At 47.6% G+C, this 62,539-nt stretch overlaps 5 protein-coding genes across 5 annotated transcripts; 1 reads left to right on the top strand and 4 right to left on the bottom strand.

Annotated features, from left to right (window-relative positions):
- Nucleotides 1–2,229: 2,229 nt before the first annotated feature.
- LOC134563264 (uncharacterized) lies at nt 2,230–4,353 on the bottom strand. Its single transcript, XM_063421127.1, has one exon. It carries the CDS (start codon nt 3,855–3,857, stop codon nt 2,616–2,618), a length of 1,242 nt encoding a protein of 413 aa, XP_063277197.1. The 5' UTR covers nt 3,858–4,353; the 3' UTR covers nt 2,230–2,615.
- A 25,327-nt stretch (nt 4,354–29,680) lies between these two features.
- Nucleotides 29,681–31,154, top strand: LOC134563240 (axoneme-associated protein mst101(2)-like). Its single transcript, XM_063421089.1, has 2 exons — nt 29,681–30,539; nt 30,720–31,154. Exons 1-2 carry the CDS (start codon nt 29,724–29,726, stop codon nt 31,152–31,154), a joined length of 1,251 nt encoding a protein of 416 aa, XP_063277159.1. The 5' UTR covers nt 29,681–29,723.
- Nucleotides 31,155–32,520: 1,366 nt separating this feature from the next.
- On the bottom strand, nt 32,521–36,170 carry LOC134563241 (uncharacterized). Its single transcript, XM_063421090.1, has 3 exons — nt 36,090–36,170; nt 34,750–34,861; nt 32,521–33,086 (listed from the first exon to the last, which is right to left on the bottom strand). Exons 1-3 carry the CDS (start codon nt 36,168–36,170, stop codon nt 32,842–32,844), a joined length of 438 nt encoding a protein of 145 aa, XP_063277160.1. The 3' UTR covers nt 32,521–32,841.
- A 3,342-nt stretch (nt 36,171–39,512) lies between these two features.
- LOC134563275 (keratin-associated protein 9-9-like) lies at nt 39,513–40,282 on the bottom strand. The gene has a single exon (XM_063421140.1). It carries the CDS (start codon nt 40,239–40,241, stop codon nt 39,669–39,671), a length of 573 nt encoding a protein of 190 aa, XP_063277210.1. The 5' UTR covers nt 40,242–40,282; the 3' UTR covers nt 39,513–39,668.
- Nucleotides 40,283–48,924: 8,642 nt separating this feature from the next.
- On the bottom strand, nt 48,925–54,350 carry LOC134563242 (zonadhesin-like). Its single transcript, XM_063421091.1, has 3 exons — nt 49,428–54,350; nt 49,137–49,220; nt 48,925–48,979 (listed from the first exon to the last, which is right to left on the bottom strand). Exons 1-3 carry the CDS (start codon nt 52,670–52,672, stop codon nt 48,925–48,927), a joined length of 3,384 nt encoding a protein of 1,127 aa, XP_063277161.1. The 5' UTR covers nt 52,673–54,350.
- Between the last annotated feature and the right edge of the window lie 8,189 nt (nt 54,351–62,539).

Consider the following 62,539-nt stretch of genomic DNA (forward strand, 5'->3'; position numbering starts at 1 on the left):
GGAATTCCCGGCGCGGTTCTCCCCCGTGGCCACCGTGGGGCAGCACCGGCCCGCGGCGCTTTTTGGGGGTTCCCTTGACTTTTCCAAAGGGAAAATCCCGCCAGGAAAACCTCGGGATGAGGGAGGGAAAGGGCAGAGGGAGAGCCCGAGCGTCCTCTTCGTGCGGAGGAGCCGGAATTACACCAAAATCCCAAAATTGCCAAAATTCCGCGTTTTCATTTTGTCCTCTCCACACAACTCCCGTTATCGACCGGGAGCTCGGATTTTTTACAATCAAACCTTTTTTACAACTAAAAATTTTTACGATTAAACCTCTTCCTGCTGATCCATCCCCTCTTCTCCATTTTTTTTTCTTTTTTTCTTTTTTTTCTTTTTTTTTTCTTTTTTTTTTCTTTTTTTCTTTTTCCTTTTTTCTTTTTGATTTTTCCCCCATCCTGCTGGGAGGAAAAGCTGAGGGAATTTGGAATATTCAGCCTGGAGAAGCTTTGCAGGAGCTGAAGGGGCTGCAGAAAATACAAGGAGGGATTTTTCATTTCTATTTCTATTTCTATTTCTATTTCTATTTCTATTTCTATTTCTATTTCTATTTCTATTTCTATTTCTATTTCTATTATTTCTATTTCTATTTCTATTTCTATTTCTATTTCTATTTCTATTTCTATTTCTATTTCTATTTCTATTTTTATTATTTCCATGGGGCTTGGAGCTCCAGGAAAAGATGGAATGGGCTCAGACTGACGGGGGAAAGTTTATTTTGGATACTGGGAAGGAATTCCTGAGGAGCATCATCCCCTCCCCACAGTAAATCCCTGCTACCGAACCCAGCCCTAAAATTGAGATTATTTCCCTCATTTCACACAAAAGGAGAGGGGTAACAACAGCGAAAGGGGATTTTTTCCAGGACTGGGGATTAGAAACCCTATATAAATAGAGGTTTTAATATTTTATAAAATAAATCAGGCAGAGAGCAGGAATCAGCCACAACCTGAGTTTATTGCGAGGGGTAGAACCAGAGCGGAATTGATGCCAAAACAGTAAAAACAGGGCGCAAACGCAGCTCCGAGCTCCTCAACCTCCCCCCAAAACCTTCCCGGGGCTGGAAAATCCGAATTTGGGGTGGGCTGGAACGGGGAATTCACTCTGTGAACTTCACAGAGGGTGGGCGCCGTGTGGGGGAGAATCAGGCTTGGGGGGCAGGACTGGGAATGGAGGGGAGATCACCCCAAATTTCATTTCCATGGAGGGGGAATCACCCCAAATTTCATTTTCATGGAGGGAGGATCACCCCAAATTTCTGTTCCATGGAGGGGGGATCACCCCAAATTTCATTTTCATGGAGGGGGGATCACCCCAAATTTCATTTTCATGGAGGAGGGATCACCCCAAATTTCTGTTCCATGGAGGGGGGATCACCCCAAATTTCTACTCCATGGAGGAGGGATCACCCCAAATTTCTGTTCCATGGAGGGGGGATCATCCAAAATTTCTGTTCCATGGAGGGGAGATCACCCCAAATTTCTGTTCCATGGAGGGGGGATCACCCCAAATTTCTGTTCCATGGAGGGGGGATCACCCCAAATTTCATTTCCATGGAGGGGGGATCACCCCAAATTTCTGTTCCATGGAGAGGGGATCACCCCAAATTTCTGTTCCATGGAGAGGGGATCATCCAAAATTTCCGTTCCATGGAGGGGGGATCACCCCAAATTTCATTTTCATGGAGGGGGGATCATCCAAAATTTCTGTTCCATGGAGAGGGGATCACCCCAAATTTCATTTCCATGGAGGAGGAATCACCCCAAATTTCTGTTCCATGGAGGGGAGATCACCCCAAATTTCTGTTCCGTGGAGGGGAGATCATCCCAAATTTTTGTTCTATGGAGGGGGGATCACCCAAAATTTCATTTTCATGGAGGGGAGATCACCCCAAATTTCTATTCCATGGAGAGGGGATCACCCCAAATTTCTGTTCCATGGAGAGGGGATCACCCCAAATTTCTGTTCCATGGAGAGGGGATCACCCCAAATGTCTGTTCCGTGGAGGGGAGATCATCCCAAATTTTTGTTCCATGGAGGGGGGATCACCCAAAATTTCATTTTCATGGAGGAGGGATCACCCCAAATTTCATTTTCATGGAGGAGGGATCACCCTAAATTTCTGTTCCATGGAGGGGAGATCACCCTAAATTTCTGTTCCATGGAGGGGGCATCACCCCAACCTTGGGCTCCGTGGAGGGGGGGTCACCCCAAAACCGGGAGTCCATGGAAGGGGGGATCACCCAACCTTGGGGATCGTGGAGGAGGGAATTACCCCAAATTTCGGCTCCATGGAAGGGGGGAATCACCCCAACCCTGGGGACCATGGAGGGGGAAATCACCCCAACCTTGGGCTCCATGGAGGGGGAAATCACCCTAAATTTCAGCTCCGTGGAGGAGGGATCACCCCAAACTTCGGTTTCCCTGAGGTGGAATCCCCCCAAATTTCAGCTCCGTGGAAGGGGGAATCACCCCAACCTTGGGGATCATGGAGGGGGGAATCACCCCAAATTTCAGCTCCGTGGAAGGGGGAAATCGCCCCAACCCCGGCCTCGATCCCCGCCGCTCCCTCTCCTCCCTCACCAGAGCCACTTGGAGGCGCAGCGACTTTTCTTGGCGTGCCCGCAGCGCTTGGAGCCGCCCGGGGCCAGGCGGGAGGGCCGGGGGGGCCCGCGGGGGTGCTGGGGACAGCAGCGGGACCTGCTCAGGTGCTGCGCAGAGCAGCTCCTGCCCTTGGTCCCCTCCAGCGCCACCGAGCCCTTGGCCACCGCCCGGAGCGGGGGACACTCCTTGGTCACTTTGGTCACCGCCTTGAGTGGGGGATACTCCTTGGTCACTTTGGTCACCGCTCGGAGCGGGGGACAATCCTTGGTCACTTTGGTCACCGCCTTGAGTGGGGGATACTCCTTGGTCACTTTGGTCACCGCCCTGAGCTGGGGACACTCCTTGGTCACTGCTCGAAGTGGGGGACACTCCTTGGTCACTTTGGTCACCGCCCGGAGCGGGGGACAATCCTTGGTCACTTTGGTCACCGCCCGGAGCGGGGGACACTCCTTGGTCACCACCCTGGGCAGGGGACACTCCTGGGTCACCACCCTGACTTGGGGACACTCCTGGGTCCCCTTGCCCACCACCCTGACCTGCGGACCCTCCTCCGCCCCCTTGGCGACTCCTCCGGCGCTACTCAGCCTTTGCTCCGAGGAGCAACACCCGAGTAACTCCTGCGTGGGGTACCCCTTGGAGCACCTGTGCAGGTACCCCTGCAGGAGGGAGCGCCGAGGCGGGGGACACTCGGTGACCCCTCGGAGGGGCAGCGAGTAGCCCCCGCAAGGCTCTGGGTAACTCAGTGGCCACTTGGCCACCTTGTGCGAGCGGCACTGGCCCCGGCACGACGCCGAGGAGCCGCGGACGCCGCACGGGGGGAAGCGCAGCCTGCCGGGCTCGGGGCAGCGCGGAGCGCAGGGCGGGAGGCTCCGGGCCACGCGTTTCTTGTCGCCCCTGCTGCTCCCCGAAACCGGCAGCGTTTGGGGGGTCCCGAATCCCCCCGAGCCGGGCAGGAGCCGCGCGGTCTCGCAGGGCTCCGGGCACAGCAGCAGGCACGGCTGGACCAGCGGCTGGCACGGCAGCAGCGAGGTGGTGGCGGCGGTGGTGGTGGCGGTGGTGGCACTTTGGGGACAGCAGCGCCAGCGCGGAGCGGGGCTCTTGGTGATGCTCAGGGGGTGGCAGGTGTTGGCGAAGGGCTCGGGGTGAGGCTGGCACGGAGGGAGGAGCTCGGTGATGAATTTGGGGCCGGGCAGGAGGTGCCCGCCGGGGTAGTGCATGGTGGAGCGCGGCCTCAAACCTGCCGGGAAAAAAACAAAACAAAACAAAAAATTTGATTTTTCTCGCGTTTTTTTGGGTGATTCAGCGTCAAAACTCGCCCGCACGCCCCGCTCTCCTCTCTGGCCCGTGACTCAACCCTGGGTGTGTTTGGGAGGGGACAGAAAATCCCATCCTCGGCTCCGGGTTCTGCCCTCAAAAAGGCTGAGAGAGAACACAAAAATCCGGATTTTCAGCCCGGAAAGGGCCGCGCCACCCTTGGGAGCTGCTCGAGCACCCCGGGGCCCCTCCCTGGGCTCGGCGGTTCGGGTTGAGCTCCCCGTGAGATGAAAGAGGAGCCAAAATTACGGGTGGGGCCGCCCGGTAATAACCGGGTGTGGCCACGGAGCCGCGGTCAGGGCAGCTTTGGGGTGCACAGGGGAGTTTTGGGGTGCAGAAAGTCAGGAGAACTCGGGGTGCAGAGGGTCAGGGGAGTTTTGGGGTGTTCAGGAGAGTTTTGGGGTGCACAAGGGAATTTTGGGGTGCACAGGGGGGGTTTGGGGTGCAGAGGGTCAGGAGAGTTTGGGGTTCAGAAAGTCAGGGGAGTTTTGGGGTGCCGAGAGTCAGGAGAGTTTTGGGGTTCAGAAAGTCAGGAAAGTTTTGGGGTGCACAGGGGAATTTTTGGGTGCTCAGGAGAGTTTTGGGGTACCGAAGGTCAGGAGGGTTTGGGGTGCAGAAAGTCAGGAGAGCTCGGGGTGCAGAGGGTCAGGGGAGTTTTGGGGTGCACAAGGGAATTTTGGGGTGCACAGGAGAGTTTTGGGGTGCAGAGGGTCAGGAGAGTTTGGGGTTCAGAAAGTCAGGAGAGTTTTGGGGTGCACAGGGGAATTTTTGGGTGCTCAGGAGAGTTTTGGGGTGCCGAGGGTCAGGAGAGTTTTGGGGTTCCGAGGACAAGGAGAGTTTTGGGTTCCGAGGGTCAGGAGAGTTTTGGGGTGCTCAGGAGAGTTTTGGGGTGCACACGGGAATTTTTGGGTGCTCAGGAGAGTTTTGGGGTGCAGAGGGTCAGGAGAGTTTTGGGGTTCAGAAAGTCAGGAGGGTTTGGGGTTCAGAAAGTCAGGAGAGTTTTAGGGTTCCGAGGGTCAGGGGAGTTTTGGGGTGCACAGGGGAGTTTTGGGGTGCCGAGAATCAGGAGAGTTTGGGGGTACCGAAGGTCAGGAGAGTTTGGGGTGCACAGGAGAGTTTTGGGGTGCACAGGGGAATTTTGGGGTTCAGAAAGTCAGGAGAGTTTTGGGGTGCCGAGGGTCAGGAGAGTTTTGGGGTTCAGAAAGTCAGGAGAGTTTTGGGTTCCGAGGGTCAGGAGAGTTTTGGGGTACTCAGGAGAGTTTTGGGGTGCACAGGGGAATTTTGGGGTGCACAGGGGAATTTTGGGGTGCCGAGAATCAGGAGAGTTTGGGGGTACCGAAGGTCAGGAGAGTTTTGGGGTGTTCAGGAGAGTTTTGGGGTGCACAGGGGAGTTTTGGGGTTCCGAGGGTCAGGAGAGTTTTGGGGTGCACAGGGGAATTTTTGGGTGCTCAGGAGAGTTTTCGGGTTCCGAGGACAAGGAGAGTTTTGGGGTGCCGAGGGTCAGGAGAGATTTTCTCCTCTGAAAAAAATCTCCTTTTTCCTTGGAAATCGCAGGGAAAAAAAATCCCATTCCAGAAAAACTCCAGTTTTCGGGAGTTTTCCCAGGTTTAAACAGGATTGTTTTGAGCAGAATTGGCTTCATTCCAATTTTGTTTTGTTTTGTTTTTTGGAGAGTAAAGCATTAAGAAAAAAGGGGGGGGAAAGAAAGAAATTTGCCTTGTAGACTGCTAAAAAAAAAAAAATTAAAATTTACATTTTCTGAGCACCCCGAATTTTGATCATTCCAGGATTTAAGGATTTAAGGATTTAAGGATTTTTCCCAAATCCTAAACCGGGGCAGAGTCACGCGTGCGACCCGTTTGGAAAATTCATTATCGCCACAATCAAAACAATCCTTATCCAATAAAAACAGCGCCGGGAGAATAATAACAGCAATTAGAACAAAGCGCTGCTTAATTAGGGGCGTTGTTTGCGCCTCCCACTCGTTTCTGGGGGGTTTAGCCGGGAATTTTTAGGAATTTGGGAATTTTGGGAGATGGAGGGGTTGGGATTTCCTGTCTGGAATTCAGTCAGGTGCTTGCTGTGGCAGGGGGAAAAAAATTAAAAATAAAATAAAGTAAATTAAAGTAAAATAAAATAAAGTAAATTAAAGCAAAATAAAATAAAGTAAAATATAAAATAAAATAAAGTAAATTAAAGTAAATTAAAGTAAAGTAAATTAAAGTAAAGTAAAATAAAGTAAAGTAAAATAAAATAAAATAAAATAAAGTAAAATAAAGTAAAATAAAGGAAAATAAAATAAAATAAAATAAAGTAAAATATAAAATAAAATAAAGTAAATTAAAGTAAATTAAAATAAAATAAAGTAAAATAAAGTAAAGTAAAATAAAATAAAATAAAGTAAAGTAAAATAAAGTAAAGTAAAATAAAGTAAAGTAAAATAAAGTAAAGTAAAATAAAGTAAAGTAAAGTAAAATAAAAGAAAATAAAATAAAATAAAATAAAATAAAATAAAATAAAATAAAATAAAATAAAATAAAATAAAATAAAATAAAATAAAATAAAATAAAATAAAATAAAATAAAATAAAAAATATCAGCAACCTGCTGGGATCCAGCTCCTCATGGAGCCAAGCCAGGAAAAAAAAGCAGGAAAACCCCCCAAAATCCCACTCCGGCCTCACCATCCCTATGGAATTCCATCCCGATTTTCCTGAGCACAGCCCCGGCCGGAAGAGCCGCGATTTTGGGGAAAAATCCCCAGAATTTGGGGGAAAACCCCAGAATTTGGGGAAAAACCCCAGAATTTGGGAAAAAACCCCAGAATTTGGGGAAAAAACCTCAGAATTTGGGGAAAAACCCCCAGAATTTGGGGAAAAAAAACCCCAGAATTTGGGGAAAAAACCCCCAGAATTTGGGGAATAAAACCCAGAATTTGGGGAAATAAACCCAGAATTTGGGGAGTTCCAGGACTTACCCAGGTCATGAGGGAGAAGAGCAGGAGAGAAGTGCCCGGGAAGGGCCCGGCCCGGCCGGGTTTTTATGGAAGCCGGGAATGCCCCGGGGAATCGGCGAGGTTGGGTTTGGCTTGGGCGACGCTTTAATTGCGGCCCTGATCCACGTGCGGCTCCCAAGGGTGTCCTGGGTCACCCAAATCCCAGAGGTTGGAAAAAGCCAAAATAAAGCAGCCTAAAGAAGTGATAATCGTCAAAAAATGGCTGAGTTTCCCAAAATTCTGCACCAAAAAAAAAGACATTTATGCCTCAAAAAAAATTCCAGTGGAGGGCAGGCAAGGGAGTGAAGAAGGAATAAATAAACCACCCTAAAAACACAATGATCCTCAAAAAATGCCTGAATTTCCCAAAATTCTGGTCAAAAAAAAGCCATTTATGCCTCAAAAAAAATCCCAATGGAGGGCAGGCAAGGGAGTGAAGAAGGAATAAATAAACCACCCTAAAAACACAATAATCCTCAAAAAATGCCCAAATTTCCCAAAATTCCACCCCCAAAAAACCCCATTTATGCCTCCAAAAATCAATCGGAATATTGGAATACGGGAATATTTGGAATATTGGAATATTGGAATATTTGGATATTGGAGCATTGCAATATTGGGGTATGGGAATATTTGGAGTATTGGAATTTGGGATATTTGGATTTTGGAATACTGGATTATTTGAATATTTCAATATTAGAGTTTTGGAATATTGGAGTATTTGAATATTGGAATATTGGAATATTGGAATATTTAAACATTGGAATATTTAAACATTGGAATATTGGAGTATTCGAATATTTGAATTTTGGAATATTGGAATATTAGAACATTGGAATATTGGAGTATTTGAGTATTGGAATTTTGGGATATTTGGATATTGGAATATTGGATTATTTAAACATTGGAATACTGGAGTTTTGGAATATTGGAATATTTGAATATTTCAGTATTTCAATATTGGAGTTCTGGAATATCGGATTGTTGGAATATTGGAATATTAGAACATTGGAATATTGGAGTATTTGAGTATTGGAATTTTGGGATATTTGGATATTGGAATATTGGATTATTTGAATATTTGAGTATTTCAGTATTGGAGTTCTGGAATATCAGAGTGTTGGAATATTGGAACATTGGAATATTGGAATATTTGAGTATTGGAATTTCGGATTTTTGGAATATTGGAATATTGTAGTTTTGGAATATTGGAGTATTGGAATATTGGATTATTTGAATATTTGAGTATTTCAGTATTGGAGTTCTGGACTATCAGAGTGTTGGAATATTGGAATATTTAAACATTTGAATATTGGAGTAATTGAGTATTGGAATTTTGGGATATTTGGATATTGGAATATTGGATTATTTAAACATTGGAATATTGGAACGTTGGAATATTGGAACATTGGAATATTGGAGTGTTTGAGTATTGGAATTTCGGATTTTTGGAACATTGGAACATCGGAATATTCAGCACATCAAGCCCCAAATTCCGACCCACAACCTCAATTTCCTGTTCCATTTCCTGCTTTCCCGGGAGCCCTGTGATTCCCATTCCATTTCCATAGGAAATCACAGGGACACGGAGCCGATCCCAAACATTCCGAGGGCTCAAGGGAGGAACCCCAAGGCAAATCCCGGATTCCTCTCACTTTTATGGATCCTCCCTCCTCTCCTGGACAACAACAACGAACTTTTTAATTCCCTGACCTGAATTTTTTTCCGGGAATAAGCGGGCGTCGGAGCGCGGAATAATCCGGGTTTTACGTGATCCCAATTCCTGGGGAAGCTCGGGATCAAGGAGAGCTGCTAATTCCTGGTTGAGCTCTAACACCGTGACCTGGCATTAAAAACGTCCTTAATTAGCACCCGAACCTCCTTAATTAACATTTGCGAGGTCCTTTCATCTCCTGGGATATTGGGGGGGGGGTGGTTTGTAATTATTCCCAATTAAACGCTGGGGAAACTGAGGCACGGCTGAGTCAGGCTCAACCCAAAACATCCCCGAATCCCGGTGACCCCAAAATCCGGGATCCGCCCCCTCTCCCCCGCCCCGCCAGGAGGATTTTTCTGGAAGGTTCCGTGGGAAAAGCCACCAGCTCCAAAGGTCATGGAGAGGCCGGGAATTTGGGGAATTTTGGGAATGTTGGGAGTGTTGGGAATGTTGAGGCTCCCGGGATCTGCAGGGGCACAGAGGGGGAATTTGGGGGGGATTTTTGGGGAGGAGTTGATTCCCTGGGAGGGAATCCAGGTTATTCCATGGATTCCCCATCCCTGGAAGTGTCCGATATTTCACATTAAATTAATATTTCTTATTAAATAAACACTTCTATTAAATAAATATTTCTATTAAATAAACATTTCTGTTAAATAAACATTTCTGCTAAATAAATATTTCACATTAAATAAATATTTCACGTTACCTCAATATAATAATATTAAATATTATTATAATAATATAACAATATTAAATATTTATTATATTGAAAAGGAAATAATTATAATAATACTAAATACAATTTTAAAAATTAAATAAAAAACCACCAAGAGGCAGAAACACAAGATTTTAATCCGAGGTCAGACAAGAATGTTTATTTAAGTTTATATATATATATATATGTAAAATATTCATACATTTTTGTAAATAAAGTTTATTTTCAGTGCGCATCTTCAGCATAAAGAATTTCATTAATTACACTTTTAATGAAACATTTATGACCCAACCCTGCAGTAACTCTCGTTATTTCGAGGAGTTTTCATTTCAAGTTTTGATTTTTATCTGAATTAAAGAATAAAAACTTTGGGACTGGGAATTCCCGGGAATTCTGGTTTGGGGGCTAAAAATCCTGGGAATTCTGGCCACATTCCAAAGGGAAAGGGGCTCTCGTGGACCACCAGGCTCCTTTTCCACCTGGATTTCGGGAATTCCTTTGCTGAGCTCTGGGAATTCCCTGGGAATATTCCAGAAGCTCCGGAGCTCCGGGATCAGGGGAACAAGGAATTTTGGGAATGCCCTGCTCCCTCCCCACCCCTCCAATCCTGGGATTCCCAGGGAATTTCGTCCCAATCCCATCAGAAATTCACAAATTGAACCTTCCCAGCCCGAGCCTGGATGTTCTGGAAAATTCCGAGCCCTGCAGAATCCGTCCGGAACATTCCGGAATCAGCCCGGAGCCGGGGAGGTCTGAGCTCCTCAGACCCTTCTGTGGCTTCTTTTTTTGTTATCGTTGTTGCTGTTGCTTAAAAAATTACGATTTCTGGGAATTCTGCAGGAATTGTGCTGGAATTGTGCGGGAATCCTGCAGGAATTTTGTGGGAATTCTGTGGGAATTCAGCGGGAGTTCTGCGGGAAATCTGCAGGAATTCTGAGGGAATTCAGCAGGAATTCTGTGGGAATTCTATGGGAGTTCTGCGGGAATTCAGCAGGAATTTTGTGGAAGTTCTGAGGGAATTCAGCAGGAATTCAGCAGGAATTCTGCGGGAATTCAGCGGGAGTTCTGAGGGAATTCTATGAGACTTCTGCAGGAATTCAGTGGGAATTTTGTGGGAATTCAGCGGGAATTCTGAGGGAATTCTGCAGGAATTCTCTGGGAATTCTGCAGGAATTCTGCAAGAATTCTGAGGGAATTCTGCTGGAATTCTGTGGGAATTCAGCGGGAATTCAGTCCCACCCCACCAGTGCCTGGTGGAAGGATCCAGAAGCAGCTGGAATGTCACCACGGGAAGGGAGGGAAGGGCTGGAAAAGCGGGATGAGGCAGGAGCGGGAGGAAGATCCCCAATCCCGATGTCCCCAGGGTTGTCACCTCCCTGTCACCAGGGCCACTTGGGGGCCGAGCAGTATTTCTTGGCATGGCTGGAGATCTTCACTGCCCCCGACTGCTGGGGGACACACTTGGTGGCACCTTGTTGGGGGACACACTTGGTGACACTCTGCTGGGGGACACCCTTGGTGACACTCTGCTGGGGGGCACAAATTGTCACACTCTGCTGGGGGACACATTGGGTGACACCTTGCTGGGGGATACACTTGGTGACACCTTGTTGGGGGACACAGAGTGTCCCACACTGCTGGGGGACACACTGGGTGACACTCTGCTGGGGGACACATTGGGTGACACTCTGCTGGGGGACACAGATTGTCCTGCTCTGCTGGGGGACACCCTTGGTGACACTCTGCTGGGGGGCACAAATTGTCACACTCTGCTGGGGGACACATTGGGTGACACCTTGCTGGGGGACACACTTGGTGGCACCTTGTTGGGGGACACACTTGGTGACACTCTGCTGGGGGACACACTTGGTGACACTCTGCTGGGGGACACATTTGGTGACACTCTGCTGGGGGACACAGATTGTCCCACACTGCTGGGGGACACACTTGGTGGCACCTTGTTGGGGGACACACTTGGTGACACCTTGTTGGGGGACACCCTTGGTGACATTCTGCTGGGGGACACACTTGGTGACACTCTGCTGGGGGGCACAAATTGTCACACTCTGCTGGGGGACACATTGGGTGACACCTTGCTGGGGGATACACTTGGTGACACCTTGTTGGGGGACACAGAGTGTCCCACACTGCTGGGGGACACACTGGGTGACACTCTGCTGGGGGACACATTGGGTGACACTCTGCTGGGGGACACAGATTGTCCTGCTCTGCTGGGGGACACCCTTGGTGACACTCTGCTGGGGGGCACAAATTGTCACACTCTGCTGGGGGACACATTGGGTGACACTCTGCTGGGGGACACACTTGGTGACACCTTGGTGGGGGACACAGATTGTCCCACACTGCTGGGGGACACACTTGGTGGCACTTTGCTGGGGGACGCAGATTGTCCTGCTCTGCTGGGGGACACCCTTGGTGACACTTTGCTGGGGGACACATTTGGTCACACACTGCTGGGGGACACATTTGGTTATGCTCTGCTGGGGGACACTGATTGTCCCACACTGCTGGGGGACACACTGGGTGACACTCTGCTGGGGGACACACTTGGTGACACCTTGCTGGGGGACACAGATTGTCCCACACTGCTGGGGGACACACTTGGTGGCACTTTGCTGGGGGACACATTTGGTTATGCTCTTCTGGGGGACACAAATTGTCCCACACTGCTGGGGGACACACTTAGTCACACAATGCTGAGGGACACATTTGGTGACACCTTGCTGGGGGACACTCTTGGTGGCACTCTGCTGGGGGACACAGAGTGTCCCACACTGCTGGGGGACACCCTTGGTGGCACTTTGCTGGGGGACACATTTGGTGATGCCTTGCTGGGGGACACATTTGGTGACACTCTGCTGGGGGGCACACTGGGTGACACTCTGCTGGGGGACACAAATTGTCCTGCTCTGCTGGGGGACACACTTGGTGACACTCTGCTGGGGGACACAGATTGTCCTGCTCTGCTGAGGGACACACTTGGTGGCACTTTGCTGGGGGACACAGATTGTCCTGCACTGCTGGGGGACACCCTTGGTGACACACCCACCGTGCCACCCCTGGGTGACACCACCGGCGACGCTCTGCCACGGCCGGGGGACAGGCGCCGTCACCCACTGGTACGAGACGCTGTGGGTGGCACACTGCTGGGGGACACAGGAGGTGACACACCTGGGGACACCCTGCTGGGGACACACGGCCACGCGCTGCTGGGGGACGCACCTGGTGGCACTCTGCTGCAGCGGGACACCCCGCGTGACGCACGGTGGCCGCGGCGCACAGGTGGTGACACACCTGGGGACAACCTGCTGCTGCTGCTGTGGCACGGGCTGGCACTGCTGTGGCACCTGCAGCTGCTGTGGCACGTAGTGGGTGACACCGGTGACATTCGCGCCGCCCGCCATGCTCTGCTGTGGCACGCAGGTGGTGGCACACCTGGGGACGATCTTCTGCTGCTGTGGCACGAAGCTGGTGGCACACCTGGGGACAATCTTCTGCTGCTGTGGCACGAAGCTGGTGGCACATCTAGGGACAATCTTCTGCTGCTGCGGCGCACAGGTGGTGGCACATCTAGGGACAATCTTCTGCTGCTGTGGCGCACAGGTGGTGGCACATATGGGGACAACCTTCTGCTGCTGTGGCACGCACTGTGTCACCCCCATCTGGTGTGGCACACCAGTTGTCACCCCTGCCTGGTGTGGCACGCACTGTGTCACCCCCATCTGGTGTGACACACCGGTTGTCACCCCCATCTGGTGTGGCACGCCTGTTGTCACCCTCCTGGGGACAACATGGGGGACACAGGGCGGTGCCAGGAGCTGGCGCGGCACGGCCCGGGTGACGCTCTGCTGCTGGCACAGGCCCGAGGACGCGGCCTGGGGGATGCAGGACGTGGAGTGCCACCGCTGAGAGGGGCAGGGGACACCAGGGGACAGCGCCACGGGGCGCTGGTGGAGGTAGCAGGACATGGTGGGGACACGCGGGGGGACAGGCAGGACACGGGCGGGGTTGGATCCGGATTTCTCCCTGGAAAACACCGAGCCCGCCCCAAAACCAGCGGTTATTTTTTCCAAAGTCACCCTGGATCTCTGCTTCGATCCCACCCCAAACCGAGGGGTTCTTTTTTCTAAAACCACTCCGGATCCATTCCTGGAATCCCCCAATCCCACCCCAAAATGAGGAGTTCTTTTCTTCAAAGCCACCCCAGATTTTTCCCTGGAATCCCCGAATCCCACCCCAAAACGAGCTGGTATTTTTTTAAAGCCACGTCTGTTCTCTCCCTGGAATCCCCCAATCCCACCCCAAAATGAGGAGGTTTTTTTTCCAAAAACCACTCTGGATTTCTCCCTGAAATCCCCCAATCCCACCCCAAAATGAGGAGTTATTTTCTCTAAAACCAATTCCAGATCTTTCCCTGAAATCCCCCAATCCCACCCCAAAATGAGGAGTTAATTTTTCTAAAACCGACTCCAGATCCCACCCCAAAACCAGCCACTATTTTTTTCTCTAAGACATCCTGGATCTTTCCCTGAAATCCTCCAATCCCACCCCAAAACGAGGAGTTATTTTTTCTAAAAAACCACTCTGGATTTCTCCCTGAAATCCCCCAATCCCACCCCAAAATGAGCCGCTGTTTTCCCTGGCATCTCCCCAACCCCAACCCCTTCCCCACCCACCCCACTCCTCTTTGGGATGGAAAATCCCCCCCGATCCATCCCGATTTCCCCGATTTCCCGGGAATTCCGCATCCCACCCTCCTCACTCCTCTTTGGGACGGGGAATCCCTCCCAATCCATCCCGATCCCTCCCGATTTCCCGGGAATTCCGGACCCCGCCAGCCCCGCTCCTCTTTGGGATGGGGAATCCCTCCCTGATCCATCCTGATCTATCCCGATCCCGCCCGATTTCCGGGAATTCCGCATCCCACCCTCCTCACTCCTCTTTGGGATGTGGAATCCCGCCCGATCCATCCCGATCCATCCCGATTTCCATGGAATTCTGCATCCCACCCTCCTCACTCCTCTTTGGGACGGGGAATCACCCCAGATCCATCCTGATCTATCCTGATCCCTCCCGATTTCCCGGGAATTCTGCACCCCTCCCGCCCAGCTCCTCTTTGGGACGGGGAATCCCTCCCGATCTATCCCGATCCATCCCGATCCATTCCGATTTCCCCGATTTCCCGGGAATTCCGCACCCCGCCAGCCCCGCTCCTCTCTGGGATGGGGAATCCCTCTCGATCCATCCCGATCCCTCCCGATTTCCTCGATTTCCCGGGAATTCCTCATCCCCACCCTCCTCACTCCTCTTTGGGACAGGGAATCCCTCCCAATCCATCCCGATCCATCCCGATTTCCATGGAATTCTGCATCCCGCCTGCCCCGCTCCTCTCTGGGATGGGGAATCCCTCCCTCTCCATCCCGATCCCTCCCGATCCATCCCGATTTCCCGGGAATTCCGCATCCCACCCTCCTCACTCCTCTTTGGGATGGGGAATCCAGCCCAATCCATCCTGATCCATCCCGATCCATCCCGATCCATCCCAATTTCCCGGGAATTCCGCATCCCACCCTCCTCACTCCTCTTTGGGACGGGGAATCACCCCAGATCCATCCTGATCTATCCCGATCCCTCCCGATTTCCCCGATTTCCCGGGAATTCCGCATCCCACCCTCCTCACTCCTTTTTGGGACAGGGAATCCCTCCCGATCCATCCCGATCCATCCCGATTTCCCCGATTTCCCGGGAATTCCGCACCCCGCCAGCCCCGCTCCTCTCTGGGATGGGGAATCCCGCCCGATCCATCCCGATCCATCCCGATTTCCCGGGAATTCCTCATCCCACCCTCCTCACTCCTTTTTGAGATAGGGAATCCCGCCCGATCCATCCCGATCCATCCCGATTTCCCGGGAATTCCGCATCCCACCCTCCTCACTCCTCTTTGGGACGGAAAATCCCTCCCTCTCCATCCCGATCCATCCCGATCCATCCCGATTTCCCGGGAATTCCTCATCCCACCCTCCTCACTCCTTTTTGGGATGGAAAATCCCTCCCTCTCCATCCCGATCCCTCCCGATTTCCCCGATTTCCCGGGAATTCCTCATCCCACCCTCCTCACTCCTCTTTTGGACGGGGAATCACCCCCGATCCATCCTGATCCATCCCGATTTCCATGGAATTCTGCATCCCGCCTGCCCCGCTCCTCTCTGGGATGGGGAATCCCTCCCGATCCATCCCGATCCCTCCCGATTTCCCCGATTTCCCGGGAATTCCTCACCCCACCCTCCTCACTCCTTTTTGGGATGGAAAATCCCTCCCTCTCCATCCCGATCCCTCCCGATTTCCCCGATTTCCCGGGAATTCCTCATCCCACCCTCCTCACTCCTCTTTTGGACGGGGAATCACCCCCGATCCATCCTGATCCATCCCGATTTCCATGGAATTCTGCATCCCGCCTGCCCCGCTCCTCTCTGGGATGGGGAATCCCGCCCGATCCATCCCGATCCATCCCGATTTCTCCGATTTCCCGGGAATTCCTCATCCCACCCTCCTCACTCCTTTTTGGGATGGAAAATCCCTCCCTCTCCATCCCGATCCATCCCGATTTCCCCGATTTCCCGGGAATTCCGCGCCCCTCTCTCACCCAGCTCCGCGGCGGGAGCGGTTCCAGCGCGGGCGCCCCGCTCCGGCTCCCGCGGGGTTTTTATGGGGCCGCCCCAAAAACCCCCGTGGCCCTTTTGGGGTGACTCGGAGCCGCCGACTCATCCCGGACAATGACGGGTTCCGCGGCAGGGTAATTATTAACCTCGGACTAATTAACCTCGGGGTAATTAATCCTCCCCGGGTGTTTTTTGGGGGGTGCTGGAGCCGTGGATGGGGAGGGTTTGGGGTTTTCCAGGGGTTTTTTGGGGGGTCGTTTTGGGGTTTTCCAGGGGTTTTTTTGGGGGTCGTTTTGGGGTTTTCCAGGGGTTTTTTTGGGGTCGTTTTGGGGTTTTCCAGGGTTTTTTTGGGGGGTCGTTTTGGGGTTTTCCAGGGGTTTTTTTGGGGTTGTTGTGGGGTTTGGGGTCGGGTTTTTCCCGTGGGGTTCTCACCTCGGTTTTGGGGCTGTTTGGGCAAAATTTGGATCCGCTGAGAGAAAAAATAGGGGGAAAAAAATCTCCCATTGTGTGGTGGGGGCGGCTGATTATCCACAAAATCCCTTGGAATAAATAACAATTAATAGAGAATAAAGAATAAAGAATAAAGAATAAAGAATAAATATATAATAAATAAATATATCATTATTAAATACATAATAAATAAATACATAATAAATAAATATGTAATTAATCAATACATAATAAATAAATAAAATAACAAACAAAGAACAAATAAGAAAGAATAAAGAATAAAGAATATAAAGAATAAAGAATAAGAAATAAAGAATAAATATATAATAAATGCATAATAAATAAATAAAATTACAAACAAAGAATAAATAAGAAAGAATAAAGAATAAAAAGAATAAAGAATAAAAAGAATAAAGAATAATAAAGAATAAATATATAATAAATGCATAATAAATAAATAAAATAACAAATAAAGAATAAATAACAAAGAATATTATGTAATATATAATAAATACATATATAATAAATAAATAAAAATAAAAAGAATAAAGAATAAATAACAAAGAATAAAAATTAAAGGAGGATTTTCCCTCTCTGCCTTTTCCCTCTGCGTGGGGCTCGATTCCCCAGGAGCTCCCAAACTTCCCGAATTTTTTGGGGCCCTTTCCCCCGACCACAAACCCCAAACCCTGCCCTTCCTCCCAGCTGACAGAAACCGCAGCTTTTAATCAAAAATAATTAAAATTAATTAAAATTCTCTGGCCCTGCCCCTTCCCTGGGGGTTTGGGCTCCAATTTGGTGTCACCCAGGCTGGCCCTGGGTTTGTCCTGGTCCCTCTCGGCCCCAAATTGGCATTTTTGGGGTTGTTGGGTTTTCAAAATGAGGCCAGGAAGGTGCTGAGCAGATTTTTAATGATTTAAAAAATTCACAGTCTGGATTTTGGGGATATTTTGTGTCCCAATGAACCCACAAAAATGCTGAGCAGATTTTTAGTGACCTAAAAAAATTCATTTTTCCTGGATTTTGGGGATATTTTGTGTCCCAACAAACCCGTGAAAACACTGAGCAGATTTTTAGTTATTTAAGATTTTAATGACGTTAAGATTTTTAATTTAATTAATTGATTTTTTTTTCATTTTTATTTTTAAACTCCCCTGATTTTCGGAGTGTTTTGATCTCTGGGAGATAAGGAGGCGATGACCGGGATGTCACACGCCCTGGAGGATGTTGATCACCTCCCGGAGGATTTTTTGTCACCCGGGGCTGTCACCTGTCCCCGGGGCTGTCACCTGTCCCCGGGGCTGTCACCTGTCCCCGGAGCGGCGGGAATGTGGCCCCGGTGACTCTCAGGTGACACCGAAATTCATCGTCCTCCAAAAGCCACGCGGGGTTTCCTCACTGATTCCAGCTCTTATCTCTCACAGAACCCTCAGGAAAACAGGAGGGGAATTTTTTAAAGTCACTAAAAAATCTGCTCAGCTTTTCCAGGGGTTTATTGGGACACAAAATATCCTCAAAATCCAGGAAAAATGAAATTTTTTAAGTCACTAAAGATCTGCTCTGCACCTTCATGGGTTCATTGGGACATAAAATATCCCCAAAATCCAGAAAAATGAATTTTTAAAAGTCATTAAAAATGTGCTCAGCACCTTTGTGGGTTTGTTTTGAAAAAAAAATAACCCTGAAATCCAGGAAAAATTAAATTTTTTAGGTCACTAAAGATCTGCTCTGCATTTCCATGGGTTTATTGGGACACAAAATATCCCCAAAATCCAGAAAAATGAATTTTTAAAAGTCATTAAAAATGTGCTCAGCACTTTCGTGGGTTTGTTTTGAAAAAAAAAAAAACCCTGAAATCCAGGAAAAATTAAATTTTTTAGGTCACTAAAGATCTGCTCTGCATTTCCATGGGTTCATTGGGACACAAAATAACCCCAAAATCCAGAAAAATGAATTTTTAAAAGTCATTAAAAATGTGTTCAGCACCTTTGTGGGTTTATTTTGAAAAAAAAAATAACCCTGAAATCCAGGAAAAATTAAATTTTTTAGGTCACTAAGGATCTGCTCAGCATTTTCACGGGTTTATTGGGACACAAAATTACCCCCAAATCCAGAAAAATGAATTTTTAAAAGTCATTAAAAATGTGCTCAGCACCTTCGTGGGTTTGTTTTGAAAAAAAAATAACCCTGAAATCCAGGAAAAATTAAATTTTTCAGGTCACTGAAGATCTGCTCTGCATTTCCATGGGTTTATTGGGACACAAAATATCCCCAAAATCCAGAAAAATGAATTTTTAAAAGTCATTAAAAATGTGCTCAGCACCTTTGTGGGTTTGTTTTGAAAAAAAAATAACCCTGAAATCCAGGAAAAATTAAATTTTTCAGGTCACTAAAGATCTGCTCTGCACCTTCATGGGTTCATTGGGACATAAAGTATCCCCGAAATCCAGGAGATGAATTTTTTAAAGTCACTAAAAAATCTGCTCAGCTTTTCCAGGGTTTATTGGGACACAAAATATCCTCAAAATCCAGGAAAATGAATTTTTCATGTCACTAAAGATCTGCTCTGCATTTCCATGGGTTTATTGGGACACAAAATATCCCCAAAATCCAGAAAAATGAATTTTTAAAAGTCATTAAAAATGTGCTCAGCACCTTCGTGGGTTTGTTTTGAAACAAAAAATAACCCCAAAACCCAGAACATGAATTTCTTGAGTCACTAAAAATCTGCTCGGTGCCTTTATGAATTCCAGGGATTCCTGGGACCCCTCCAGGGATGAGGATCCCCCAGCCCCTCCCGATGATTCCCAACCCTTTTTCCATGGAAAAATCATCCCAAATTTCCAATCTGATCCCAGCTCGAGGCCGTTCCCTCCTGTCCCGGCCCCGTTCCCTGGGATCAGATCCCAAATCCCCCTGGAGGATCCCAAATCCCCCCTGGAGGATCCCAAATCCCCCCTGGAGGATCCCAAATCCCCCCTGGATCCCAAATCCCCCCTGGATCCCAAATCCCCCCTGGAGGATCTCAAATCCCCCTGGAGGATCCCAAATCCCCCCTGGAGGATCCCAAATCCCCCCTGGATCCCAAATCCCCCCTGGAGGATCCCAAATCCCCCCTGGATCCCAAATCCCCCCTGGTGGTTCCCAAATCCCCCTTGGAGGATCCCAAATCCCCCCTGGATCCCCCTTTTCTCCGGGATGAGCATTCCCAGCTCCCTCAGGAATTCTCCATTCCCTTCTCCAGTCCCTTTTCCAGCCCCTCAGTGTCCCCTTTTTCCCACGAGGGGACAACAGGACCGGGTGTCCCCATGGTGTCCCCAAAGTGTCCCCAACCACCAGAGCGCAGCATCGGCCCGCGCTGGCGGAACCGGGAAAATCCCTGGGGATCCTCCCTGGGGATCCTCCCTCCCTCGGGATCCTCCCTCGGGATCCTCCCTCCCTCTGGATCCTCCCTGGGGATCCTCCCTCCCTCGGGATCCTCCCTCGGGATCCTCCCTCGGGATCCTCCCTCCCTCGGGATCCTCCCTCCCTCTGGATCCTCCCTCCTTCTCTCTCGGTGTCTCCAGGAAATTTTAAACCTCGCGTTTGGCTCAGCCCCGGGCCCTCCCAGGATCCGCAGGGGCTCCGGGGAAGCTGGAGAGGGAAATTTTGGGAATTTTTCCCTCAGGAGCTGCAGGGACAGGGAGCAGGGAATGGGGTCAGGGGGACAGAGGGGGGATTTGGGGGGGATTTTCGGGTGGGAGTTGTTCCCTGTGGGGGAATCCGGGTGATTCCGTGGATTCCTCATCCCTGGAAGCTTCCAACCCAAACCATCCCAGAATTCCAAACCATCCCAGAATTCCAAACCATCCCAGAGCTCCAAACCATTCCAGAATTCCGAACCATTCCGGAATTCTGAACCATTCCCTGATTCCAAACCACTCCAGAATTCCAAAGAATTTCACATTTCCAAACCATTCCCTGATTCCAAACCATCCCAGAATTCCAAACCATCCCAGAGCTCCAAACCATCCCAGAATTCCAAAGAATTTGACATTTCCAAACCACTCCACGATTCCAAACCATTCCAGAATTCCAAACCATCCCAGAATTCCAAAGAATTTGACAATTCCAAACCATTCCACGATTCCAAACCATCCCACAATTCCAAACCATCCCAGAATCCCAAAGAATTTGACATTTCCAAACCATTCCAGGGCTCCAAACCATTCCCTGATTCCAAACCATTCCAGAATTCCAAAGAATTTGACAATTCCAAACCATCCCACAATTCCAAACCATCCCAGAGCTCCAAACCATCCCAGAATTCCGAACCATTCCAGAATTCTGAACCATTCCCTGATTCCAAACCACTCCAGAATTCCAAAGAATTTGACATTTCCAAACCATTCCAGAATTCCAAAGAATTTGACATTTCCAAACCATCCCAGAATTCCAAACTATTCCAGAATCCCAAAGAATTTGACATTTCCAAACCATTCCCTGATTCCAAACCATTCCAGAATTCCAAAGAATTTGACATTTCCAAACCATTCCACGATTCCAAACCATTCCAGAATTCCCAACCCATCCCAGAATTCCCCTCCACTCCAGGATTTTGGGCAGTGTGGGGACCTCAGACGCTCCAATTTGTAATTAAAGAACTGCAAACGCTCTAATTTTTAATTAAAGACCTGCGGACAGAAAAATTCCCCTCAAATTCCCAATTTTGGGCGATTTAACCTCGCTCGGGGCAAAAAGAGAACTGAAATTCCTCTTGCTTCACCCTTTTATTACTTATTTATTACTTAATTAACTCCTGGTTATGCTAATTAGGAGCTCTTTGTTCTGGGCCGGGCTCGGGGGGGGGGAGGTTAAACCCGGCTTTAGGGTTGGGACTTTGCAAAGCTCAGCTCTATGTGGGGTCCATCCCTCAGCTGCGATTCCAAGGGGAACAAAATCCTGGGATTTTGGGGTTTGGCCCCGTGCAGAAGGCGAGGCCGGGGTTGTAATTTTAATTATTTTGATAATTAACTCAACCCCGGCTTATGGAATTCCGGGAAAGGAGGAAATCCAAGATAAATTCCATTTATTTTTGAGCTCCAAGACCAATAATTGTCTTTTCCAGCAGCACCAGGAGCTGATATCCCAAAAAAAAAGGGATTTTTTCCTTTTCCAAAGGTCAGGGAAGGCTGAACCGAGTCCCCCTTTCCCAATTCCTCCCCAAGGCTGCTCCATTTTCCAGCAGGCCCTGGAAAAAGCTGGGAAAAGCTGAACTCCCTGAACTCCTGCGAGGTCATTCCCGAGGTCATTCCCGAGCTCCAGAGGGGGAATGGAGCAATGGGAATCGGGAGCTTTGATGGGATGGAGCTGGAGGAGCTTTGGGGTTTCAGTGAGGCAATCACAGCCCCGGGGGGGAAATTAGGGTTAAATTTAGGCCGAGAATTAGCAGAGGTTTTCAAGAAGAGACTAAATTAGGAATAAATTTAGGCTGATAATTAGCAGGAGCAGGGAAGAAATCGGGACTAAATTTAGACCGGGAATGAGCAGAGGTTTCCAAGAAGAGACTAAATTAGGAATAAATTTAGGCTGATAATTAGCAGGAGCAGGGAAGAAATCAGGACTAAATTTAGGCCGAGAATTAGCAGAGGTTTTCAAGAAGAAAAGAAATGAGGGGTAAATTTAGGCCGGGAATTAGCAGGAGGTTTTCAAGGAGCAGGGATGAAATTGGGACTAAATTTAGGCTGAAAATTAGCAGAAGGTTTTCAAGAAGAGACTAAATTAGGAATAAATTTAGGCTGGCAATTAGGAGGTTTTCAAAAAGAGAAGAAATCAGGACTAAATTTAGGCCAGGAATTAGCAGAGACTTTCAAGAAGAAAAGAAATTAGGGGGAAATTTAGGCCAGGAATGAGCAGAGGTTTCCAAGAAGAGACTAAATTAGGAATAAATTTAGGCTGATAATTAGCAGGAGCAGGGAAGAAATCGGGACTAAATTTAGGCCGGGAATTAGCAGAGGTTTTCAAGAAGAGACTAAATTAGGAATAAATTTAGGCTGGGAATTAGCAGGAGCAGGGAAGAAATCGGGACTAAATTTAGGCCGGGAATGAGCAGAGGTTTTCAAGAAGAGACTAAATTAGGAATAAATTTAGGCTGGGAATTAGCAGGAGCAGGGAAGAAATCAGGACTAAATTTAGGCCGGGAATTAGCAGAGACTTTCAAGAAGAGAATAAATTAGGGGGAAATTTAGTCTGGGAATTAGCAGGAGGTTTTTAAGAAGAGAGTAAATTAGGAATTAATTTAGGCTGGGAATTAGCAGGAGCTTTTCAAGAAGAAAAGAAATTAGGGATTCATTAAACCTGGGAATTCCAAACCTTAAAGTCCAGTTTAGGGTCCCTTTCCCACCCAGACCATTCCAGAATTCCAAACCAGCCTGGCCTTGGACACTTCCAGGGAAAACCACCGAGCTCCAGGACAGACCCCAGACCGATACCGGGGAGACGCTGGAGGTGCTAATTAAGGCATCCAGGTTAATTAAGTCATCCAGCAGGTGCTAATTAAACCTTTTGTTTGATGAGTTCAGCGCCGTGTCCAGCCCCGGAGCTGGACAGGACAGGGAGGGATGGGCGAGGCCGGGCCGGTTCGGCAGCTCCTGAGTCACGGCTGAAATCCAGAGGGGGAAAAGGTCCCTGGATCCTCCCCTGTGAGCACAGAAATCCCAAATCCAGGGGGGAAAAAATCCATGAAATCCATCAGGGGCAAAAGGTCCCTGGATCCTCCCTGTGTGCACAGAAATCCCAAATCCAGGGGGGAAAAATTGGGAAACATCCATGAAATCCATCAGGGGCAAAAGGTCCCTGGATCCTCCCCTGTGTGCACAGAAATCCCAAATCCAGGGGGGAAAAATCCATGAAATCCATCAGGGGCAAAAGGTCCCTGGATCCTCCCCTGTGTGCACAGAAATCCCGAATCCAGGGGGGAAAAATCGGGAAAAATCCATGAAATCCATCAGGGGCAAAAGGTCCCGGGGATCCTCCCCTGTGAGCACAGAAATCCCAAATCCAGGGGGGAAAAATTGGGAAAAATCCATGAAATCCATCAGGGGCAAAAGTTCCTGTGGATCCTCCCCTGTGTGCACAGAAATCCCAAATCCATGGGGGAAAAATCGGGAAAAATCCATGAAATCCATGAGAGGCAAAAGGTCCCTGGATCCTCCCTGTGTGCACAGAAATCCCGAATCCAGGGGGGAAAAATTGGGAAAAATCCATGAAATCCATCAGGGGCAAAAGGTCCCTGGATCCTCCCCTGTGAGCACAGAAATCCCGAATCCAGGGGGAAAAAATCCATTAAATCCATCAGGGGAAAAAGTTCCTGTGGATCCTCCCCTGTGTGCACAGAAATCCCAAATCCAGGGGGAAAAAAATCCATGAAATCCAGAGGGGCAAAAGGTCCCGGGGATCCTCCCCTGTGAGCACAGAAATCCCAAATCCAGGGGGGAAAAAATCCATGAAATCCATCAGGGGCAAAAGGTCCCTGGATCCTCCCTGTGTGCACAGAAATCCCAAATCCAGGGGAAAAAATTGGGAAAAATCCATGAAATCCATGAGGGGCAAAAAGTCCCCTGGATCCTCCCCTGTGTGCACAGAAATCCCGAATCCAGGGGGGAAAAATCAGGAGAATCCATGAAATATTAGGGAATATCCAAAATTTTTGTGCTGAGGTTGCTGCTTGGTGACCTCCGGAATAATTCCAGACCGGATCCAAACCGGTTTAAGGTCAGGCTGCATCTCCTGATCTCCAGACAGGGTTTAGGATCGGGTTTAGGATTAGGTTTAGGTTTAGGTTTTGGCTCCCTGCCAGCCATGGGAAGGGTTTTAATCCCGCCGGTGTTGCAAGTTCAGGGTTTAAATTTGGCACGGAGAAAATTCCAGAAATCTTTTCTTTGTTTTCTTTGTTTTCTTTGGTGCTGAAATAAAAACGCCCCGGGCAGGTGGAGGTGTCCGGTCCCTCCCCAAGGGGCTCCAACCTGAGGAGGAGAATTCCCTCGGGAATGTTGCACAAAATTCCAGGTGAAAGGTGGGAGGTGGTGAAATTCCCTGTCTGCTCTCGGATTCAGCAGGGCAAAAATCAGGATCAGGGAATGGCGAAAGGGTGGGATAAAAAAAAAAACAGGGAATGGTGGAAAAATCGTGGAATTGGAGAGAGGTGGAATGGGAAAATCATGGAGTAATAGGAAATTGTGGGATTGTGGAATCAGAGAATTGGAAAATCGTGGAGTCGGAAAAATCAGAAAATCATGGAATCATAAAATCATGGAATAATGGAGACATCCAACGTCCCCCCCATCCCGGGACAATTCCCACCATCCCAGGACAATTCCCGGGGACAATTCCCACCATCCCGGGACAATTCCCGGGGAAAATTCCCACCATCCCGGGACAATTCCCACCATGCCAGGACAATTACCGGGGACAATTCCCACTATCTTGGGACAATTCCCGCCATCCCGGGACAATTCCTGCCATCCCGGGGACAATTCCCGCCATCCCGGGACAATTCCCGCCATCCTGGGGACAATTCCTGGGGACAATTCCCACCATCCCGGGGACAATTCCCGCCATCCCGGGACAATTCCCGCCATCCTGGGGACAATTCCTGGGGACAATTCCCACCATCCCAGGACAATTCCTGGGGACAATTCCCACCATCCCAGGACAATTCCCACCATCCCGGGGACAATTGCCACCATCCCAGGACAATTCCTGGGGACAATTCCTGTTGTCCTGGCACAATTCCCACCATCCCAGGACAATTCCCACCATCCCAGGACAATTCCCGCCATCCCGGGGACAATTCCCACCATCCCGCGGCAATTCCCGCCATCCCAGGACAATTCCTGGGACAATTCCCGCCATCCCAGGACAATTCCCGCCATCCCGGGACAATTCCCGCCATCCCGGGACAATTCCCGCCATCCCAGGTTTCTCCAAGCCCCTCCCAACCTTTCCTTGGACACCTCCAGGAACGAATCCCGCGGTTTTGCCGACTCCTCTCTCCCTCCCGGTGGGAACGGCGCCATTCCAGGAGTTTATCTCGGTTCTCCCTGGAAAGCAGCCGGGCAGGTCTGGGGAGCTCCCGAATTCCAGCCCGGAATCGGCGCCGGCAAGGCCTGAGCCGGGCTTTGGGCTTGGGCTGGCGTATCCCCAAAGCTGGAGACTAAAACCGAGCCTATCCCGGGCGGAACAGCAAGGCAGGACCCAGGGGAAAGCGGGAATCGCGTGGGGCGGGAGAAAATTCCGGAATCTTCCGGCCTTGTGCTGTTGGGAGAGGAAATTGCTCCACGTTTCCAGGAATTCCAGCTGGGCCAGCTGGAGGTGATCCCGTCGCGATCTTGATCCGATAAAAGCTCCGGAAAAGCCGCGGAGACGAGGCCGGGGTGAGCGAAAGTGACGAAATTCCCAATAAATCCCAGGAATTTCAGAGGGGAATTTTAGCTGTGGAATGACCCCAGGATGGGGATAGAAATTCCCAATAAATCCCAGGAATTTCCGACATCAGAAGGGATTTTAGCTGCGGAATGACCTCGGGATGGATTGAGGTAGAAATTCCCAATAAATTCCAGGAATTTCAGATATCAGAGGGGATTTAGCTGTGGGATCACTCCACGATGGATTGAGGTAGAAATTCCCAATAAATCCCTGAATTCCCAACATTGGGGAGGGGGTTTAGCTGTGGAATGACCCTGGGATGGGTGGAGGTAGAAATTCCCAATAAATCCCAGGAATTTCACCCATCAGAGGGGGATTTTATCTGCGAAATGACCCCAGGACGGGTCGAGGCCCCACCAAACCCCCCCAGACCCCCCCAAACCTCCACGGGGCCTTCAGGAACTCCACGAACCCGAAGCTCTGACTTTTATCCATGGAGAAATCCCGGGATCAGCCCAGGGAATGACCTCGGAACCCTCTCCGGAAAGTGCCTACGTGGAAAACCCGGCCGGGCAAGGCTCTTGTGAAAGAATGAGCTCATCGGCCTCGTCCCCAGAGGGGAAGGGCTCCCAAACCCTATAAAAGATCCCAAATCTCTCTGGCTCCGGCACCCGCGGCGCTCCCGCTGCTCCCTCGGCACCGGCTGGGTGAGTCCGGGAACCCTGGGGGGTTCCTCGGGGGGTTTGGGGTTGGGAATCTGAGATTTTGGGGGATATTTGGGATATTTGGGAGTGAGAATCCTGAGATTTTTGGGGATATTTGGGATATTTGGGGCTGAGAATCCTGAGATTTTTGGGGATATTTGGGATATTTGGGAGTGAGAATCCTGAGATTTTTGGGGATATTTGGGATATTTGGGAGTGAGAATCCTGAGATTTTGGGGGATATTTGGGAGTGAGAATCCTGAGATTTTTGGGGGATATTTGGGATTCTGGGTTCTGAGATTTCTGGGGAAATTTGGGACTGAGAATCCTGAGATTTTTGGAGGGATATTTGGGGGGATATTTGATTAATTTGCAATTAAGAATCCAAATATTTGGGATTGGGACCCCAAATATTTTGGGGTATATTTGGGATTGAGAACCCTGATATTTTGGGGGATATTTGGGATTGGGAATCCCGATATTTTGGGGGATATTTGGGATTGGGAATCCCGATATTTTGGGGGATATCTGGGATTTGGAACCTCGATATTTTGGGGGATATTTGGAATTGGGAATCCCGATATTTGGGGGGATATTCGGGATTGGGAATCCCGATATTTTGGGGGATATTTGGGATTGGGAATCCCGGGATTTCCGGGGGATATTTGGGGTTCTGCACCGCCTTTCAGGAAAAGTTGGATTCGGTGCCTCGGGATACGCGGAGGGTTCCTGGAAAGGCGGGAATTTGTGGGCGTTGGGGCAGCCTGGAAACGCCTCTGGAAGGCAAATTAAGACCGAGCCTAAATCTGAAGGGTAATTAAATCCTAAATTAGACCCTTCCCGAGGCAGGGATCAGCTGGAATCCCGCTGGTTTAAGGACGCCGAACCCTCCCCGGCCAAATTGATTTTCCTGGGCTTTTATAACCGAAATATTTTTGTTTTAAAAACTTCCATTTTCACCCAGGAATTCCTTGGGGGAGAAAAAAAAGGCAAATTTGGGAGCAGGGAGGGAAGGGATGAAAACATTCCCCGTGTTTAATTAATTCCAGAGCGGGATCTTAATTAATTAACGAATTAATTAATTGAGGTTTTATGGGATTTTTTAAAAATATAAAAGGGAAGAGAGGAGGGAATTGGCTGCGAGAGGAATTTCCCCTCTCTGCCTCGGGGAGGAGCTGCAATCCCTTGGGAATTCTCACCTTTCCCTCCTTGGAGCAGGAATTCCCGAGGAGCCACAAAATTGTCCCCAAATCGTCGGGGAGGTGACAGAGGTGACAATCCCGGAGCTCGGGGGACGCTTTGTCCCTGGGAATTCTCTTCCAGGCTCTCCCAAATCCAGGCTCTCCCAATTCCCTGGGAATTCCCTCCCGAGGAGCGATCCCGGCTCTCCCAATTCCCGGCTCTCCCAATTCCCTGGGAATTCCCTCCCAAGGAGTGATCCAGGCTCTCCCAAATCCAGACCCTCCCAAATCCCGGCTCTCCCAAATCCCTGGGAATTCTCTCCCGAGGAGCGATCCCAGCTCTCCCAAATCCCGGCTCTCCTAAATCCCCGGGAATTCTATCCCAATTCCCCGGGAATTCTATCCCCAGGAGCGATCCAGGCTCTCCCAATTCCAGGCTCTCCCAAATCCCGGCTCTCCCAAATCCCCAGGAATTCCCTCCCGAGGAGCGATCCCGGCCCTCCCAAATCCCGGCTCTTCCAATTCCAAAGGAATTCCCTCCCCAGGACCGATCCCGGCTCTCCCAATTCCCGCCTCTCCCAATTCCCGGCTCTCCCAAATCCCTGCTCTTCCAGTTCCCTGGGAATTCCCTCCCGAGGAGCGATCCCAGCTCTCCCAAATCCCGGATCTCCCAATTCCCCAGAAATTCTCTCCCAAATCCCCGGGAATTCTCTCCCGAGGAGCGATCCCAGCTCTCCCAAATCCAGACCCTCCCAGTTCCAGGTTCTCCCAAATCCTCGGGAATTCCCTCCCGAGCACCGATCCCGGTTCTCCCAATTCCCGGCTCTCCCAAACCCCGGATTTCCCAATTCCCCGGGAATTCTATCCCCAGGAGCGATCCCGGCTCTCCCAAATCCAGATTCTCCCAATTCCCGGCTCTCCCAAATCCCCGGGAATTCTCTCCTAAGGACCGATCCCGGCTCTCCCAAATCCCGGCTCTCCCAAATCCCGGCTCTTCCAATTCCAAAGGAATTCCCTCCCCAGGACCGATCCCGGCTCTCCCAATTCCCGCCTCTCCCAATTCCTCGGGAATTCTCTCCCGAGGAGCGATCCCGGCTCTCCCAAATCCCGGCTCTCCCAAATCTCCAGCTCTCCAATTCCAAAGGAATTCCCTCCCGAGAAGCGATCCAGACCCTCCCAAATCCCTGGGAATTCTCTCCTGAGGAGCGATCCCGACTTTCCCAAATCCCTGGGAATTCCCTCCCGAGCACCGACCCCGGCTCTCCCAAATCCCGGATCTCCCAAATCCCGGGAATTCTATCCCCAGGACCGATCCCGGCTCTCCCAAATCCAGGTTCTCCCAATTCCCGGCTCTCCCAATTCCCGGCTCTCCCAAATCCCCGGGAATTCCCGCCTCTCCCGCCTCTCCCGCCCCTCCGTCCCCGCCGGGAGCGGCGCCACGGGCGGAGTTTTCTCCCGGGAATTTAACCCTCAGCTCGCCGGAGCCTCCCCGGGCGCTCCGAATTCCTAAAAATCATTTAAAAATATTTCTCTTTTTTTAAAGTAATAAAAATATAATAATAATATAATAACAAAAACAAAATAATATAATAATAAAATAATATAATAATAAAACAATATAATAATATATAAATAAAATTAAAGAAAAACAATTAGAATAAAGAATAAAGAACAATTAAAATAATTAAAATCAGTAAAAATATATAATTTTTATAATATAATATATAATTTTTTATAATTATATGTCTATTTTTTTATAATTTTTATAACTGCGTCACCCTCATCCTGGTAACACAAAAAATTTCCCATTTTAAATTTTTTTAATTTTTAATTTTAATTTTAATTTTTATTTTAATTTTTATTTTTAATTTTTATTTTTAATTTTTATTTCCCCCCAGGCCCTCCCGTTCTCCCGCCGAGATGTCTCTGAACCAGACCCAGATCAAGCAGGAGCTGACGCTGCCCCCAGGCCTGGCTAAACCCGGCCTAAAGCCGAGCCCAGAGCTCATCCCGAGCCTTCCTCAGCATTCCCAAATCCCGGGAAAAGGGGAGGAGGCCAAGGACATCCCGGTTCCCGTTTCCGTTCCCTGCTGTGCCCAGGAAAAACAGGAATGCAAGGAAATCCCGGAAAAACAGGAATGTAAGGAAATCCCAGTGAGCATCCAGGAAAAACAGGAATGCAAGGAAATCCCGGAAAAAGGGGAATGCAAGGAAATCCCAGTGAGCATCCAGGAAAAACAGGAATGCAAGGAAATCCCGGTGTGTATCCCGGAAAAACAGGAATGCAAGGAAATCCTGGAAAAACAGGAATGCCAGGAAATCCCGGTGTCCATCCCTGATCCACAGCCTGACCCTGTCCCGTGTTCCCAGGAGAAGCAGCAGTGCCGGGAAATCCCCGTGTCCATCCCGGAAAAAAAACAGGAATGCCAGGAAATCCCAGTGTGCATCCAGGAAAAACAGGAATGCCAGGAAATCCTGGAAAAAGGGGAATGCAAGGAAATCCCTGTGCCCATCCCGGTTCCGTGCCCTGAACCCATTCCCTGTGCCCAGGAAAAGCAGGAATGCCAGGAAATCCCGGTGAGCATCCAGGAGAAACTGGAATACAAGAAAATCCCGGAAAAATGGGAATGCAAAGAAATCCCGGAAAAAGGGGAATGCAAGGAGATCCCGGTGTCCATCCCAGAAAAACAGGAGTGCAAGGAAATCCCGGAAAAACAGGAATGCAAGGAAATCCCGGTGTCCATCCCGGAAAAAAAGCAGGAATGCCAGGACACCCCTGTGCCCATCCCGGTTCCGTGCCCTGAACCCATTCCCTGTGCCCAGGAAAAACAGGAATGCCAGGAAATCCTGGAAAAACAGGAATGTAAGGAAATCCTAGAAAAACAGGAATGTAAGGAAATCCCGGTGTCCATCCAGGAAAAACAGCAGGAATGCCAGGAAATCCCAGAAAAACAGGAATGCCAGGAAATCCCAGTGTCTGTCCAGGAGAAACAGGAATACCAGGAAATCCCGGAAAAATGGGAATGCAAGGAAATCCCGGAAAACCAGGAATGCAAGGAAATCCCAGTGAGCATCCCAGAAAAACAGGAATGCCAGGAAATCCTGGAAAAGCAGGAATTCCAGGAAAAGCAGGAATTCCAGGAAATCCCATGTTCCCAGAAAAAGCAGGAATTCCAGGAAAAGCAGGAATTCCAGGAAATCCTGGTGCCACCTCCGTGTTCCCAGAAAAAGCAGGAATTCCAGGAAATCCCATGTTCCCAGAAAAAGCAGGAATTCCAGGGAATCCCGGAGCAGCGCTCCCTTCCCGAGAAATTCCCAACCCTGGAGCAGCCGGGCCTGTGGCAGAAGTAGAGGGAAAAATCGGGAAAAATCTGGAAAAATCTGGAAAAATTGGGAAAATCCCAATCCAGGAGATGTCCTCCCCCTCTTCCAGAGGTTTTTTCCAAACCTTTTTTGTTGTTTTATTTTTATTTTTATTTTTGAAGCCCCGCTGAGCTTTTTGTCGGGAATTCCTTCCTCGTCCTTCCCTAATTCCCGTCGGGAATTTTTCCCCTTCCCGAATTCCCGCCGTTTTTTTTCCTCCCCCCTCTCCGATCCCTGTGCTTTGGGATGCCCAGGAAAATTTTAAAAAAATAAAATAAAATCAAATAAAAAATCGTGGAATGAGGTGTGGAATTAAAAAAGTAAAAAACAAATGAAGATTTTTAGGAAAAATCTGATTTTGGTGGAATTTAAGAGAATCCTTTGGGATTGAGGGGGGAAAAAATGAAGATTGTTAGGAAAAATACGGTTTTGGTGGAATTTAAGAGAATCTTTTGGGATTTAGGGGGAAAATGAAGATTTTTAGAAAAAATCCAGTTTTGGGTGGAATTAAGGAGAATCCTTTGGGATTGAGAGGGGGGAAAAAAAGAAGATTTTTAGGGAAAAAAATGAAGATTTTTAGGAAAAATCCAAATTTGGTGGAATTAAGGAGAATCCTTTGGAATTTAAGGAAAAATAAAGATTTTTAGGACAATTCTGAGCTCTCTCCCTCCCTTTAAATTTCCTCAGAGGTGTCAAAGAGCAGCTCGAGCTAAGAATATTCCATAATTATTCAAATTAGTGGGTAATTAACTCAGCTCCAGACATGTTTGGGAAGGGATTAAACCCGGGCGTGGCGCAGACGGATAAAGGAAAAAATTCCAGCCGGGAATTTCGCCATCCTCGGTGTCTGGGATTTCGTCTGGAATTATTTTGGGATCCAGGATTTATTTCACTGCAATAAAAGCAATTTTAAGTGCCGAGTTTGGGGATTTTTCTTCCTGGTTTGGGGGATTTTTGTGCCAAGTTTTGGGGGGTTTTATTCCAAAGTTTGGGGATTTTTGTGCCAAGTTTTGGGGAATTTTATGCCAAATTTTGGGGGGTTTTGTGCCAAGTTTTGGGGATTTTCGTGCCAAATTTGGGGGGGTTAATTAAACTCAGAATTAAAAACAGCCCAGCAGAATCATCCACAGTTGATGCCATTAATTCATTTATTAATTTTTAAGCCTAATTAAGCGCATCTCATCATGAATTAAACTCAGAATTAAAAACAGGCCGACAGAATCATCCATAGGTAATGACATTAATTCATTTATTAATTTTTAAGCCTAATTAAGTGCATTTCACCATGATTTAAACTCTGAATTAAAACCAACCCAGCGAAATCATCCACAGGTAATCACATTAATTAATTTATTAATTTTGAAGCCTAATTAAGCACATCTCATCATGATTTAAACTCAGAATTAAAATCAGCCTCACAAAATCATCTCTAGTTCATGAAATCAATTAATTTATTATTTTAAAGCCTAATTAACCACATTTCACCATGATTTAAACTCGGAATTAAAAACAGCCTGGCAGAATCATCCACAGTTGATGCCATTAATTCATTTATTAATTTTGAAGCCTAATTAAGCGCATCTCGTTAATGCTGGTGGCTGCGGGTCAGGAGACGTCCCCGGGATCCAGGAGAGGCGGGAAAAGCGGGAATTTTTTCAGGAATTTGGGACAGCCTCTACTTCTGCTTGGAGCACTGCTGCTGCGGGAGGCTCTTCACGGCCTCCTTGGTCTGGCCTTTGCAGGCCTGGCTTTGCTGGGCCTGGCTTTGCTGGGCCTGGCTTTGCTGGGCCTGGCTTTGCTGGGCCTGGCTTTGCCGGGCCTGGCTTTGCTGGGCCTGGCTTTGCTGGGCCTGGATTTTCTGCTTGCACTGGGCCGGGATCTGCTGCGGCTGCTTCTGCTGCTGGGACATCCTGGAAGAGCCTGGAAATCAAAATTTGAGCAGTTTTTAGGCCCAAATTCACCTTTTTTTTGGTTTAAACTTAATCCCGGGCCTAAAGCGAGGCAGCGGCTGGGATTAAATCCCCGGGTGGGTTTTTGGGGACTCAGCTCCTCACCCTTTGTCTGGGTTGGGTTTTTTTGGGGTTTTTTTGGGATCCCTGCGGGATCGGTGACCCCACGGAGGGATCAGGGCCTAGAACCAGGATTAGAGGTAAAGCCCGGCCTAACAAAGCCGGGATGGGGGTTCAGAGCTGGAGAGGAGAGAACGGCACCGGAGCTTTTCCTTCCTTCCTTCCTTCCCTCTGCTCATTTTTTATTTCCTGGGAATCTCAACTTGAAAAAGCTCGGGAAAAATAATATTCAGTATTTCATTATATTCCAAATATTTGAAAATATTCCCAGTATTTCATTATATTCCAAATATTTGATAATAATCCCAGTATTGGATACCAACCCAAATATTTGATAATATTCCCAGTATTTCATTGTATTCCCAATAATTTATAATATTCCCTGTATTTCATTATATTCCCAATATTTGAAAATATTCCCAATATTCGATACCAACCCCGATATTTCGATACCAACCCCAATATTTGATAATACTCCCAGTACTTCATTATATTCTCAATATTTGATAATATTCAGTATTTCATTATATTCCCAATATTTGATAATACTCCCAGGATTTCATTGTATTCCCAATATTTGAAAATATTCCCAATATTCGATACCAACCCCAATATAATGAAATACCGTGATTATTATCAAATATTTGGGTTGTTATCAAAAATTTGGAATATTTTTAAATATTGGGAATATAATGAAATACTGGGAATATTATCAAATATTTGGGTTGGTATCGAATATTGGGAATATGATGAAATACTGGGAATATTATCAAATATTTGGGTTGGTATTGAATATTGGGAATATTATCAAATATTGGGAATATAATGAAATACTGGGAATATTATCAAATATTTGGGTTGGTATCAAAAATTTGGAATATTTTCAAATATTGGGAATATAATGAAATACTGGGAGTATTATCAAATATTTGGGTTGGTATTGAATATTGGGAATATTATCAAATATTGAGAATATAATGAAATACTGGGAATATTATCAAATATTGGGGTTGATATCGAATATTGGGAATATTTTCAAATATTGGGAATATAATGAAATACTGGGAATATTATCAAATATTGGGGTTGATATCGAATATTGGGAATATTATCAAATATTGGGAATATAATGAAATACTGGGAGTATTATCAAATATTGGGAATATAACAAAATACTGGGAATATTATTTTTCCCAAGCTTTTTAAAATTCAGATTCCCAGGAAATAAAAAACGAGCAGAGGGAGGGAAGGAAGGAAGGAAAATCCCCGGTGCCGTTTGTTCCCTGTCCTGCTCTGAACCCCCTTCCCAGCTTTGTTAAGCTGGGTTTTACCTCTGATCTTCATTTTTAGGACAAAAAAAAAAATCCCAAACCACCTCAAAACTCCCCAAAATCCCATATTGAGTTTTTCCACCCATCCCAAGCGGAATTTTTGGGCGAGGCAATCCCGGAATGGACAAGAAAATGGTGAAAAATCCCAATTTTTTTCCCAAAAAAAGGGCGGGGAGGACTCACCTGGTGCGTCCTGCGGCAGGAGGGAGCTCGGGAGGAGCCTGCGGGTGCGGAGCTCCCCGGAGGAGCCGCTTTTATATCCCGGGAATTCCGGGATAAACTCGGTGACCGGAATCTTTCACAACCGGGACCGGCTCCGCTCCCACCTCCTGGACCTCAGTCAAAGGCTGGGAGAGATTTCCCAAGGGAATTATTGCACCTTTAATTCCTATTTTTATTATTCATTTCTTGTTATTTTATCAAGATTTTATCAATATTTCACCAATATTTCACCAATATTTTCATATCTATTAATATTCTATCATTAAATTTTAAATATTCTATTATTAGCTCGTTAATATTTCAACGTAATTTTTAATATTTTATCATTTTGTTGTTGATAAATATCAATCAATCCATCTTATTTTTTTTACTTATTAAATGTATATCTATAATTTATAAATACATTTATCTCTAATTTATAAAGACATTTATTTATCATTTATAAAGACATTTATCTGTAATTTATAAATACCTTTAGAATAGAGGAGTATTCTATATTCTGTGGTCTATTAGTAATTCATTATCATTATAAAACCATAATTTTTAATATTTTATAGTTTAATCGTTAATAAATATTAATCAGCTAATTTTATTTATTTGTTTAATTTCTAGATATAATTTATAAATACATTTTATGTGGAATGAATGGAATGGAATGGAATGGAATGGAATGGAATGGAATGGAATAGTCTAAATATTTTTATTGTAAATATAATTTATTATTATTTAATTTATTAATAATTAATTAAGTTAATAATAAATTTTTTAAATATTTAATCAATGTTTTACTAGTAATTTATCAATTACTTATTGCCAGGTTATTAACAATTCATGGCTGATTTATTAACAATTTATTAAGAATTTATTATCAATTTTTTAACAATTTATTAACAATTTATTATTGATTTATTAACAATTTATTAACAAATTATTATTGATTTATTAACAATTTATTATCAATTTTTAAACTATTTATTAACAATTTATTATTGATTTATTAACAATTTATTAACAATTAATTAACAATATTTCCCACAACAAATCGGGAGCTGGGACCCCTCACATCCTATTGGGAATGAATTTTTGAGATCCCAAAAATCCCAGTGGGATTGGGAATCTCTCCAAGACCCCGGAATCCTGGTTTGGAACCCAATTTTTCCGTTTCCCACCCCAAAAACAAAACCGAAACTTTTAATTTCCCCCATAAGAAACGAGGGCGATTTTCCAGGCTCCTGCGCCTGATGAAACATCCCGGAATTATTGCAAATATCCAGGGAATCCCAACAATTCCCGGCTCTGACCACAGGCCTTGGCCACAGGAAGCGGTCGGAGCCCGGCAGCTCCCTCTGGCCGCTTCCTTGGGATTTTCCGGGCTCTTCCATGATCCCTGTTCCAGGGAAAAATGGGAAAAAAATGGGAAAAAAATGGGAAAAAATGGGAAAAAAATGGGAAAAAATGGGGAAAAAATGGGAAAAACGGGAAAATCCCAGCGGCTGGCACGGCTCCGGCTCACGGGAGGAGCTCCAGGTGATTCCTGATTTAAATTTTCCCCCACGATTTATGATTTAAACCTTCTCCAGAAAACCCAAAAATGACATTCCAGAACCTGGATCCCCAAATTGGAGGAATTTGAGGAGCAAATTCCCCAATTTTCCCTTCCGTTTTCCCGGGAATATCCAGCCCAGGTGTGTTCAGGTACAGAACTCGGTTTATTTTCTGCGATTCCTGACTAAAATCTTTTCCATGTCCCCCGAGATGTCACCCCAAAAGTGTCACCTCAATGATTTGGGTTCCTTGGGAAGAATTTGAGGTGCAAATTCCTCATTTTCCCCTCAATTTTCTCCGGAATTCCTGGTCCAAGTGTGGGGTTCCCAAATTCCTAAAACCTCTCCCTAAAACCTTTTCCTAAAACCTTTTCCTAAAACCTCTCCCTAAAACCTTTTCCATGTCCCCCGAGATGTCACCCCAAAAGTGTCACCTCAAAGATTTGGGATCCTCTGGAGGAATTTGAGGTGCAAATTCCTCATTTTCCTGGGAATTCCTGGCCCTAGCAAATCCCTCATTTCCCCCTCCATTTTCCCAGGAATTCCTGATCCAAGTGTGGGGTTCCCAAATTCCTAAAATATTTTCCAAAAACCTTTTCCTAAAACCTTTTCCTAAAACCTCTCCCTAAAACCTTTTCCTAAAACCTTTTCCTAAAACCTTTTCCTAAAACCTTTTCCTAAAACCTTTTCAATGCCCTCCAAGATGCCACAAAAATCACTCCAGAGGCCGAGCCCAGATCCTCAAATTCCACAAATTCCACAAATTCCATAAATTCCTCAAATTCCACAAATTCCGCAAATTCCAAGGAATTTTTGGCGCTCATTCCTCGTCTCCCCATCCATATTTTTTTTTTTTTGGGAATTCCATTCCTGCTCCTTTCTTTGCCCAGGTGTGCTCAGGTGTTCACCTTCCCCAGACGTGTTTTGGTTTTTTTTAACCTCCCTGATCCCCGTCTGAGGGCGTCACCCCTTGGTGTCACCTTTGGGTGTCACCTCTGGGTGTCACCTTTGGGTGTCACCTTTGGGTGTCACCTTTGGGTGTCGACAGGAACCTGCTCCTCTCCTCCCCACCTGCCCATTAAATTTGGAATTTGGCGATTTGGAAACTGAAATCTTTTTATTCTTCTCCAGATCAGATATTCCCCACCCTGCCCGTGATGAGGGGGTGGGTGCGGAGCAATTTCTGCATTCCCAGACTCTGGAATGGAGCCAGAGGTGACAAAAGGCAAAGCCCGGGACAGGGCGGGAGCTTCACCTCCCAAATTTTGGGGTTTTTATGGATTTAATTCCATCCGGACAATGGGGTGGCCTTCAGCCTCGAGCTTATCCAGAATAAAGATTTATTTCTATTTTATTTTTTTATATATTTATATATATATATATATTTATATATATTTATATTTTTTTATATTTTTATATATTTATATATATTTATATATATTTATATATATTTATATATATTTATATATATTTATATGTATATTTAATATTAATTTGTATATTATAAATAAATATTAATTTATAATGTATTTAAATAAATATTTTATATATTTATTTTTATTTATAAATATATAAATATATTTATATTATTCATATTTATATTATTATGTATTTCTATATCATATTATTATGTAGTTATATTTATATTGTTATGTATTTATATTTATATTATTCTGTATTTATATTAATATTGTTATGTGTTTATATTCATATTATTATGTATTTATATGTATATTATTATGTCTTTATATTTCTATTATTCTGTATTTATATTTATATTGTTATGTCTTTATATTCATATTATTATGTATTTATATGTATATTATTATGTCTTTATATTTATATTATTATGTCTTTATATTTATATTATTCTGTATTTATATTGATATTGTTATGCATTTATATTTATATTATTCTGTATTTATATTTATATTGTTATGTCTTTATATTCATATTATTATGTATTTATATGTATATTATTATGTCTTTATATTTATATTATTATGTCTTTACATTTATATTATTCTGTATTTATATTGATATTGTTATGCATTTATATTTATATTAGTCTGTATTTATATTTATATTATTATGTATTTATATTAATATTATTATATCTTTATATTTATATTGTTACGTATTTATATTATTTATAATTTAAATTTATTTTAATTCATGCCTCCCAGACATTCAATTCCTTCTTTATTAATTTAAACCTTTCTTCCACTTAAATTCACCTTTTAACGGTTTCTAGGATTTGCCTCCAAAATCCCAAGCAGTGAAGAGCAAAATCCTGTCTGAAAATCAAATCCTGTCTGAAAATCAAATTATTTCTATCAATCATTTCAAGCTTCCCTCAGAAAAGAATTGACCAGACAATGATTTCCTCCTAGGATTAGAAGGAATTTCTCCGTATTAAAATGTTTTATTTATTCAAATATTTATAAAATATAAATATTTTTATAAATACTTATATTTATAAATATTTGAATTTTTTTATTTATTCAATTTTTATTTTATTTTTATTTTATTTTTATTTATTTATTTATTTATTTATTCAAATATTCATAAATATAAATATTTTTATAAATACTTATATTTATAAATATTTGAATAAATAAAACAGCTATTTATTCAATTCAATTACTTATAAATATTTGAATAAATAAACCACTTTCTAAAAGAAATCGAGGGAGGTTTTTTTTTGGGGGGATCTGAAAACGTGGAAATGACAAAGAAAGACAAAAGACATCGTTTGCCATTAATGGCAATTTTTTAATTGCTGCACAGGGGAATTCACGAGACTGAGAAGACACAAGAGGAGAGAAGGGAAGGGGGAAAAGCGTCGGCATCTTCCACCACCACTCCCTGAAATTCCCAATGGGAAACCATCGGGAATGTCCAAGGAAAATTTATATTTTATTGGGAACACCCAAGGAAAATTTATATTTTATTGGGAACACCCAAGGAAAATTTATATTTTATTGGGAACGCCCAAGGAAAATTTATATTTTATTGGGAACGCCCAAGGAAAATTTATATTTTATTGGGAGTGCCCAAGGAAAATTTATATTTTATTGGGAACGCCCAAGGAAAATTTATATTTTATTGGGAATGCCCAAGGAAAATTTATATTTTATTGGGAACACCCAAGGAGAAATGTTGATGGGGCAGGAGCAAAAACACGGGGAACACTCAGAGACAAAACATTTTCCGAGACAAAACCGCAGGAAGATCAAAGTGGGAATTGCGTCGCCGATGGGTCTGCGCCGTGTTCTTCACCGGAGCCGATCCGCGGGATCGGGATCAGGATCGGGATCGGGATCGGGATCGGGATCAGCAGGGCTTCAGGCACACGGTCTCGCACGACTCCACGCACTTGGTGCTGCACACCTCGGCCTGGCACTGCTCCACGCACTTGGTGACGCAGGGCTCGGGGCACTGGGCCGGGCACACGTCCACGCACTGCGGGGCACAGCTGGTGACACACTGGGTGTCACAGCTGGTGGCACATTGGGTGGGACAAACGTCCACGCACTGCGGGGCACAGCTGGTGGCACACTGGGTGTCACAGCTGGTGGCACATTGGGTGGCACAAACGTCCACGCACTGCGGGGCGCAGACGTCCACGCACTGCGGGGCACAGCTGGTGGCACACTGGGTGGCACAAACGTCCACGCACTGCGGGGCACAGCTGGTGGCACACTGGGTGGCACAAACGTCCACGCACTGCGGGGCGCAGGGCTCGGGGCACTGGGTGACACAGCTGGTGGCACACTGGGTGGCACAGGGCACCTGGCACACCTCGACGCATTGGGTGGCGCAGGGCTGCGGGCACTTGGCGCATTTCTGCGCCAGGATGGCGGGGGGCAGGCAGGGCTGCTTGCACTGCTCGTAGTAGTAGGACATGGCGGGGAAGAGCTGGGAAAAAGCTGGAAAAAAGCTGGAAAAAAGCTGGAAAAAACCTGGAAAAGAGAGGAAAAAGAAACCATCAGGATATCGGGAGTATCGCGGTGTGAGGTCTCGGTGGGTTCGCGTTGAGGTGAGGAAGGGATTTAAGGAAAAGCCGCCTGTGCTCAGGGATTTTCCGTAAAAAAAGAAAATTCTGGAGTTCAGAGGGATCCACAAGGATCGCCAAGATCCACTTGGGATCCACAAGGATCGCCGAGTTCGGCCCTTGAGGGAACGGCCGGGATCGAATCCGTGAGCTCGGCAATCCCAGGGTCTCCATGGAATTATGGAATTGTGGTGGTTTGGGAAGGAAATAAGTACTTTTAAAATAAGGTTATAGCAAAACTAATTAGTAATCGTTGTAATCTTGCTGAAAATTGTTTGAATTGTTGAAATTCGTTTGAATCGTTGAAATCCGTTTGAGTCGTTCAAAGTTTGCTGAAATTTGTTTGAATCGTTCAAAGTTTGTCAAAATAATTTCAACAAACACTCAAACCACGACAGGAATTTATGGAATTAATGCTGCCGGGGAATCCCTTCTTTCATCAGGAACCCGTAAGGAATAAAAATAGAATATAAATTTATATTTATATTATTTATATTATAATTTATATTTCTTTAAAGTTGTGCCTCCCAGACGAGCCATAAATCCCGAATTTTACGGGATTGCCCAGAAGAAGAAGCCGTAACCCAAAAATTCTTCAAACTCCTTCTGTTTTCAGGGCAGATGCTCCGGGGTTTATCTCCTCCTTATCAGATCCTCACGCCCTCCTGGGCACGTCCCCCGTGCTGGGAATTCCCAACCACAAAGCCCAAATCCCGTCATTATCCCGCGGAATCGTGGCATGGGTTGGGTTGGGAGGGATCTCAAAGATGATCTCGTTCCAAGCCAGACCAAATTCCTGCAAGACCTGTCCAGCCTGGCCTCGGATACCTCCAGGGATGGAGAATCCTTGGAATAATCTCAGCCAGGGCCTCACCGCCCTCAGTTTCTTCTCAATATCCGATTTAAATTTCCCGGATTTCAGTGTAAACCATTCCCCTTTTTCCTGTCTTTCCAGCTCCTGAGGAAAAATCCCTCTCCCGCTTCCAGGAGCGCCTGGAAAAGGCTCTGAGGTCTCCCAAGGCTGAACATTCCTGATTCTCCCATCCTGATGATCCTCCAGACCCTGGGACCTCTCTGGAATTTTTTCCGGGGGGATTCAGGGCCCTTCCATGGGGGAAGCTCCCGTTTCCAACTCGTTTCCTCCTCTCGGCTTCTCCCAGAGATCTCCCCCGGTTTTGCCTGAGGAATTCTGGAGTTCTTCCCTTCCCACCCATCCCCTTTGAAGTCCCACGAGCTGCTCCGCCACATCCATTAATTCATTTAATTCCCAGCCTTAACGAGGCAGGAACAAATTAACCAAGACGGGAGGAGGAGAGGCAGCTTTTTGGAAGAGGTGACATCTCCAAACCCCTCCAGGCAAAGCAAATCCCAACCCAAACCCCAATTCCAACCCAAACCCCGGAACAGACACACGCGACCCCGGGATGAACCCTCTTTTCCACGAGATATCCCGATTAAAAAATTCCCTGATAAATCCAGGGAGGACTCACCGGGTCACCGGTCCTGGCGAGCGACGGAGAAGCCAAAGGAACTGGCGGGAGCCTCCGGATCCGAAGCTTTTTATACGGCCGGAGCGGCGTCAGCTCCGGAAACGCGGGAGCCCAGGGGGACGGACAGGTGACCACAAACTGCCCCGGCAGGCTCCACCCACGTGTTTTGCATATTTTGCATCTTAATTTTCGGTGGGATCGCTCTTCCAGGAGAGCAGGTGATGCTGAGCCAGCCCCGGCTGCCATCGAGGTCATTCCCAACGGGAATGGCGGAGTCATTAAAAAAAAAAACCAAACACCAAAACCAGCGTAGTAATTAAAAATTAAAAAAAAAAAACCCACCCAAAACCAGCGGAGTCATTAAAAAATTGAAAAAAAACCCCACCCCAAAAACCAGAATTATTTGAATTAATTGGTTTTCAGAGAGGGATTTAATGCGCTTATTTCCATTTATTTCCATAAATGTGGGGTTTTGATAGCTGGGACGCGGGATGGGTGTTATTAACGAAGGTGGATAATTAATTGGGTTTACTATGAGAAATGCCCCGTCCTGATTCTCATGGAAAGGCACAACCGATCCTCCAGAGCTCCCACAAAACCTCGAGCCTCCTCGATAAATTAAATTTATCAATTTTGCTTCTTTTTGTTTGCTTGATAAATTAAATTATTTCATTCATCCAAACTATTCCTCTCTGGGAATTAACATTGGAAATTCCAATGGGGACACAACAAGGAACATTTTGAGCCATTCAAGGCAGAATAATCCTCATTTTAAAGATGTTTTTCCCTCCCAAAAAAAGCACAAAAAACTCCGGTTTAAGCAGGATTTAAGCCCAGGATAAAATTTTTATTCGATTTTTATTTTATTTTAGTAATTTTTAAATTTTATTGCTGATTATGGAAAATCCACGGTTCTGCCAGATGTTCCCAACACGGAGATGGGAATGCAACCATCACAAAAAAAATGCTAAAAATGTAAAAAAATAAATAAAAAACCCCACAAAAAAAAAACCAACCCAGCATGGGTTGCTCACACCTCAAACCCAGATTTTCTGGAGAATTCCAGGAGTCAGAATTCCGATTCCTTCCCGGGAATTCCTCCCGGTTTTTGCCACCTCATGGGTGGCTCAGCTTTTCCACCCCCTCATCTCCCCACGTGCGGCTTCTCCCCTCATCCCCCGGAGGCTTTTTCCAGGGATTAATTAGGATTCGGAATTAATTGGGATTCTCGGAGTGTGGTTTTGAACGCCTCCCTCGCCACGGGAGGAGAAACCGAGCTGGGATTTGGGAGCCGAATTTTTTTAGGAATCCCTCCTCATTTTCTCCTCCTCGAGATGTTGGGTGTGGAAATTCTCCCCCAGAGCAGCTCCTGGCTCGGATCTTCCCGCGGAATTATCCCACATTCCGGTCGGAACAGCTCCTCGTTATCTCCTCGGGCTCAAAACCACCTCCGAGGGCCTTTCCTGCTCCTCCCTTTCTACCCGGAGTAGTTTTACACCCTGTAGTTAACTGTGATTAGCGAGAAGAGAAGGATTTGGGTGATTCCGGGGGACGTCAGCGGATCCGACGGGCGGGAGCGTCACGGGGCTCGGGTCGTTATCGTTAATTGGGGATAATTTGGGAATCTCGGATAATTTGGGAATCTCCGTGGAGTTTGTGGGGAGTTGGAGTCACCCGGAGTCGTCACCGGGTGTGGGTGACGTCGTTTTGGTGGCTCTGGTGACTCCTCCCGGTGTTCCGGAGGGAATTCCAACTGGGAATTCCACCCCGGGGCAGCTCTGAGGGTCTCCAGTCCCATTTTGTGATGGATTTTTTCCAGGATCCCAAAATCCTGGAATTCCACCCCGGGGCGGCTCTGAGGGTCTCCAGTCCCATCTTGTGATGGATTTTTTTCCAGGATCCCAAAATCCTGGAATTCCACCCCGGGGCGGCTCCGAGGGTCTCCAGTCCCATCTTGTGATGGATTTTTTTCCAGGATCCCAAAATCCCGGAGGTTGGGAAAGATCTCCCAGAGCATCGATCCCCACCTGGTCACCCCAAAATCCAGGGATTCCCTCCAGGGATGGGATCCGACCCTCCCCGAGCGCCTCCCGATGATTCCCAACCCTTTTTCCATGGAAAAATCATCCCAAATTTCCACCCCTGGCCCAGCTCGAGGCCGTTCCCTCCTGTCCCGGCCCCGTTCCCTGGGATCAGATCCCAAATCCCCCCTGGAGTATCCCAAATCCCCCCTGGACGATCCCAAATCCCCCTGGAGGATCCCAAATCCCCCTGGAGGATCCCAAATCCCCCCTGGATCTCCCTTTTCTCCGGGATGAGCATTCCCAGCTCCCTCAGGATTCTCCATTCCCCTCTCCAGCCCCATTCCCGGTTTTCCCATCCCATTTTTCTGGGATCAGGAGCCTCTGGAGTTGATCCCCATTTTCCCAATTTCCCACTTTTCCCACTGGGATCAGGCCCCTCTGGATCCAGTCCCCATTATCCCAATCCCATTATCCCAATCCCAACCCTGTTTTTGGGATCAGCCCCCCCTCCATCCCCGGGCAGAATTCCCATTTTCCCAAGTGAGAAAAGGAATTTTTTTTCCCGGGATTTTTGGGATGCCGGGAGGGTCTGGAGGGAATCCCGGGATTTTTGGGGTGCCGGGAGGCTCTGGCGGGAATCCCGGGATTTTTGGGATGCCGGGAGGGTGAGGAGGGAATCCCGGGATTTTTGGGATGCCGGGAGGGTGAGGAGGGCTCAGGCGGGGGTGACTCCGCGCCCCGAGGACATTTGGGGACAATTCGGGATCCCGGGTCCGCCTCTTTTCCTGTTTACTGCGGAAGGGGAGCGCCCGGGCAGGAATGGCAATTAATTAACGCCCGGGTAATTAAATCGGGGAAGGAGGAACTGGCTGTGGTTATGGAAAAAAAAAAAAATTAAAATATTCCTCACCTCTTTTATCTCTGTGCCTTTTCAGCTTTGGTTTTCTCAATTTCTTTTTTTTTTTAAGGGGAAAAAAAATCTCTGGATTTCCTCCAGATTTTTTTTTTTTTTTTTTTTATTTTTATTTTTATTTTTATTCTTATTCTTATTCTTATTCTTATTCCTTTTTTTTATTATTATTATTATTATTTTTATTTTTATCATCATCATCATCATCATCATTACATTTTATTTTATTTTATTTTATTTTATTTTATTTTATTTTATTTTATTTTATTTTATTTTATTTTATTTTACTTTACTTTGTTATATTGTATTGTATTGTATTGTATTGTATTGTATTGTACTGTATTGTATTGTATTGTATTGTATTGTATTTCATTTAATTTTATTTCATTTAATTTAATTTTACTTTATTTTATTTTATTTTATTTTATTTTATTTTATTTTATTTTATTTTATTTTATTTTATTTTATTTTATTTCATTTCATTTCATTTCATTTCATTTCACTTTATTTTATTTTATTTTATTTTATTTTATTTTATTTTATTTTATTTTATTTTATTTTATTTTATTTTATTTTATTTTATTTTATTTTATTTTATTTTCTGCACCATTTTCTTGAACAGAGCGGCGATTTCACACCCGTTTTAATTCCACAGGTGCACAACAAACCTCCAGGTGCTCACACAGGGAGAATCCAAATCCACCTGGATTTTATTTTTTCCCCGAAAAATAAAAATTTTTCCATTCTGCTCCACTGCTCCGAGATGATTTCAACCTGGACTTTATTAAAAATTAAACCACAAGGCAAAAATTCATCCAAAACACAATTTTTTTTGAAATTTTCCCCCTATTTTATTATATTTTATTTCCCTGAAAACTGAGGGATTTCGGACCGAGATTTTAAGGAATTTTCAGGGATTATTTTCAGGGATTTTCAGGATTTTCAGGGATTTTCAGGGATTTTCAGGGATTTTAAGGGATTTTAAGGAATTTTCAGGGATTTTCAGGGATTTTCAGGGATTTTCAGGGATTTTCAGGGATTTTAAGGAATTTTCAGGGATTTTCAGGGATTTTCAGGGATTTTCAGGATTTTCAGGGATTTTCAGGGATTTTCAGGGATTTTCAGGATTTTCAGGGATTTTCAGGGATTTTCAGGGATTTTCAGGATTTTCAGGGATTTTCAGGGATTTTCAGGGATTTCCAGGGATTTTAAGGAATTTTCAGGGATTTTCAGGGATTTTCAGGGATTTTAAGGAATTTTCAGGATTTTCAGGGATTTTCAGGATTTTCAGGGATTTTCAGGAATTTTCAGGGATTTTCAGGGATTTTCAGGGATTTTCAGGATTTTCAGGGATTTTCAGGATTTTCAGGGATTTTCAGGAATTTTCAGGGATTTTCAGGGATTTTCAGGGATTTTAAGGAATTTTAAGGAATTTTCAGGGATTTTCAGGATTTTCAGGGATTTTCAGGGATTTTAAGGAATTTTCAGGGATTTTCAGGGATTTTCAGGGATTTTCAGGGATTTTAAGGAATTTTCAGGGATTTTCAGGGATTTTGAGGAATTTTCAGGGATTTTCAGGATTTTCAGGGATTTTCAGGGATTTTCAGGATTTTAAGGGATTTTCGAGGAGTTTTGGAGGGTGAACGGGGAGGAAGAAATGCTGGGGAAATTATCTTTATTTCTCTTTATTTCTCTTTATTTCTCTTTATTTCTCTTTATTTCTCTTTATTTCTCTTTATTTCTCTTTATTTCTCTTTATTTCTCTTTATTTCTCTTTATTTCCCTTTATTTCCCTTTATTTCTCTTTATTTCCCTTTATTTCTCTTTATTTCTCTTTATTTCTCTTTATTTCTCTTTATTTCTCTTTATTTCCCTTTATTTCTCTTTATTTCCCTTTATTTCTCTTTATTTCTCTTTATTTCTCTTTATTTCTCTTTATTTCTCTTTATTTCCCTTTATTTCCCTTTATTTCTCTTTATTTCCCTTTATTTCTCTTTATTTCTCTTTATTTCTCTTTATTTCTCTTTATTTCTCTTTATTTCCCTTTATTTCTCTTTATTTCCCTTTATTTCTCTTTATTTCTCTTTATTTCTCTTTATTTCTCTTTATTTCTCTTTATTTCTCTTTATTTCTCTTTATTATTTCTCTTTATTTGGGGTTTACGGGGGGTTTGTGCAGCCTGTGGGAGTGAGCTGGGATATCGGATATTGATCTGGGATATCGGATATTGATCTGGGATATCGGATATTGATCTGGGGTATCAGACATTGATCCAGGATATCGGACACTGATTTGGAATATTGGACACTGATTTGGGATAAGGGATATTGATTTGGGATATTGGACATTGATTTATCTGGGATGTCGGATATTGATCTGGATATTGGACATTGGTCTGGGGTCTCAGACATTGATCAGGGATATTGGATATTTATCTGGGATATCGGACACTGATTTGGGATATCGGACATTGATTTGGGGTATCAGACATTGATCTGGGATATCAAACATTGATTTATCTGGGATATCAGACATTGATCAGGGATATTGGACACTGATGTGGGATATTGGACATTGATTTGGGATATCGGACATTGATCTGGGATATCAGGATGATTGATTTGGGATATCAGGATGATTGATTTGGGATATCAGCGTCAGCACCGAGGGAGGGGCCGGAGCTGTGCCGGGGATGGGAATTGGGGCAGATTTGGGGAGAATTTTCTCCCCACCGGAATGCGGGAGCGCCAGGGAACGGTGACGATCCCAAACCCGCCGGAGCTCCAGGACAAATCTCCAGGGGTTTTGGGATGTCCTGGGGTTGGATTTGATGATCCCTGTGTGTCCCTTCCACCCTGGGGCATTCCACGATCCCAGTGGGACTTTCCAGAGCTTTTTTTTTTAAAAAAAATCAGGATTTTTAGGAAAAACACGAAGGGAAGGGAAGGGAAGGGAAGGGAAGGGAAGGGAAGGGAAGGGAAGGGAAGGGAAGGGAAGGGAAGGGAAGGGAAGGGAAGGGAAGGGAAGGGAAGGGAAGGGAAGGGAAGGGAAGGGAAGGGAAGGGAAGGGAAGGGAAGGGAAGGGAAGGGAAGGGAAGGGAAGGGAAGGGAAGGGAAGGGAAGGGAAGGGAAGGGAAGGGAAGGGAAGGGAAGGGAAGGGAAGGGAAGGGAAGGGAAGGGAAGGGAAGGGAAGGGAAGGGAAGGGAAGGGAAGGGAAGGGAAGGGAAGGGAAGGGAAGGCGCGGAGCCAATACCGAGATCGTTTCTTTTATTGTTTCAGACACAGAGAAGGAAAAAGGATCACGGAGAGGGGAAATTCCCACATTTCAGTTCCCGGAGCGAGGGGGAGCCGCGGATCCTCTCCCAGGGAACGACCCCGGGGGCACAAAAATCGCTCGGTTGCATCCCGCGAGGAAAGGCGCTTTTCTTGGGGTTAGAAACGGCAGGAAACGCGGCAGAATTCCGGGAAAAACCAGGATTTCCTCTTCCTTGGGGGTCCCCAGCCCAGAGCCCCTCAGGGAGCGCGGAATTTCGGGCAGCAGAGCCGGCCGCACACCGGGCACGCCTGGGGGACGCGGGTGGTGGGGCAGGAGTCGGCGCACCTGGGGACAACCTGGGTGGCACAGCTGGGGACACGGCACGGGGCAGGGCATGAGGGTGGGCAGGTGGTCACTCCCTGGCATGTGGTCACTCCCTGCCACGTGGTCATTCCCTGGCAACAGGGGTCCTGGCAGGTGGTGGTGGCACACCTGGTGACACCCTGGCAGCAGGGGTCCTGGCACGTGGTCACTCCCTGGCACGTGGTCATTCCCTGGCAACAGGGGTCTTGGCACGTGGTCACTCCCTGGCACGAGGTCACTCCCTGGCACGTGGTCACTCCCTGGCACGTGGTCATTCCCTGGCATGTGGTCATTCCCTGGCACGTGGTCATTCCCTGGCATGTGGTCATTCCCTGGCATGTGGTCATTCCCTGGCAGCAAGGGTCTTGGCAGGTGGTGGTGGCACACCTGGTGACACCCTGGCAGCAGGGGTCTTGGCACGTGGTCACTCCCTGGCAAGTGGTCATTCCCTGGCACGTGGTCACTCCCTGGCAACAGGGGTCTTGGCACGTGGTCACTCCTTGGCAGCAAGGGTCTTGGCAGGTGGTGGTGGCACACCTGGTGACATCCTGGCAGCAGCGGTCTTGGCACGTGGTCACTCCCTGGCACGTGGTCATTCCCTGGCACGTGGTCATTCCCTGGCATGTGGTCATTCCCTGGCACGTTGTCACTCCCTGGCACGTGGTCATTCCCTGGCAGCAGGGATCCTGGCAGGTGGTGACACACCTGGTGACATCCTGGCACGTGGTCACCCCCTGGCAGCAGCGGTCTTGGCAGGTGATCACTCCCTGGCAGCAGGGATCCACACACCTGGTGGCACAACAGGGATCCTGGCAGGTGGTGACACACCTGGCCACCCCCTGGCAGCAGGGGTCTGCACACCTGGTTCTGCACTTGGTGACATCCTGGCAGCAGGGATCCTGGCACGTGGTGACACACTTGGTGACATCCTTACAACATGGATCTACACAGGTGGTGACACATTTGGTGACATCCTGGCAACAGGGATCCACACACCTGGATCTGAACTTGGTCACCTCCTTGTAGCAGGGATCCTGGCATGTGGTGACACATTTGGTGACATCCTGGCAGCAGGGGTCCACACACCTGGTGACATATTTGGTGACCTCCTTACAACAGGGATCCACACACCTGGTGGCACACCTGGTGACCTCCTTACAACAGGGATCTACACACGTGGTGACACATTTAGTGACATCCTGGCAGCACGGATCCTGGCATGTGGTGACGCACTTGGTGACATCCTTGCAACACGGATCTACACACCTGGATCTGAACTTGGTGACATCCTTACAACACGGATCCACACAGGTGGTGACACATTTGGTGACCTCCTTGCAACACGGATCTTGGCACGTGGTGATGCACTTGGTGACATCCTTGTAGCAGGGATCCTGGCACGTGGTGACACATTTGGTGACATCCTGACAGCAGGGGTCCACACACCTGGTGACATATTTGGTGACCTCCTTACAACATGGATCCACACACCTGGTTCTGCACTTGACCTCCTTACAACAGGGATCCACACACTTGGTGGCACACCTGGTGACCTCCTTACAACAGGGATCTACACACGTGGTGACACATTTGATGACATCCTGACAGCATGGATCCACACACCTGGATCTGCACTTGATGACCTCTTTACAACATGGATCCACACAGGTGGTGACACATTTGGTGACCTCCTTACAACACGGATCCACACACCTGGTTCTGCACTTGGTGACCTCCTTGTAGCAGGGATCCTGGCACGTGGTGACACGTTTGGTGACCTCCTTACAGCATGGATCCACACAGGTGGTGACACACCTGGTGACATCCTGGCAGCACGGATCTACACACCTAGTGACACATTTGGTGACATCCTGGCAGCACGGATCTTGGCACGTGGTGACGCACTTGGTGACATCCTTACAACACGGATCCACACAGGTGGTGACACACTTGGTGACATCCTGGCAACAGGGATCCACACACCTGGATCTGAACTTGGTCACCTCCTTGTAGCAGGGATCCTGGCATGTGGTGACACATTTGGTGACATCCTGGCAGCACGGATCCACACACCTGGATCTGCACTTGATGACCTCTTTACAACACGGATCCACACAGGTGGTGACACACTTGGTGACATCCTTACAACACGGATCCACACAGGTGGTGACACACTTGGTGACATCCTGGCAGCACGGATCCTGGCACGTGGTGACACACTTGGTGACATCCTGGCAGCAGGGGTCCACCACGCACCTGGGGTCGCACCTGGCGGCGCCGCACGGATCCTGGCACGGCACGGAGCCCTTGGGCGCCTTCCTGGCACAGGGATCCGCACACCTGGAGCTGCCCTTGGAGCCCTTCTTGGGACAGGTGTCGGCACACCTGGAGCCGCCCTTGGCGCCTTTGCGGCACCACGGCATCGCCCACACGCTGCTCCACTTGGTCACCTTCTTACAGCCCGGCTGGAAACACGGCGTGAGGGTCCTGGGGGGCTTCGTGCCACACAGGGCTGCACAGGTGACAAACCCCTGGCAGCACGGGTCCACACAGGTGGTGACACACCTGGTGACGTCCTGGCAGCACGGGTCCTGGCAGGTGGTGACACACGTGGTGACCTCCTTGCAACATGGATCCTGGCAGGTGGTGACACATTTGGTGACATCTTGGCAGCACGGGTCCTGGCAGGTGGTGACACACTTGGTGACATCCTGGCAGCACGGGTCCTGGCAGGTGGTGACACATTTGGTGACCTCCTTACAACACGGATCTTGACATGTGGTGACACACTTGGTGACGTCCTGACAACACGGATCCACACATGTCCTGGTGCACTTGGTGACCTCCTTACAACATGGATCCTGACATGTGGTGACACACGTGGTCACCTCCTTACAACACGGATCTTGGCATGTGGTTGTGCACTTGGTGACCTCCTTGCAACACGGATCCACACACGTGCTGACACACTTGGTGACCTCCTTACAGCACGGATCCTGACATGTGGTGACACACGTGGTGACCTCCTTGCAACATGGATCCTGGCATGTGGTGACACATTTGGTGACATCTTGGCAGCAGGGGTCCTGGCACGTGGTGACACATTTGGTGACCTCCTTACAGCACGGATCCTGACATGTGGTGACACACGTGGTGACCTCCTTGCAGCAGGGGTCCACGCGCCTGGCGGAGCACTTGGTCACTTCTTTGCAACACGGATCCTGGCACGTGGTGACACACGTGGTCACCTCCTTACAACATGGATCTTGACATGTGGTGACACACGTGGTCACCTCCTTACAACATGGATCTTGACATGTGGTGACACACTTGGTGACCTCCTTACAACATGGATCTTGACACGTGGTGACACACTTGCTGACCTCCTTGCAACACGGATCCACACACGTGCTGACACACTTGGTCACCTCCTTACAGCACGGATCTTGGCACGTCGTGACACATTTCGTGACCTCCTTGCAACATGGATCCTGGCACGTGGTGACACACTTGGTGACTTCCTTACAACACGGATCCACACACGTGGTGACACACTTGGCGACCTCCTTACAGCACGGATCCTGACATGTGGTGACACACTTGCTGACCTCCTGGGAACACGGCTCCACACACGTGCTGACACACGTGCTGACCTCTTTACAACACGGCTCCACACACGTGGTTGTGCACTTGCTGACCTCCTGGGAACACAGATCTTGACATGTGCTGACACACTTGCTGACCTCCTGGGAACACGGCTCCACACACGTGCTGACACACTTGCTGACCTCCTGGGAACACGGCTCCACACACGTGCTGACACACTTGCTGACCTCCTGGGAACACGGCTCCACACACGTGCTGACACACGTGCTGCCCTCCTGGCAGCACAGCTCCTGGCACACATCCTTCCCGGCCTCCTGGCACCACTCCGTGCCCGTGGTGCCCCACTCCGTCACCCGGCAGCAGCAGCTCGGCTTCCGGCACGTCCCGGCGCTACCGAACCCCCGGAACCGCGACGGCGCCCGCACGGTGGCCGCCAACCCGCAGGGCCCGGCACAACCGGCGGCCCCCAGACCACCCAGGCTGACCACGGTGGTGGTGCCGGGCTGGCAGCAGGGGTTTGCCGAGGCGGGGAAGCACCGGAGGTCGCGGTTGGGCCTCACCGGGAAGGTTCTCACCAGGACGGCGGGCGGCGGCAGGCAGACCTGGCTCAGCGGGCAGCCGGTGGCGCGGCGCATTTTTTTGGGTTTTTTGCCGGGAATTCGGGGGTGGGAAAATTGGGGGAGGCTGGAAGGAGGAGAGGGATGAAGTTTAAAAGGTGTGAAAGAGTTCCCGGGGTTGTTTTATACCCAAATTTAATTAATATTCTTATTTTCCCCAGAGGATCCCGAACCGGGCGAACAACGAGGAGGTGACTCCAAGTGAAATTTAGACAAATCCCAAAATTTCCGTGACTTTTTTCAACCAGATTCCTCTCAAAAGAGGAAAACAAAAATTATTCAGGCTCCTTCAGCTTTTCTGGAAGCTTCCAGCTGCCCACGCTTCATCTCATTTCAGAACTAATCTTTGCCGTTCTTTCCCTAATTTCACCCAAAAAAGGCTTCGGATCGGGGTTTTTTTTGGAAAAAACCTCCCCAAGGAATGTTTGCTTTTCCCATAAATTCTCCCCGGCTCTTCCCAGCCCGAATTTTCCTCCCAGGCCTTCCCTGGCAGCCGCGGAGTCTCCGCTCCTTTATCACCCCTGCCACTCCTCCCCCTTTGAAGTCCCGGCCTGGCCTTTTGATCTCTCCCGAGGAGAATTTGGTGCTCCTCGATGGGGAAAGAGCAAAACCCGCAGCAAACAAACCCCAAAAAACACATAAAAATCCGGGATTTTCATGGGGTTTTTAATCTAAAATCCCGGAATTAAAACCTGGGGGAATCCCAACCTCAACATCCCCGAGCAGAAACGTTTCTAAAGTTTTTTAATTCGTTTTTGCACGGCTTCAAAATGAAAAATAAACCCAACCACGAGGTGAAACCGAGCCGGACTCACCCGATTCTCCACCAGCGAGCGCCAAATGAAACAAAAAAAGGCTTGAGGAGCAGGGCAAAAGGAATCCTTTTATAGGATTTCAGTGTCCGTGGCTCCGGATGTGAGACACCTCAGGGGTATGGAAATCTTTATGGAAATAAATATTTAATAATCCAGACCTGCTCCGCTCCAATCCTTCAATTATTTCTCTCGAAGCTGTAATTTTTTTTTTTTTTTTTTGGTGTCGCCCAGGTGGGACACGAGGCTCCCGTGACTGCCAGGAATTCATTCCCCGTTTCCTACGGGCTGGGGAGCGGATGAGGCAGCCTGGAAACAATCCCCCTCGGGATCGAACTCCTGCAGGAGAGGAAAAAACATTTAAAAAACAACAATTTTTGGAAAAAATGAACGTTTGCAGAACGTTTTTTTTGCGTTTCCTCGCGGGGTTAGGAGGGGCTGCGGGACGGGTTTGGTTCCTCGTGGTTTTCCCTCTGCTGGGAGTTTTGTTCCTGAAAATCACAATTTTCCCTCGGTGGGGAGAGGCTCTCCATGGATTTTGGGTGGCTCAAGGAGGCCCCAGGATCATCCCTGAGTCCTTTCCAGGGTGGGCAAATCCTTCGGTGTCTCCCAGTCCGCCTTTTCCTCAAAGTCCTGGAACATCTGGGTGGCCTTGGTTGGTCTCCAGCTCCAGATGTGCTCCAGGAATTCCTTGGACACCTCCAGGGATGGGGATCCGACCCTCCCCGAGCCCCTCCCGAGGCCTTTTCCCTTCTCCAGGAGGGATTTTCCCAAATTTCCCACCCTGGCCCAGCTCGAGGCCGTTCCCTCCTGTCCCAGCCCCGTTCCCTGGGATCAGATCCCAAATCCCCCCTGGAGGATCCCAAATCCCCCTGGAGGATCCCAAATCCCCCCTGGATCCCAAATCCCCCCTGGAGGATCCCAAATCCCCCCTGGAGGATCCCAAATCCCCCCTGGATCCCAAATCCCCCCTGGAGGATCCCGAATCCCCCCTGGAGGATCCCAAATCCCCCTGGAGGATCCCGAATCCCACCTGGATCCCAAATCCCCCCTGGAGGATCCCAAATCCCCCCTGGAGGATCCCAAATCCCCCCTGGAGGATCCCAAATCCCCCCTGGAGGATCCCAAATCCCCCCTGGATCCCCCTTTTCTCCAGGCTGAGCTCCCTCAGGATTCTCCATCCCCTTTTCCAGCCCCGTTCCCATCCCTGCCCTGGCCCCTCTGAGCATTTTAAATTTTTTTTGCCACAATCCTTTGATTTTCTATTCAACCCAAATTCGACTCGTTGGGATTTCGGCCTCCAGGGAATTCTCCACATCCCGAGGATCTCCAGGATCTTCCAGAGCCTCTCCCAAACTCTCCCAGGGCGACGAGGAGGACGAACCCTCTGGGGCCCATCCCTGTGCCCGTTCCTGGTGCCAGGAGGTGACAAACCCTCGGAAAAAGCCGTCCCTGCCCGGAAAAGAAGGAAAAGAAGGACGAGAGACCCAAACCAGTTCCCCCGAGACATCAAAGGCTCCGGAATTCCTGCCCTGCTCGCTGCCACCCAGCCCCGAAGTCACCCGGGTGACACAGCCGGGGACAGGAGTGACTCGAGCCAGAGGCGAGGCCGAGTTCCAGCAGGAGGCCAAAAAGAGGGAAGGGAAAAAAAAAAAAAGAGGGGTTTGGATTTTACCCATGGAATTTGAGTGTCCAGTGTGGAGTTTTTTTGGTTATTTCGTGGAAATAAATAAATTTCATGGAAATAAATAAATTTGGGTCTTAAATTTGACCTTGGGGTCAGGGCTGCTGACTAAAAAATTTCCTCCTTTTTTTTGTTTTTCTGCTCAAACTCTCTACACCCCCTTAAAAAAAAAAAGAGTTTTTCTTGCTCAAATCTGTTCTCAGCCAATGATTTGGGAATTGGAAAAAATTGGAGATTTTTTTGGGGGAGGGACGGGAATAGATTGGATTCACCTTTTTTGGGGGGAATCACCATTTTTTGGGTTTTATGAGTTTGCAGCCGGGTGGAATTCAGATGGTTTGGGGTGAAACGAAGGGGAAAAGGGTTTGGTCACTCCTGACGATGGCACCGCCACCGTCACCGCAGCGGAGCCGGGATTTGAGTCAGAATTTGAGGAAACACCAGGAGCCAAGATTTTCCAGCGGCTCCGTGGAAAAACAGGGTGGAAAAAGGGGTCGGAGGTGTCTCAAAATAAAAGAATTCCTCAAATCCCATCCTGTTCCCTAATGGGGCTCACGAGGTCGGGGCTGGAGGGCGTCAGAGAATCCCGAAATCCTGCCCCGTCCGTCACCGGCCGGGAATCCACTCATTTCCCAAATTCCTCCCTGGCGTCTGCGGGAACTCCCGAGCTCCAGGTCCGGCTCCAGCGGCGTTTTCCATTAAAAATAATTAAGCAAATCATCCCTGGCGGGGCAGAGGCGGAGCGAGGCCGTGGGGAGCTCTGGGGTGCCTCGGTGGCTCCGGAGGCTCGGGAAGGCGTCGGGAACGTCCCGGGATAAGAGAGCAGGAGCATCCCAGGAAACCGTCACGAACATTCCAGAAAACCACCAGGGACATCCTGGGAATACACAGCAGGAGGATCCCAGGAAATCACCAGGGATATCCCGGGATAACACAGCAGGAAGATCCCAGGAAATCACCAGGAATATCCTGGGATAACACAGCAGGAACATCTCAGGATAACACAGCAGGAACATCCCAGAAAACCATCAGGAATATCCCGGGAATCCTCAGGAATATCCCAGGAAACCACCAGGAATATCCTGGGAATCCTTAGGAACATCCCGGGATAACACAGCAGGAACATCTCAGGAAATCGCCAGGAACATCCCAGGAAATCACCAGGAATATCCCGGGATAACACACCAGGAATATCCCAGGAAATCGCCAGGAAGATCCCAGGAAACCACCGGGAACATCCCAGAAAACCACCAGGAATATCCCGGGATAACACAGCAGGAACATCCCAGAAAATCACCAGGAACATCCCAGAAAATCCTCAGGAATATCCCGGGATAACTTGGCCACCTCTGCCCTGCCATTCCCGACCCAGGTGAGTCTCCTTGGGATCATTTTCCGGAATGGATTCCCAGAAAAACAGAAAAAAAGGGATTTATTGAGCTCAGTTTCCTCGGGGATAACGGTTAAAAAAGGGTGAAAATCTTCCCCTGGCGCTGGCTTGGCTGGAATTCCGGAATTCCCGTGGATGTTCTGGAAAATTCCTGCTGTTCCAGGGCTGGGTTTGGAGGGATAAAACCCGGTCCTGACAGGAGATCCAGGATTTATTCCAAGCAGCTGGAAAGGGGAAAAACAGCTGGAAAGGGGAAAAACAGCTGGAAAAGGGAAAAACAGCTGGAAAGGGGAAAACAGCTGGAAAAGGGAAAAACAGCCAGAAAGGGGAAAAACAGCTGGAAAAGGGAGAAAGAGATAGAAAAGGGAAAAACAGCTGGAAAAGGGAAAAACAGCTGGAAAGGGGAAAAACAGCTGGAAAAGGGGGAAAGAGATGGAAAAAGGAAAAACAGCTGGAAAAGGGGAAAAACAGCTGGAAAAGGGAAAAACAGGTGGAAAAGGGGAAAACAGCCAGAAAGGGGAAAAACAGCTGGAAAAGGGGAAAAACAGCTGGAAAAGGGAAAAACAGCTGGAAAGGGGAAAACAGCTGGAAAGGGGAAAACAGCTGGAAAAGGGAAAAATGACAGGAGAAGGGAAGAGATTCACTTGAAATCTATAGACGTGAAAATGTGAATTAAATCCGTTGTTATCCGCCCCGAAAAAAGCTCGGAATTGTTCGGCTGAGAGCGGATTTCAGTGAGAAAAGCCGAGTTTGGGAGTTTGAAGGGAAAAGCTGAAATAATTGGGAATTTTCCCCGGTTTTTCCATGGGGTTGGGTTTGAAATTGGATTTTTCTTTTCCAGCGAGATGAGTTCCCAGTGCCCGCCCTGCTCCTGCCTGGAAGAGGCTGCCCGGAGCGATCCCGGCGCCGAGGCGGCCCCGGAGCAGAATTCCCAGGACGTTTGTCCCTCCTGTCCCTGTGACCCTTCCAGGACCCCACTCGGTGTCACCTCCCCGTCATTCCCGGTCGCGGATTCTGGGAATTCCCACGGAAAAACCCCGAGCTCGGCGGAGGAGCCGATCACCTTCGAGACGCCCGGGATGTGCACGATGAAATTCCCGCTGCAGAAATCCATCCTGACCGTGGAGCTGTGCCCTGCCGGGACCTGCCTGGACAACCTGGAAGAGGTTTCCTTGGAAGAGCTTTCCCTGGAAAAGCTTTCCCTGGAAAAGCTCTCCCCGGAGCTCCCCAGGGCGGCTCCCGAGGCCTGCACGCTCGAGGTGCTGGATTTGGGAGCGGGTGAGCCCTGCCAGGCCCAGGGCGCGATCCCGGGGGATCCCTGCGTGCCCAAAAGCGGGATTTCCATGGATCCCCAAACTGGGATTTCCGTGGATCCCCAAACTGGGATTTCCATGGATCCCCAAATTGGGATTTCCGTGGATCCCTGCGTGCCCAAAATTGGGATTTCCACAGATTCCTGCGCTTCCCAAAGTGGGATTTCCAATGATCCCCAAATCGGGATTTCCATGGATCCCAGCACTCCCCAAATCGGGATTTCCACGGATCCCTGTGCATCCCAAATCGGGATTTCCACGGATCCCGGCGCTCCCCAATCCCAGGGAATCGATCCCAAGGACGGCGGATCCCGGCCGTCCGCGCGGAGCCCGTTCCGCCTCAACTCCTGCACTTCCAGCATCGTGGAGCGCTGCCTCTCCCGCTGCCAGAGCTGGTTCCGGGGCAAGAATTAGGATTGGGATCGGGATTTAGGATTGGGATCGGGATTGGGATCGGGATTTGGGATCGGGATTTGGGATTTGGATCGAGATTTGGGATTTGGATCGGGATTGAGATCGGGGGGATGAGGGAACGGGGGGTCCCCGCCCGCCTGAGCTTCCCACGAGTCACTGAGATTAAAACACGTGAGATTAAAACAAACAACAATGAAAAAAAAGCTGCTTTTCAATCATCTCTTAATTAATGTCTCGTTTTGATTGCCCAACCAGGAGCGCAATAAATGATGGGAAAAGGATCCAGGCGGGAATTGCAGCCACCGGAGCTTTTTGGCCTCCCATGGATGCATGAGGAGGTTTTGGAGCCTCCTTTAATTCATTTTTGGTTTTGTCTCTGCGTTTTTAATCCCCTTTCCCGACAGCTTTTCCCGCTAAAATCGTGGGAATCGCGAGGAAAAGCAAATTTTCCTTGGGAATAAAACTCAAGGGGCTCCTTCCACATGAATGGGAAATTTTTTTTTTAGGGAATTCTGGGCTGGATCTGATTTTGGAGAATTTTTTTTTAGGGAATTCTGGGCTGGATCTGATTTTGGAGAATTTTTTTTTAGGGAATTCTGGGCTGGATCTGATTTTGGGGATCCCAAGGCTGGGGCTGCCCCTGGGTTTGGTTTTTTTGGGTTTTTTTTTGGAAAGCCAATCCCTGGAGCAGGAATCCAGCCTGGAATCCAGGTTTTTCCCGGGATGAGCCCCCCAGCCCCAGGGGCTGTTCCGGGCACGGAGAATCCCAGTTCAACCAGTCCCAGCTCCCAGTTCAACCAGTCCCAGCTCCCAGTTTGCCGCGGGCTCGGAACCCCTCAGGACCCACCAGGGCTGGGTTTGGGTTTGGGCCAGAGCTCCGAAATCCGGGGTGAGGAATTCCTGGGAATGTTTGGGAAGCGCCGGGGCCTGTCCCGGATCCCTGCCCGGAGTCGGCAGGCAGGAATTCCAGCTGGGAACTGGGCAGGACTGGGAGAACTGGTCCGGCCCGGATTCCTCCGGGTCCGGCGGGGCGGGGCCGCTCCCTCCTCCTGCCCCGGCTGCTCCCGCCGGGTCCGTCCCGGTTTTCGGGGAATTGGGAGAGATCCCGCCTGTTCCTGGAGCTCTGGGATGGATCTGCTTCCGAATTAAAATAAAATAAAAAAAAATTTAAAAAAATAAAATAAATATAAAATAAATATAAAATAAAATAAAAATGGAATGGAATAGAATAACAAAACAAAACAAAATAACATAAAAAAATAAAATAAAATAAAATTAAAATAAAATAAAATAAAATAAAATAAAATAAAATAAAATAAAATAAAATAAAATAAAATAAAATAAAAAATAAATATAAAATAAATATAAAATAAATATAAAATAAAATAAAAATGGAGTGGAATGGAATAGAATAACAAAACAAAACAAAATAACATAAAAAAATAAAATAAAATAAAATAAAATAAAATAAAATAAAATAAAATTAAATTAAATTAAATTAAATTAAATTAAATTAAATTAAATTAAATTAAATTAAATTAAATTAAATTAAAATAAAAATAAAACAAAACAAATAAAATAAAATAAAATATAAAATAAATATAAAACAAATATAAAATAAAATAAAATAAAATAAAATAAAATAGCATAAAATAGCATAAAATAGCATAAAATAGCATAAAATAAAATAAAATAAAATAAAATAAAATAAAATAAAATAAAATAAAATAAAATAAAATAAAATAAAATAAAATAAAATAAAATAAAATAAATCAGGGTTTCAAAGCAGGAGCGTGGAGTCCTTAATTTCTGGGAAATGGGGGATAAAGATGGAAGGAATTTCAGTTGGGGAATGGGAGGAAAACACCCCGAGGAAGGGGCTGGGAGTTCTCCCAGTTCTCCCAGTGCCTCCCAGCCCGGCAGTGGGAGCAGCGAGAGGGATTTTCCCTCCGCGTGCCTCAGTTTCCCCTCGCACCCCCATCCCAAATCCCAAATCCCGAATCCCAAATCCCAAACCCCAAATCCCGAATCCCAAATCCCAAATCCCAAATCCCGAATCCCAAATCCCAAATCCCGAATCCCAAATCCCGAATCCCGAATCCCAAATCCCAAATCCCGAATCCCGAATCCCGAATCCCAGCGCAGCTCCCGGGGCCGCTTGGTGGCGCTGCGGGAGAAGATTTCGGTGCCCGATCCCGGAGAATTCCAGGATTATCCAGGCTGGGAAAGAGCTCCGGGATCAGCGAGCCCGACCTGGGCTCGATCCCTCCTTGGTCATCCCGAGGAATCTCCGGGAATTCCAGGGATTCCTCCAGGGATGGGGATCCGACCCCGCGATGATTCCCAACCCTTTTTCCATGGAAAAATCATCCCAAATTTCCACCCCTGGCCCAGCTTGAGGCTGTTCCCTCCTGTCCCGGCCCCGTTCCCTGGGATCAGATCCCAAATCCCCCCTGGAGGATCCCAAATCCCCCCTGGAGGATCCCAAATCCCCCCTGGATCCCAAATCCCCCCTGGATCCCAAATCCCCCTGGAGGATCCCAAACCCCCCTGGATCCCAAATCCCCCCTGGAGGATCCCAAATCCCCCCTGGAGGATCCCAAATCCCCCCTGGATCCCCCTTTTCTCCAGGATGAGCATTCTCAGCTCCCTCAGGATTCTCCATTCCCCTCTCCCGCTGCTCCAGCCCCCCGGACTCGGCACAATTCCCATTCCTTTCTTTCCTCATTCCTTTATTTCTTTATTCCTTTATTTCCTCATTCCTTTCTTTATTTCCTCATTCCTTTCTTTCCCCTCCCTTCTCACCGAACCCGTTCTCAGCCCCGGGCGTGGCTCCGGCATCGCCCCAACCCCGACAGGGTAAAAATAACCAAAATCGCCAAAATTACCCAAAATAACCTGTCCCACCCAATTCCTGCCCAAATCCTGCCCAATTCCTGCCCAATTCCTGCCCAAATCCTGCCCAAATCCTGCCCCAAATCCTGCCCCAATTCCTGCCCCAAATCCTGCCCAAATCCTGCCCCAATTCCTGCCCCAATTCCTGCCCAAATCCTGCCCAATTCCTGCACAAATCCTGCCCAATTCCTGCCCAATTCCTGCCCAATTCCTGCCCAATTCCTGCCCAAATCCTGCCCAATTCTTACCCAATTCCTGCCCCAATTCCTGCCCAATTCCTGCCCAATTTTTGCCCAATTCCTGCCCCAATTCCTGCCCAATTTTTGCCCAAATCCTGCCCAATTCCTGCCCCAATTCCTGCCCCAATTCCTGCCCCAATTCCTGCCCCAATTCCTGCCCAATTCCTGCCCAATTCCTGCCCAATTTTTGCCCAATTCCTGCCCCAATTCCTGCCCCAAATCCTGCCCAATTCCTGCCCCAATTCCTGCCCCAAATCCTGCCCAATTCCTGCCCAAATCCTGCCCAATTCCTGCCCAATTCCTGCCCAAATCCTGCCCAATTCCTGCTCAATTCCTCCTCAATTCCTGTCCAATTCCTGCCCCAATTCCTGCCCAATTCCTGCCCCAATTCCTGCCCCAATTCCTGCCCCAATTCCTGCCCAATTCCTGCCCAAATCCTGTTGAATTCCTGCCCAAATCCTGCCCAATTCCTGCCCAATTCCTGCCCCAAATCCTGCCCAATTCCTGCCCAATTCCTGCCCCAATTCCTGCTCAAATCCTGCCCCAATTCCTGCCCCAATTCCTGCACAAATCCTGCCCAAATCCTGCCCAATTCCTGCCCAATTCCTGCCCAATTCCTGCCCAAATCCTGCCCCAATTCCTGCACAAATCCTGCCCAAATCCTGCCCAATTCCTGCCCAAATCCTGCCCAAATTCCTGCCCAATTCCTGCCCAATTCCTGCCCAAATCCTGCCCCAAATCCTGCCCAAATCCTGCCCAATTCCTGCACAAATCCTGCCCCAATTCCTGCCCAATTCCTGCCCAAATCCTGCCCCAATTCCTGCACAAATCCTGCCCCAATTCCTGCCCAATTCCTGCCCAAATCCTGCCCCAATTCCTGCCCAAATCCTGCCCAAATTCCTGCCCAATTCCTGCCCAATTCCTGCCCAAATCCTGCCCAATTCCTGCCCAATTCCTGCCCAAATTCCTGCCCAATTCCTGCCCCAAATCCTGCCCCAAATCCTGCCCTTATTTCTGCTCAATTCCTGCCCAATTTCTGCCCAAATCCTGCCCAATTCCTGCCCAATTCCTGCCCAATTCCTGCCCAATTCCTGCCCAAATCCTGCCCAATTCCTGCCCCAATTCCTGCCCCAATTCC

Source organism: Prinia subflava, chromosome 35 (assembly GCF_021018805.1).
Source record: "Prinia subflava isolate CZ2003 ecotype Zambia chromosome 35, Cam_Psub_1.2, whole genome shotgun sequence".
NCBI lineage: Eukaryota > Metazoa > Chordata > Aves > Passeriformes > Cisticolidae > Prinia > Prinia subflava.

Excerpts from the sequence above, each read along its gene's own strand:
- LOC134563241 (XM_063421090.1), bottom strand. The coding sequence starts at position 36,170 with ATGGAAGAGCCCGGAAAATCCCAAGGAAGCGGCCAGAGGGAGCTGCCG. Across the intron at positions 34,862-36,089 it reads TCCTGTGGCCAAGGCCTGTG|ATTCCGGTCACCGAGTTTAT; the intron begins GTCAGAGCCGGG and ends CGGTTGTGAAAG. Across the intron at positions 33,087-34,749 it reads CCTGCCGCAGGACGCACCAG|GCTCTTCCAGGATGTCCCAG; the intron begins GTGAGTCCTCCC and ends TTTGATTTCCAG.
- LOC134563242 (XM_063421091.1), bottom strand. The coding sequence starts at position 52,672 with ATGCGCCGCGCCACCGGCTGCCCGCTGAGCCAGGTCTGCCTGCCGCCG. Across the intron at positions 49,221-49,427 it reads GTGACCAAGTTCAGATCCAG|GTGTGTGGATCCCTGCTGCC; the intron begins GTGTGTGGATCC and ends TTGTGCCACCAG. Across the intron at positions 48,980-49,136 it reads ACGTGCCAGGATGTCACCAG|GATGTCACCAGGTGTGCCAC; the intron begins GTGTGTCACCAC and ends CGCTGCTGCCAG.
- LOC134563264 (XM_063421127.1), bottom strand. The coding sequence starts at position 3,857 with ATGCACTACCCCGGCGGGCACCTCCTGCCCGGCCCCAAATTCATCACC.
- LOC134563240 (XM_063421089.1), top strand. The coding sequence starts at position 29,724 with ATGTCTCTGAACCAGACCCAGATCAAGCAGGAGCTGACGCTGCCCCCA. Across the intron at positions 30,540-30,719 it reads AGGAATGCAAGGAAATCCCG|GAAAAACAGCAGGAATGCCA; the intron begins GTGTCCATCCCG and ends GTGTCCATCCAG.
- LOC134563275 (XM_063421140.1), bottom strand. The coding sequence starts at position 40,241 with ATGTCCTACTACTACGAGCAGTGCAAGCAGCCCTGCCTGCCCCCCGCC.